This window comes from Oryctolagus cuniculus, chromosome 9, assembly GCF_051225735.1.
Source record: "Oryctolagus cuniculus isolate XC-2025 breed Fujian yellow rabbit chromosome 9, ASM5122573v1, whole genome shotgun sequence".
NCBI classification, from domain to species: Eukaryota; Metazoa; Chordata; class Mammalia; order Lagomorpha; family Leporidae; genus Oryctolagus; species Oryctolagus cuniculus.
Genome location: NC_142875.1, coordinates 74,382,685 through 74,447,477, shown reverse-complemented (window position 1 = coordinate 74,447,477; position 64,793 = coordinate 74,382,685). Strand labels below are relative to the sequence as shown.

Here is a 64,793-nt window from a genome sequence, read left to right as displayed (position 1 = left end):
CATGGCTGCTGTCTATATTTTGTAATTATAGGGATTAAAACAGAGTATGAGAACTTTAGGAAAGGAAGCTAGGGACCAGAAATATAGAATGAAAACATGCCACTGCATGCACAGTCAGCATCTGTCTGCTCTGTAAGCTTTTCCACTGCATTTTACTTATTTTTTCTCTCCTGTACAAAGTTCAATGTGGAAATGATGTCAGACTCCCAGGGTCAAAGAAAGTGGACTCTGGTCTCACCCTGCCTAGTACAAAGAAATCCATGCAGTGTCATGAAGGAGCTGTGTGATGCTCGAGAAGTTCCTTAACATTGTCAAAGCTTCATTTTCTTCTTCTGTCAAATGGGAATGATAATAGTAACCACCAAACTCATTTCGCTATAATTTCACTTGTGATAGTAATTAAAATACTCAAAAGGATGATTTGTTTTAACAAATGCTGACTATTATTACCATGCACGGGCACTGAGCTGTATTTCTCAGAACTCATTTACTTACTCTCTAGAATGGGAATTTTGGGTTCATTTTGGCAATATCAGTTTTCCCCTGTTTTATTATGAATGCAAGATCATGAGAGATTGATTGATTCAGTGTATAACATTTTCACCTCCTTTCTCTTTTCCGTCAGGCGTGATCTCAGTTTGCTACAGATTCAATGACTTGAGGTCCATTCCTGGTTCTGCACCATCAGTACACAGGTCCCATTGTACTTCTCCCGGGCCTCTACTCAGCGCCATGCCATCATTACTTTGTGACTAACTGCTCGTGGAAACAGCAAGAGAAAAACTTACTAATTCCATCATCTCTCCTGACAATCTTTTCCTGGAAATGGGAAGCCCCTTTTCCTTAGAATAGGATGCCCACCCAGTCATGCAGCGCCCCAACAGGCAGCAGGTGATGGCTCAAGTACTTGGGTTCCTGCCACGCATATGGGATACCAGGATTAAGTTGTCAGGCCCTAGTTTCAGTATGGGTAATTGAGAAGTGAACTAGTGGAAAGGAGAATTCTCTGTCCCTCTGTTTCTACCTCTGCCTCTGCCTCTATATCTGTCTACCTCACTGCCCTTCAAATAAAATGAAAAGCTATTTAAATAAATTTAAAATGTATTTTGGAGGGGCGAGTGTTGTGGCACAATGGGTTAAACCACTGCCTGTGATATCAGCATCCCATTTTAGAGTGTTGGTTTGAGGCCTGGCTATTCCACTTCCGATCCAGTTCTCTGCTAATGCACCTGAAAGACCAGGGGGGAAGATGGCAAGTACATGGGCACCTGCCACCCACATGGGAGACCCAGATTGAGTTCCTGGCCCCTGGCTTGAGTCTGGCCCAACCTAGACCATTGTAGCCATTTAGAGAGTGAAACAGCAGATAAAATATCTCTTTCCCTCCTTTTTTCTCCATTTATGGCAATATTTCAAATAAATTAATCCTTTAAAAATGTATTTTGGGGGCTGGCATTGTGCTTCAGCAGGTTAAGCCTCCGCCCGAAATGCTGGCATCCCATATGGACACAGGTTCAAGTCCTTGCTGCTACACTCCTGTTCCAGCTCCCTAATAATGCACATGGGAAAGCAGTGGAAGATGGCTCAAGTGATTGGGTCCCTGAATGCATGTGGGAGACTTGGAAGAAGTTCCAGGCTCCTGGCTTCAGCCTGGCCCAGCCCTGGATGTTGTGGCCATCTGGGGAGTGAATCAGTGGATGGAAGATCTCTCTGTGACTCTGCCTTTCATCTGCCTTTCAACTAAATCTTTTCTTTTTAAAAGTGTTTTGGAGGTGCTAGTTTAGCTTATTTCTAAATATATTCCCACTCCATATTAGCCCAAACTCAGTGTGCCAGCAGGGCCAGTCACTGAGGTGCAAGGTTCAAAACAACACAAACAGTAATTGTTCCCTTGAGGTGCCTGAAAACATGCTCAAGGGTGTAAGTCTCCATTCATCCCCCTGGAAGATGATTAAGCACCTGTTTTTCTTCTTTCTGCAAAATGTTCCAAATATCTCAGCCTAGAAAGCAAGAATGGGTTCAAGAACTAACGAGCACCTATGGCAAATAGAGTTCCTGCAGAGGCGCCTTTGGAAACAAACAGGGAGCCCATTTCCAAGTTCCTTCCTCCTTTGTCAGTTACAAATGATTAGGTCAAGATGATAACCTCTCATCAACTGGAGGGCACATTCACAAAATTCTATTCTCTCCTCTCCATCAAGCAGGAGTGAGGATGGGGTGGGGGGAGATTTCTGCAAGGTGCTCTGGTGACTTTTCTATATCTTTACACTTCTGTTCCACACGCTCTTGTGCTAGTCAAAGTTCTGAAGGAGGACAACTGAGCTTTTAAAAGTCCTAATTCTATCCCCACTCTTGACATACAGGATTTCTGTCCCTATGTGTGTATTACATTCATCTTAGAGTCAAACTTTATGCTTTTATTTTTAAAAGTTTATTAATTACGTGAAAGGCAGAGTGATATATATATATATATATATAGAGAGAGAGAGAGAGAGAGAGAGAGAGAGAATATGAAGGCCAGGTTGAAGGCAGGAGCCACTCCACTCAGGTCTCCTACACGGATGGCAGGGACCCAAGTATTTGAGCTATCACCCGCTGCCTCCCAGGGGCATTATTTGGAAGCTGGATTGCAAGCAGAGGTGGAACTTGAACCCAGGCATTCCAATATGGGATGTGAGGATACCAAGTGGCCTTTTTTTTTTTTTTTTTTTTAAGATTTATTTATTTGTTTGAAGGGCAGAGTTACAGAGGTGCAGAGGCAGAGATAGAGAGAGAGGTCTTCCATCTGCTGGTTTCCTCCCCAGATGGCTGTAATGGCCAGAGCTGCACCAATCCGAAGCCAGCAATGAGGAGCTTCTTCCAGGTCTCCCACACGGGTGCAGGGGAGTATCTTCCATTACTTTCCCAGGCCATAGCAGAGAGCTGGATCAGAACAGAAGCAGCCAGGACTCAAATCGGTGCCCATGTGGGATGCTGGCACTGCAGGCAGTGGCTTTACCTGCTACACCACGGTGCCCAAGTGGTCTTTTAACTAATATACCAAACGCTCGCCCCTCCCTTTCTTTAAAAGGAAAAGTGGTTTGATTTCTTTAACTTTTTACAACAATCATCATCCATTCTCTTATTCACTCCCATTTGTCATATCAGTTCTTGAATTCCCACATCTTTAACAAATACATTCCTAGATCAGTAAGTGTATTTATTGGAATAACTCACCAAACTGCAACTCTGGCCTAGACCTCTCTCCAGAATAGTAAGAATTTCCAACTACCAGCTGATCAAACTTCTCTACCAGGATGTCCCCTTGATTAAATATTCTAGACATTAGAAAGCAATCTATGGAGGGGATTAAGATGGTGGAATAGGGAGGGAGCTTACTGCTCTAGTCAAGGAGAAGATAGTTTTAAAAGTGGAGACAATGCAATCTCAGGGAAGAGTTAGGGAGAAAATGGCAGAGGAAACTCCATGCAAGTTAGAGGGACAGTTAACCTACATGGAGGTCATGGATGCCCACAACTCAAGACCCCAGCAGCTGAGAGATTCTGCTCCAGCACTGGAGAGCTAGACCACAGCAGCCCAAGCCACTGGCGATAAAGCCGCAGGAAGAGCCTAAAGGGAATCTGGTTTGGAGCCCCGTGGGGGATAGTATACCTGCCAAACCAGAAGAGAAAAAAATTTTAAAAAGGAGGGACATGCTTCGCTCTCCCTGATCACCCTGCAATAGCATCCTATAACTAGCCGATGGAGAGCAGGTGCCATTTTGTACATATGTAACGGCTGTGCCAGCTCATGTCCATGCCCAGCAACCAACTGAGTAGACTCCTGAGTCTGGTGGGGAGAACTGACAGGGGGCTGAGTGCTTGTGACTGTGGGAAGCTTGTGTGCCAGGACTTTGAATAAACCAAGGTGGTGTGGGAGGGCTCACAGTGTAGCTGGGACTTTGGGCAGTCACTGTGGGAGGTTCCACATGCTCAGGCTCTCTGGTTACCCGGTGAGGGACATTGCTGGGAAATCTGAGCTTACACTGAGGACTGCACTGATCCTTTGTGTGGTCCTTGGGGCAGAGCAGACCAATATTATACCAGGGGATAGCACTCAGACACTGGTTTTGTTTGAGGAGAGGGCTCAGCTGAGCAGAATAAACCTCCCTTCTGATAAAAATTTTAAAAAGAGATTTACTACACCAAAGCTGGGTGCATCACCTTAGACATGCTCTTCACTGTGGAGAATTGAAAAGAGCTCCCTGGCTACACACACCACACACCTCTAGGTATTCACTGAAAGAAGGTACTCCACTAATCTACAAAGGCATAGTACAAAGATAAAAGCCATGCAACACAGCAAAAAAAAAAAAAAAAAAAAAAAAAAAAAAAAAAAAAAGAAGAAGAAGAAACCAACAATTATCTCTACAAATGCCAAACAACAAATGCACCAATTCAAGAAACAAGAAAAAAGAAGACAACAAGATGCCCCCAAAAGAACACAAAACACTTCAATTTTAGATTGTGAAGATGATGAGATTGAATAAATGCCAGAAATGGGCTTCAAAAAATTGATCATAAGAATACTTAAAAATATTATTAAGAATATAAATAGAAGGGGCTGGTACTGTGGCATAGTGGGTTAACACCCTGGCCTGCAGTGCCGGCATCCCATATGGGTGCTGGTTCGAGACCCGGCTGCTCCACTTCCAATCCAGCTCTCTGCTATGGCCTGGGAAGGCAGTGGAGGATGGCCCAAGTCCTTGGGCCCCTGCACCCACATGGGAGACCTGGAAGAAACTCCTGGCTCCTGGCTTCGCATCTTCACAGCTCCAGCCATTGTGGCCAACTGGAGAGTGAACCATGGGATGAAAGACCTCTCTCTCTCTCTCTGCCTCTCCTCTCTGTGTGTAACTCTGGCTTTCAAATAAATAAATACATCTTTTTTTTTTTTTTTTTAAGAAAAGAATACATAGAAGTAATGAGAAGCAAATGCATGAACTAATGAAATCCATACATGACATGAAAGAAAATTTCTCCCAGTAAATTGAGATCTTAAAGAGAAATAAAAATGAAATCTTGGAAATGAATAATTCAATAGAACAAATAAAAATGCAGTGGAAAGCCTCAACAACAGAACTGGTGAAGCAGAAGGAAGAAAGGATATCCAACTTGAAAGAGAAAGCACAGGAAATTATACAGTCAGACAAAAAACAAGAAGAAATTAGAAAACTAAAAATCACTGTTGGTAATCTACAGGATACTATGAAATGACCCTGAAGGTATGAAAAGAAAGAAAGGATTAGAAGGCCCTTTTAGTGAAATAATAACAGAAAACTTCCTAATTTAGAGAAAGAAAGGGATATCCAAGCACATGAAGCACACAGAACTCCTAACAGACATGACTAGAAAAGATCAAGGATGTCAAAGATCTCTACAATGAAAATTTTAAAAAACATTAAAGAAAGAAATAGAAGAAACAAAAAATTGGAAAAATCTTCCATGTTCATGGATTGGAAAAATCAATACCATCAAAATGTTCATTGTTACAAAAGCAATTTACATATTCAATGCAATACCAATCAAAATACCAAAAACATTCTTCTCAGATATAGAAAAATGATGTTAAAATTCATATGAAATTCAGGAGACATCAAATAGCTAAAGCAATCTAATACAACAAAAACAAAGCTGGAGGCATCACAATAATACCAGATTTCAAGACATACTACAAGGCAGTTACAATCAAAACAGCCTGGTACTGGCACAAAAACAGAGGATCAGACCAATGGAATAGTTTAGAAATGCCAGAAATCAATCAAAACATCTAAACCAACTTATATCTGACCAAGGAGCTAAAACCAATCCCTGGAGCAAAGACAGTCTCTTCAACAAATGGTGCTTGGAAAACTGGATTTCCACATGCAGAAGTATGAAGCAAGACCCTTACCTTACAAGTTACACAAAAATCAACTCAAAATGGATTAAAGGCCTAAATCTATGACCCAACACCATCAAATTATTAAAGAACACTGGGGAAAGCTTGTAAGACATTGACACAGGGAAAGAGTTCTTAGAAAAGACCCAAGAGGTACAGGCTATCAAAGCCAAAATTAACAAATGGAATTACATCAAATTGAGAAGCTTCTGTACTGCAAAAGAAACACTCAGGAAAGTGAAGAGGCAACTGACAGAATGGGAGAAATTATTTGTAAACAATGCAACTGATAAGGGAATAATAACCAAAATATATAAAGAGATCAAGAAATTCCACAAGAGCAAAACAACCCAGTTAAGAGATGGGCAAAGGAGTTAAACATATATTTTTCAAAAGAGGAAATCCAAATGGCCAACAGACACATAAAACAATGTTCAGGGTTACTAGCCATCAGGGAAATGGAAATCAAAGCCACAATGAGGTTTCACCTCACCCCAGTTAGAATGGCTTTCATACAGAAATCAACAAACAACAAATGCTGGTAAGGATGTGGGGGGAAACATACCGTAATCCACTGTTGGTGGGAATGTAAACTGGTAAAGTCACTATGGAAGACAGTATGGAGATACTTCAGAAATCTGAATATAGTCCTACCATATGACCCAGACATCTTGTTCCTGGGAATTTACCCAACGTAAATGAAAATAGTAAATAAGAGTTACCTGCACCCCCATTTTTGGCAGCACAATTCATAAGAGCTAAGACATGAAATCAACCTAAATGTCTTGTCAACTGAAGACTGGATAAAGAAATTATGGGATATGTACACTATGAAATACTATACACAGCAAAAAAAAAAAAAAAAAGAAGTCCAGTCATTTGCTACAAAATGGATGAATCTGGAAAACATAATACCTAGTGAAATAAGCCAGTCCCAAAGGACAAATACCATATGTTCTCCCTGATCTGTGATAATTAATAGAGCACCTAAAAGGAAATCTATAAAAGTAAAATTGACACTTCAAGAAGCAATAACTTGAATAGTCCTTGTCTTGACTGTCAAGGAACAGTTTTTTTTTTTCTTCAGGCTATTTGTTGAACTCTTAAAATAGAGTTAATCATATGTGTATAAAGTCAACTGAAAAAATAAGAGTGGGAATAAGATAAGGAGGAGGAATTTGTAACTGTAAAGCTCTATAGTTCTTCATACATCCCTATGGACTTACGTCTAAGGGTATAGTTAAAACTTGCCATAAGACCCCAAATCCCATTAAGCTGGGTGGTAAAAATATCATCTTAACTGTTAAAGAGATCATATTAAGTGTTAAAGTGAACATATATGGATAGGATTAAGTGTTAAAGTGATCATATAAATAGAATTAAGTATTTGGTAGTAATAATAGAATTATAAAGGAGAGAATGTTCCAACATGGGAAGTAGTCCACACAATAGATTCATAGAATGACAATCACTTTAATTAGCACTCTGAACTCAGAATCAGCCTTAAAGTCATCTTGGTCTGGCTGAAAAGCCCCTGAGAGCATTTCAGGCATGAAAAGCCAAGACACTGGCAAAAAAATATTCTACATGAAGGACTTCCGTGAGACCCCAGAAGAAAGTCACCATCAAACAAAGATGTACTTTTCTCTGAATGGGAGGAGAGAACTTCCACTTTGTTTACGGTCTTGCCTAAATACTGTCATAGTTTGTGGATTCAAAGGCTTCCATATAACTAGGTAACTCATGTCAAGAACCTCAGGTGGTCACTGACATCATACATAAGTATTACTTGTTAAATTAGCAACAGGCGTCACTGTGCACTAACTCCCCATCACAACCTCTGTCCTCAATGAGTTTTATTATGAGTTAACTGTAAAACTTGTTCTCTCTGTGTGTGCGTGCAAATTGTTGAACTCTTAGTAGAGTTAGTCTTCTGTGTAAAAAGTTAATTGAAAATGAATCTTAATGGAGAATGGGACTGTGAATGGGAGGAGGAGGAGGAGGAGCAGTGGCAAAGTGGGTGGGAGGACAGGTATGGTGCGAAGAATAACTATATTCCAAATAGCTGTACTTATGAAATTGTATTCCTTAAACAAAAGGTTTCTTGGGGGGGGGGGGAAGAAAGCAATCTATTGAATAAAGATCTTGTTGCGAGACTTTTGCTGACACATGCGAAACATATACAACATATCTTTACTTAACACAATATACAACTGTGAACAGAGGACCCAAGTCCTAACTAAAGCATTACCATTCCCTAGTTCTCTGTAAGCACAACCCACGATTTTGTTGATTATGGACTCACCTTTAAAATACAGTTTTTATCATCACTTATGTATTTATAAACAAGATGGTATTCAGCTTTGTTTTTAATACTTATGTAGTCTTCCTCTGTGATTGCTTTTCTCTCTCCATGTTATGTTTCTCAGGTTCATTTGGATTTAGATTTCCATGAATTTTAAGGTGGCTGAACAACATTCACATTTATTTACAATTCATGTTTTTTCCTCTGTGAAATGCACATAAATGTTTTTGGCTCTTTTTTTTTTTTTGGCCTTTTTCTTACAGATTTATAGGTACTCTTTGTATATACAGATGTTCCTAACTTAGGATGTTTGGACTTAACAATTTTTGACTTTATGATGATGCAAAAGCAATGGACATTCAATGGAAGCCATATTATGGTTTTGAATTTGGATGTTTTCCTGGGCTACTGAGATGTGGTATTATACTCTCCTGCAATGTGGGCAGTGGCAGTGAGCTACAGGTGCCTGTCAGTCCTAACACCATTGGGGAAGCTACCTGAGACTCTGCATTGTGCTATTACTTGCTAAGCTACATTAGTTGGTCGCTTAGGTATATTAAACTAATTTTTGACTTATATTAGTTTCAACTTAACGATGGGTTTATTGGGATGTAATCTCATCATAAATCAAGGAGCATCCGTATTTATATATGCTTGATACACAGACAAGCACATTTAATACAAAATGTATACTTGAGATTTAAGAATGAAACCAGTTGCCACTTTTTATTTATTTTTTTAAAGATTTATTTATTTCAGAGTTACACAGAGAGAGAAGGAAAGGAAGAGACAGAGTCTTCTATCCACTGATTCACACCCCAATTGGCTGCAACAGCCCGAGCTGCACCAATCTGAAGCCAGGAGCCAGGAGCTTCTTCCAAGGCTCCCACATGGGTGCAGGGGCCCAAGGACCAGGGCCATCTTCTACTGCTTTCCCAGGCCATAGCAGAGAGCTGGATCGGAAGTGGAGCAACTGGGACTCAAACTGGAGCCCATATGAGATGCTGGCACTGCAGGCAGCGGCTTTACCTGCTATGCCACAGCAGCAGCCCCCACTTATCTTTTTAATGATGTATCTGATATCAAGTATATGAAGATTCACTGTATTTAGTGCCTGATGTATTTTATTTAAAAATCCTTCCCTTCCAAACTTTCTAAGGATCTCAAGGATCTAAATATGTTGTTTTAATGTTCAGCACAGCAGTCCTCTCCATCTTATTTCTTGTCTTCACCCTTTGGTTATCTACCTAAACTTTAGAATAAGGTCATTAAGCTTACTGAAAACTCTGTTGGGATTTCAACTGGAATTGCATTGAACTCTGGTTATTTCCAGAGATTTGATATCTTGAGGGTATTTTATTTGCAGCCATGATCACTGTGCATGCACAATTTAAGCTAGTTTTCTTTAAAAATTGTCATAAGGTTTCAAACATTTCTCTATATTATTTACTTCTTATAAATAATATAGGTTATAAATTATTATTAGAAACAACAGAGGCCGGCACTGTGGTGTAGCTGGTGAAGCCGCTACCTGCAGTGCTGGCATCCCATATGGGTGCCAGTTCAAGTCCCAGCTGCTCCACTTCCGACCCAGCTCACTGCTATGACCTGAGAAAGCAGTAGAAGATGGCTCAAGTCCTTGGACCCCTACACCCCTGTGGGAGACCTGGAAGAAGCTCCTGACTCCTGGCTTTGGATCAGCACAGCTCCAGCTGTTGCAGTCATCTGGGGAGTAAACCAGTGGATGGAAGACCTCTCTCTCCCCCTCTCTGTAACTCTTTCAAGTAAAACAAAATAAACTCTTAAAAAAATACCCACCATCACCACCATCAAGTTTTTTCTGTTCTTGCTCATGTCTCAAAGTGCAACTGGCCTTTGAATGCACTCTGTGAACCTAAAACTTATTAAGATTTATTAAACCTGAGTACTGCCAGTCTTAGAGCATCCATTCCAATCCTTCTATTGTTTAACATTTCCTGTGCCTTACTACACCAGCTGGCATGTCTATCTAGTACAATGTGGAATTACCCTTTCCTTGATCAACTGATTTTAAAGGGGTATTTTTAATATTTCATAATTAAGAATGTGACAAGCTCTTTTTTAGAATTCCTTTACCTAATCAACTTTCCTTCTTTTCCTAATTTGCTAAATTGTTTTTTTTCCCCCATCATTATTGTGGTTGAATATCATCAAATGCTTATTATGTACAGGCTGAGAAAACAGCTTGCTACTTTCTGGTTTCCTAATGTTATTTTACCTTTATGCTCCTGATAGGATACTCAACTTGATTATGCTATATCACTTTTTTTTTATTTTATTTATTTATTTTTTATTTTTATTTTTTTTTGACAGGCAGAGTGGACAGTGAGAGAGAGAGACAGAGAGAAAGGTCTTCCTTTTTGCCGTTGGTTCACCCTCCAATGGCCGCCGTGGCCGGCGCGCCGCGCTGATCCAATGGCAGGAGCCAGGAGCCAGGTGCTTTTCCTGGTCTCCCATGTGGTGCAGGGCCCAAGCACCTGGGCCATCCTCCACTGCACTCCCTGGCCACAGCAGAGAGCTGGCCTGGAAGAGGGGCAACCGGGACAGAATCTGGCGCCCCAACCGGGACTAGAACCCGGTGTGCCGGCGCCGCTAGGTGGAGGATTAGCCTAGTGAGCCGCGGCGCTGGCCACTTTTTTTTTTTTTTTTAAAAGAATGCTCTATTTGTGCTGATTTATGATTTTCACTCTTCTCTTGAATAAGGTTGACTTGTATTTTTTTATTTCTCATATTTTGTCTAAGTTTTGGGATCATGGTTTTGGGATCATGGTTCTGCTGACCTTATTTAGAATGAATTGAGCAGTGTCTGTTCTTTTTTCTTGGAAGTTGGTATACTCTTGAATGATTCATTCCTCCAAGTTCAGTAAAACCAGTCTGAAAAGTCTTCTGAGCCTATTGCTTCAATTCAAAAGAGCTGTGATTATGAAAACATGGAAGGTAGCTAGTATCTTATCATGTACTGCTTCATTCTTACCTTCTTATTAGTTTCCCTCTCTACCAAATAAGAGTTAGAACACCACCTGACATTTGGCTCATACCATGATATTTTATCAGATATTTAAATTAAAAAAATGGTATAATAATGCTCCATCTGAATACAACAGGACCTCAGGGACACTTTAGTTTTGAGCACTCTTTTAATTTTTGATCACTTGCTAATGTTGTTTAATCTTTTAACTGACCAAATTAGGCATGATTTACCAATACATTGTATCACCTTTAAAAGCAAAAAAGACTCATTAAGTTTCATTTGTAGTAAAGTCTTTTCTAAAACTCTAATACAGATTATTATATTTTATAAATACAGATTGAAGCCACCTGGTCAATCAAATTGTGAGGCTTAAAATTAAGGCCAATAAGTTATATAAATTAACAGATTTTATAAACTCCACAGACCATAGGCCTTCATTAAAGGGAGTAAACAGAAATATTTCTATCTCCTTTCCATAATGTCAATCCTCAGTCTTCATTTTTGGATTTCTGCTACAATCATCCAGTTTACTTCTAATCCAACCTCATGATGCAGGCTCAGTGATTTTCTGGTATTTTCTAACTGTTGATCATAGAACAAACTGCCAGCTCGTTAGCTCAGGTTACAAGGCTTTTCTTGATCAAGTCTCTCTCTTGCCCAACTTCATTTAAAGTCCACATGATACTCCATGAGTATAGCACTAAGCTATTCTGTCATACTTTGTGCTTTTTTAAAAATCTTAATTCTCACTCATTTATTAGGATTTCATCATTACTAAGAAATCTTTCTGGACTCCATCAGATAGTAAGATATTCCCTTCTTCCTGTCACCTCTGACTTCACCAATATATTTTTCTAGCATTTGGTAACACAAAATGACTGATACGCAGAAAATGTTTGATTCAAATTTACTATTAGTCATTGTGTACTTTAGATCTTAAATTCTTTAACTAGAGGATTAGGTTACTAGGACTTATTTCATAGGGTTGTGAAACAGAGGCATAAACCAGTCCCAGTTATTAGTGTAAGTTCCTTCTCTTCTATATAAATCTTGAGTGCCCAATGCATGCAAGATGTCTGGAATACACCTCAATGATGAACAGCTTCTCTGCTCAAGGGGTTCAAAGGATAGCAAAACTCAACTGCAGTAGCATCACATTGCATAAAGATTATTCTTCGGGACATGCATTGTGGGCCAAGGGGTTAAACAGCCTAGGATTTCTGCATCCTATATTGGGAGCGTCTTGCTTGAGTTCCAGTTACTGTATACTTTTGATCAAGCCACCTGCTAATGAGTTTGGGAGGCAGTCAATGATGGTCCTAGTACCTGGGTTCCCTGTCACTCATGTGGGTGACCTGGATGGAGTTCCTAGCTCCTGGCTTTAGTTTGGCCAAGTCCTGGCTATTGTGGGCAGTTAGCGAGTGAACCAGTGAACAGACTATCTCTCTTTCTCATTGTCTGTCACTCCGCCTTTCAAAATAAAAGTACTACTACTAATAATAATAAATACAGATTATTCAACCAGAAACTATTTCTGAATGAATTAGCAACATATATAAGCAACTCAATACAATCTTAAAAAGTTTTATGAGCACAGATTTAAAAAGAACAAATGACAACTTCTAATAATTGCTATCAGATTAACTACTGAGACCATTATGTGCTTGAAGATAATTAAAGGCAATCAGTGTATTTCAAGTGCTGAACATGACTTCTGCATAACATATTAAAGGACTGGGCAACAGGTTTAAATTGAGCTTTGTAAATTTTGACAAAAATATTCAATATATTAACTCTAGTACATACAAAAAGTTAAAAAAAATCCATCCAAGCATTTCATCAAACACTTATAAAAGATTTGTCTTATCCATAAAGTTTATTTTTAAAAATTGTTAAAAACTAACCATACAGGAATATTTATTAATATACTTAAAAAGATTGTTCCCCATGTTGAAGGAAAATACATTTGCAACATCTTCTAGACACCATCTTTACAAAAGTAGAACTTCTAGATGCTGAAATGTACTACAGTAGATTCTATAGTTTACACTTTTAATCACTGAATTGGAATTTATTCTCCCTTCTTCTCCCCCCTCCCCAATGTGGCAGTTATTACTCTTAAGTTAATGACATTCAATCATGTTATACTACCACAGATCCTTAAATAGACTACACACTGCATATTTACTAACAGAGCAAGTCTTCTCTATTTGTTGTCACATAATTATTTCAGATAAGCATTTGACTTTAAGTACAAATAGAAATACTACATCCTGTGATTGTAAACATTCACCAAGAGCTTCCAGAGTACAATGAGCAATAGAGGCGGCCCAGGAGTCAGTCAAGTGTTCCTCACTCATTTGGATACTGCTGAGATTAGGAAAAATGTTTTGAAGGCAAATTATAAGCCTTCTGTAAGAAAGTAGTTCTGGGTATATATTTTTAGTCAAAAACACCTGAAAGTCATTCTAAAGACTACATTAAGCACCATTTTCACTTACCTGAAATATATTGAGTTAAATTCATCAGTATATATGATCCTTAACACTAGAAATTAAATATAACGGTGGGTCTCAAGTTCCTTTTTGTGGATACATAATGGAGTACTGGGTTCTCGCTGATGCTAACGGGAGTCACTCATGCATACCGAGGGTGGAAACTCCTCAAGGGCCATGTGCAACCCAAAAGCTTGAGGCACAACTATTACTTCTGTCAGTGGATGCTATACAAGCAGATTTAAGGCTGTATTCGGCTATAAAGAGTTCAATCTCCTCATTAATATTCTTTCTATGTAGATCACATACACAATTCATAATTTTGTAGGATGGGAGGTGAAAAGTCCCCAAATACTTCTGAAATACTATTCTCCATACAATTTAGTCATTGTCAGCATATTTACACATGGGGATGTTTTTACTTAAAACCCTTTTAAAAGCACAAGTGGGATTTAAAAACTCTTGTCATAATTTCCCCAGGATTAGCCTCATTTTCATTTTCTGACTTTTGGCCAAATTCACATTTATCAGATTCTTCACTATAGTTCTTAGGCAATTCTGATGATGAATCGAAGGAGAAGAAAAATCAAAACTTGTTCACTGCCACCCACTTTGGGACAGGCCTGTTTGTAAAGAAAACGGTGTTCCTGGTGTGGAAGGGTAATTGGGGAAGCCCTCAGGCTGAGCCGGATAGCTTTCCAGAGCCGCAGCGGAATGCACCTGAAGGAAGAACAGCACAGTTCAGCAGAGTGCACATTCAATCCAGACTGGATGTGGTTCTGCCTTCCCCACACACTAAGTAATCAGAACAGGAAAGAAAGAAAACATTTGGGGCCAGATGAAGTCTACTCACTCTCCTAAGACTTTTAAGCCTCAGTAGAGGAAATGCATAGAAATGCCACTAAAAGATTTAATATTCTTGCAAAGAAAACTCAGTTGGTTTTCCAGAGATAACTTGCTTTAATGGTATATAACTTTGGAAGACAAGTTAAAATTTAATTGTTGTTCCATTTTATTGAGTTAATTTTTCCACGATGAGATTCAAAAAATCTGTCGGCAAAAAAAACCATTCATGCAAATTTGGGGAGAAGTAATCATCAATTCTCTAAACACTTTGATAATTATGGCCAGTGTTGCCGTATCTCAACAACGTATCTCAACAATGGAGTTCCCAGCTCCTGGCTTTAGTTTGGCCAAGTCCTGGCTATTGTGGGCAGTTAGCGAGTGAACCAGTGAACAGACTATCTCTCTTTCTCATTGTCTGTCACTCTGCCTTTCAAAATAATAAAAGTACTACTACTACTACTACTAATAAATACAGATTATTCAACCAGAAACTATTTCTGAATGAATTAGCAACATATATAAGCAACTCAATACAATCTTAAAAAGTTTTATGAGCACAGACTTAAAAAGACCAAATGACAACTTCTAATAATTGCTATCAGATTAACTACTGAGACCATTATGTGCTTGAAGATAATTAAAGGCAATTCAATTATCTTACCTGCTGTAACAATGCTGACTGTGCTGCTGCATTGTGCTGTAATTCTTGCAAAGATGATTGTGAAGGATTCTGGGAAAACCCAGGGATACCTGGGAGGGACAAAAGGCCTGGAAAAACAGAACTGCCTGCAGCTTGAAGTCCAGATGATAAGCTGAAATGATTGACAGAAAAACAGGTCAAAATATGCATCAGACTTAAAAGCTACTGCTGCTGTATTGGTCAAATACCATCTACAGATGTTAAAAACAAAATAAGAAGACTTAAAATTTATTCCGCCATTGGATGGAATCATAAAAGTCAGTCATTCACTGGTGTAAAACTTAATTTTTACTGTAAGGTGTGTGATTCTGAATTCATTAAGTCTATATTTTGCACATACAGTCATGCACAACACAGGAAAGTTTCAGTCAGCAGCAGGCTGCAGGCACCATAGTGGTCCCACCAATTCTATCTCCTTAGTTTGTGTCAGTCAGTGCACTCTATTATGTGCGCACAACACATCATCTAATGACACATCTCTCAGAACATGTCCCTGTTGTTAAGAGACACATGACTAGGGCTGGTGTTGTAGCAGAGTGGGTTAAGCTTCTGCCTGCAAAGCCAACATCCCATATGAGTGCCTGGTGGAGTCTGGTTGCTCCTAATGCTACTGAGAAGACAGTGGATGGCCCAGGTACTTGGACCTCTGCCATCCACATCCAAGTCCCAGATGGAGTTCTAGGCTCCTGGCTTTGTGGCCATTTGGGGAATGAACCAATGGATGGAAGATCTATCTCTCTAAATCCCCATCTTTCTAATTCTGCCTTTCAAATAAATAAATGAATCTTAATTTTAAAAAATAACTATTTAAAGAGAGACGCATCACTGTTAAGTCTTTCTACCATTTTATAAGCAAATTAAATGACCAAATTCAAGTATTATGTTAGCAGGCATTCATGTTACATATTTTAATGTGCTTCAAGAGCTAAAAGGCAGAAAATGCTAACTTAACACCACTGAATAATTAGATTTAACTTTCGTTTGAGTAGCTTAAAATAACACTATGGACTACAAGTTACATGAACAATGATTTCATCCTGTTTGCACACTATTCACGTACCCGGCTTGTGCAACGAGAGCAGAGTTGAAATTGGAGCTGAACGCTGAAGCAAATCCTGGGAGGACGGGGGCTGGAGATGGGGCGGTGGCAGCAACAGGCAGTGGGGTGACAGCTGCAACTGTGGAGGGCGCCTGCAGCCCCGGGAATGAGGAAAGGGCAGGGGTAACACTTGAGGCATTAGAGACAGAAAAGCCGGGATAGGAGGGGTTTGAGGATGGCAGAGGTCCTTGGGTGACTGAGAAAAGCGAGGGGACAGCAGTAGACAGGTTGAGGGGGAAAGGTGCTGCCGAGACTGGTGCTGAGGCAGAAAGCCCTGAGAGAGCGGCTGCTGTCGAGCTGGGATGAGGGACGGAGGTGGAGGTGGCAGGGGCAGATGAGGTGGCTATTAATGACCCCGGGAGAGACACTGGGGGATTAAGGGATGGGTTGCCAGTTAAGGGAAAACTGTTGGTTAGAGAAGTAAAAGGAGGCAGAGCAGTAAATACTGGAGGGATAGGAGCAGAGGAACCATGTGGTGGAAGGGAAATGGAAGAAAGAGGATTTGAACCATTTAAGGGAGTACTCAAACTGGAGAGCCCTGATAATGCGGGGTTAAGGCAAGTAGACAGACTGATGGGCACTGATGTTGAGGGATATGCACGGCCCAAGGTCCCTGACAAACCTAACGTGCCATGAGCGGGATTCACGGAATGAGACGGGCCTTTGAAGGCGGAGGGAGTAGGACTCGTGGGCTCAGTTTTGATCATCACTGGAATTGTCGTTACAGCAGGGGTGGATGGAAGGTGCAGTTCTGAGGTACCTGGGTGAGGGCCATGCAAAAGGGCAGTGGAGGAGCCACAGCTCACTGGCACAGACGCTGAGGAGGACGTGGGAGTAGCCAAGGGAGACTGGGCAGGCAAAGTAGGGGCAGCAGAAGTGGCGTTAGCCACAGGGGATGGCAGGCCCGGAAACATGGCCATCCCTGGAGTGGAAGACCTCTGGGGAGCAGGAACGGCCGAGGGGGTGAAGCATTTGCTAGGGGCTGAAGCAGCAGCATCAGAGTTGGGGTTAGTGAGAGAAGATAATGAAGCCAGCCCACTTGTAACAGCAGAGGATAAAGCAGAGGAGTTCATTAAGTTGGAGTCATTTGATGTCAAAAAGCCTTTTAAAGCAGACAGAAGAGGGCTGTTTACAGCAAGTGGACCAGCAACACTGGGAGCAGCACCGCCGGCAATTACGGGAGTTGGGTTGGATACACCTTGGGATGTTGGTGCTAAGGGCAAAGGGAGACCTGCAAACACTGACGACAGTGAAGCAGAATTGGGGTTGTTGATAGAAGCAGCAGTGGAGTTGGCAGAAAAGGAGAGGCTAGTGAAAGAAGCAGAAGTAGAAGCGAAAGTTTCACTGGAAGCAAGAGTGGCCCGAGGTGTAGACGTGGCTTGAGGGGCTGGAGTAGGAGCGGCAGAAGGACCTGGCAGTGGCACTAGGCCAGAAAAAACAGAAGGAATAGGAGCAGATGTTGTACTGTGGTTGGAAGTAGCAGGTGCAGTAGGCAGCGAAAGGGTTCTGATCACTGTAGGGTTTGGTGTCGATGGCTGAGGCGTAGGAACGGCTGAGGAGACCTGTCCTGGGAACACAGGAAGGACAGTGTTTTGCATGTTCATCCCAGAAATGCTGGCTGCTGCTGATGCTGACGGATGATTGACTGCCTTGACTGGAGATGCAGTAGGGACAGGCGTCGCAGCAGGTGTTGAAGGATTAGAACCATGAGGAGAAAAGAGTTGACTTGCTGGGGTAGAAAATGCTACAGGAAGGAGAGAAAAAAAGAAAAATGTATGTTGACATGTCCAATTTTAACTTAAAATAAATACATAAGAATTTTTGTACTGTTTTACAAGTGTCAAAGAAAATTAATGAGAGATATTAAAAAAAATAGGCTCCTGGGGCCAGCTCTGCGCACAGAGGATTAAGCCACCATCTGCAGCGCCAGCATCCCATATGGCGCCAGCCTGAGTCCTGGCTGCTCTGCTTCCAATCCAGCAATCTGCTAAGGTGCCTGGAAAGGCAGTGGCAGATGGCCCAAGTGCTTAGGCCCCTGCTGGCCTGGCCCAGCCTGGCTTTGGGGCCATCTCTCTGTCTCTCCTCTTTCTCTCTGTTATTATGACTTCCAAATAAAATAAATACATATTTTTTTTTAAAAAAGGGCAGCTAACAATATCTAAATTGCTGAATTCCATTCCCTAAACTTTGTTCCATCAGATCTAGGTGCTGCTCACAACAGCCCTTGAGAAACAAAGCCTTGAGAAGCTCATAAAAACACTTTCATGTTTTCCCACTTTCTTAAAATTCCAAGAAATTATTTTAGCTGTGAATAGTGCCGATGTGCTGCTCTCCCCCGAATCCCCTCAAACCATGTACTTAAGGAAGAGTCACAAGTCAGGGCTCCTGAAGAGCTTTCAGGACATGACTCTCCTTCCAGGAGCTTACAAGGCCTTCTAGGATTCACACCCATCTCACCAAGACTGCCCGTTGCCACTTGGTGGGCTGAACTTAATACTCCAAATTATTAATTTGTGCAGTTTTTCCCTATGCATTTGATCTTACTGACCACTCTATACCACATTAACCTACGTGGCTTCTCTTATACATGGAATTCAGGTTTGGAATCTTAGTATATTGAGCACAGATCACAGCACCTGTGTACTTAATAAAGTGCTGGCTGTACTGGCTTCATCATGATTGACTCAAACGACACTTCCCAAACCTCATCAGGGACTCATTCTCAACATTATTTTGAGTTTGCTATAGTATTTTTATTCTGATAAGCTTTACAAATTATTACTGCAAGCCGTTTGGGAGGATTTGGTTTCCTCTATGAATGAATTCAATGACTCATCTACCCAAAATGATCTTGCCGGTGCAAATGGAAAGCAAGACATGGGTAGCTAAAGTTATAACCGTAACTATCATCCTACACTGTACTTGGACCAAACTGCTTCAGTTGTAATCAGAGAATGTTCCCTATGTAATGAAAATCAACTGAAAGACAATTTCATGGACTAAAACAGACATTTTAAAATCCATGCATAATTAGAATTCTTGACATACTGCAGTCAATGACATAATGCACTATTAAGTGTGGGGGGAACCAGGGAAAAACTAGAGATAAAAAAAACATACAAATAATTAATTTGTGTAAAGTGAAGGCAAAAGAATGCCATATTGGGTTAAACATATTTTGCTATTGTTTTAAGAAAAAAATATGGCAGGAAAGTTGACAAAGAATAATTTATAAATACATAAACTGCAAATTCAAAAGTAAAAAAATTAAGTCTATACCACATTCATGTTGTAAGCAGTAATTTAAAGAAAACAAGACAGCTATTGTTTTAAATTTAGACTACCTATGACAATGAATGTATACTTTTTAAAATTTGTTTTGTAAAAATTAGAGGCATAAGGAATATATACCTAATTTTGTGCTGTAAATAATATGCCAAAAATATGTTGAGTCCACAGTGGTTAGGGAGTTGAGAATTCACTATCCTATTAACTACAATTTCAAGAGAGTTTAGTGACAAATAGCAAGGTAAAACCAAGGTATCCTAGAGTGTTCTTTCAATAGCAACCTTTGTTGACAATCTTTCCTATAGTAAAGCAAAAGCTACGCCCTTATCTCTCATAGTGCCTGCAGTTAAAAATGGAACAGAATAAAAACAAACTAAAAAACTCAACCATGTACCATGATAAGCATCCCTTTGCTGTCATCTAATTTTGTTATTAACCATATAACGTAAACAGTCCACATCCCCATTTCATTTTTTCTCACATTGGCCCATGAGACCTCCATTTTCAGGATGGGTAAACTGAGGCTTGTGTTGCCAAGATGTCTAAAACATGAAGCATCGGGGCACCGGATTCTTTCCCGGTTGCCCCTCTTCCAGGCCAGCTCTCTGCTGTGGCCCAGGAAGGCAGTGGAGGATGGCCCAAGTGCTTGGGCCCTGCATCCCATGGGAGACCGGGAGAAGCACATGGCTCCTGCCTTCGGATCAGCGCGGTGCGCTGGCCGCAGCGCGCCAGCCATGGCGGCCATTGGAGGGTAAACCAACGGCAAAGGAAGACCTTTCTCTCTGTCTCTCTCTCTCACTATCCACTCTGCCTGTCAAAAAAAAAAAACAAAATACAAAAAAAAACCATGAAGCAGCTATTAAGAGGTGGGGTGGCTGGCATCGTGGCTCACTAGGCTAATCCTCCGCCTGCGGCGCCAGCACCCCAGGTTCTAGTCCCAGTTGGGGTGCTGGATTTTATCCCAGTTGCTCTTCTTCCAGTCCAGCTCTCTGCTGTGGCCCAGGAAGGCAGTGGAAGATGGCCCAAGTGCTTGGGCCCTGCACCCGCATGGGAGACCAGGAGGAAGCACCTGGCTCCTGGCTTCGGACTGGGGCAACGCGCCGGCCATGGCAGCCATTTGGGGGGTGAACCAACGGAAAAGGAATATCTTTCTTTCTGTTTCTGTCTAACTCTGCCTGTCAAAAAAAAAAAAAAAAGAGGTGGGGCCATGACTGGACCCCAAGTCTGTCAGGTATGTTCTTAACCACTTTCTTAGTGTGTCTTTCACAGTATTTCTTAATAATGCTTCAAAAGGGGGGGGGGGGGGCGATGTTCACCATGTTAAAATAACAGCATAGGAAAATACAGTATGCTGTTTCTACCAATGGTGCTTATGCCAAGTAACCTGGTTACTGCCTTCAAAAATCAGATTTATTGATGAAGCTGAGGTTTCTTTAATTTCTTTCTATAGAAGGAAAGTTAAGATTATCTGCTTATGGTCACAAAGCCAGGTGGTATCAGAGGCAGAATAACAGGATAGCCTGACAACTCACTTGCAGTTCTCTCTACCCCACAAGGCCACTTCCTTTGGAAACCACCAGCCCCAAAGTCCCACAGGGCACCATTTCTGGGGAGTGGGATTCATCCACTGAAACTCCCGATCACGCTCCATAACAGTTACATTCATGTGTACCTCTGCTGCGCAACAGCTAATGCCAGTTTGTCTCACATCAGACAGCATCTCCTTCCTCACCCACCTAAGCCCAAGGAAGGGAAGACTATGACACCTGGTGCTGCTGCCATCTGCAGGCCACATTTCACCTTCACTTTCATTTTCTGCTTTGGTGTCCTTTACTCGTTTCTATTTTAAGTTATACCTAATAATACTTATTGAAATAATTACATCTAAGCACAGAAATGGACATAGCATTTGTCAAAAAGGCTTTTATCAGCCTGTGTATTTTACTGAAAAAGAAATGAGGCTTCTAAATCAGAGTGTAAAGTGAACATGGATATAAAGCCACACAGCACTTAGATTCCATCACAAGTTTTACAAGTAGCATATAAAGTACTAAGATAATTTTAACTTAGTTAATATTGTGGTTTCATGTTGTGTGAATAAAATGTATCACTCTAGCACTTATTAATTAATTACACACATTAACCAGGAACTTTTTTTTTTTTTTTTTTTTTTTTTTGACAGGCAGAGTGGATAGTGAGAGAGAGAGAGACAGAGAGAAAGGTCTTCCTTTTGCGGCTGGTTCACCCTCCAATGGCCGCCACAGCCGGCGCGCTGCGGCTGGCGCACCGCGCCGATCTGATGGCAGGAGCCAGGTACTTCTCCTGGTCTCCCATGGGGTGCAGGGCCCAAGGACTTGGGCCATCCTCCACTGCACTCCCTGGCCACAGCAGAGAGCTGGCCTGGAAGAGGGGCAACCGGGATAGAATCTGGCGCCCCGACCGGGACTAGAACCCGGTGTGCCGGCGCTGCAAGGTGGAGGATTAGCCTAGTGAGCCACGGCGCCGGCACTTCTAAAACATAAAGACTCCAAACATACAAACAAATTAAACTCAATAAATAACAGAATACACAACCACAAGACTTCAGATATCTCCACATCAAATTAGTACTTACTTTGATTCTGTGTAGGTTTTGACTGATTAGAAAGGTCTTCATTTTCTATAAAAAAAAAAAAAAACAACAACAACACTGATTTCATGTTTTAATCAAATTACTATCGTAACAGTAAGAGACTGGGTTCAAGCAAAGAAAAATGCAAAATATAAATGAGTACATGCATATTACATGAGGAAATATGGTGCATATGGAAAAGAAAAGAAATAAATAAAAACCCTAACTATATGAAAATGGAGAGGATTACAAAGAATTTCTCTTTCCCTCCAACCCTATACATCTTCTTATCCTGTCAGGTTTTAAATAAACACTGTTATTTTACAAACATCCTTGGAACACTTTCTGGAGGGATGCTGGCCTCAGTGTGCCTTCTAAGAGAAAGGGCAGCCCGTGGCTGGACTGCAGCGAGGAAACACACCTGGCTGAGCCAACTGCCAGCCACCCTGGGTACTACTGCCACAGGACTGGGAAGACTGCGAAGTGGGAGGTGGCTGCTTGGGGAAAAAGTACAGAATCCGCTGCCATCTGAGTGGCTGGTGGATCACCCAAACCAGCACAGCAGAACCGCATGGCGCACTTGCTGCGCTCAGTTCTGGGGGAGTCTCTGCTCGGAGCTGTCGTGGAGAACCGCTTTAGGAATGGCTGATGTGAAGCCTATGACACTGGCAATGGGAAGCACCCACTCTCCACTCCCACAGGGAAAGCGACTGTCCTGCCGGCCCACCAGCCAAGGACACAAAGGGGAAACAGCACTGTCACAGGACAAGAAGCGGCAGAGGGAACCATAAAGCCTGACACGGGGATGAAAGGAAGGCTGCAGCTTGCTGAAGGAATTTGCTTGCTTGACCAGGTGACAACAAATAACCATCAGAACAATAAAAATTCAATTAAAGAGAACAAGAACTTTTAAAACCTGTAATGCAAATTAAGAACACAGACACATTACTGTGGAGAAAGAACAAAGATGGCAAAGATTTTACATATAAAAATCTAATACCAAATTAATATTGCAAAGAGTGGGAAAGATTAAAAATAACACTACTAAGTACTAAACTCCTAAACTGAAAACAAGAAAAAGACAAATCCCACATAAAATGCCAAAAATACACACACACACACATTTAACTAAGAAAGGAGGAAGGAAAGATGGTAGGGAAAGAAGGGTCAAAAACAAAAGGAGGCTACAATAGGAAATCTAACCAACCTGAAATACCAGTGTCAGAAAGGGATGGATGAAAACAAAAAAGCAACAGTTAAAGGAATAAAAGCTACAATGTTTTTCCTAAGCTTTCAAGACTTGAATTTTCAGATCCAAAGAGTTTACAGGGACCCAGGAGAAATTAATGACAAGATACACATCTAGACATCCTGGTGAAATTTCTGAAATCCAAAGCTAAATATTTTCTTCATAAGCTTACAGGAAGGAATCAAGTTTCCAATAAAGAAAGGAAAATTAGCTGAAATTGAGTTTCCTAAGCCTCAATTCTACACATGGGTCCTTTCTTAAGATATTTATTTAAAGATATTTTCTAGCAAAGAAAATTAGAATGAACATATTCAGACTAGACAATCAAAGAACATAAGAAAATGTAATAAACCAGAGTTAATTTTAAAGGATAACTAAACATCAGAAGCAAAAATGTAAAATATTTTAACAAAACACCTAGATTGATGAAAGTAAGAAAGTTTCAAAGTAAAACTGTATAGTACAGTTCTTTATTCAACAATAATTGGTTTTTAATTCAACAATAATCATTAAGAATTTGCAGGAAATCACTAGCAATATTAATTATAAAATTTCTAAGTCTCAATTTGGTTAAGGAGAAAATCATTTTTTAAAAAATAAAATGGCGGCCGGCGCCGCGGCTCACTAGGCTAATCCTCCACCTAGCGGCGCCGGCACACCGGGTTCTAGTCCCGGTCGGGGTGCCGGATTCTTTCCCGGTTGCCCCTCTTCCAGGCCAGCCCTCTGCTGTGGCCAGGGAGTGCAGTGGAGGATGGCCCAGGTGCTTGGGCCCTGCACCACATGGGAGACCAGGAAAAGCACCTGGCTCCTGGCTCCTGCCGTCGGATCAGTGCGGTGCGCTGGCCGCAGCACGCCGGCTGTGGCGGCCATTGGAAGGTGAACCAACGGCAAAAGGAAGACCTTTCTCTCTGTCTCTCTCTCTCACTGTCCACTCTGCCTGTCAAAAAATAAATAAATAAATAAAATAAAATGGCATTTGACCAATCCATTAAAGCAAAAGTAAGAAAAATGGAAAACTGCTATAAGCCCACAGTATAAGTACTTGTAATGAATATAAAAACAAATGGAGGCCGGCGCCGCGGCTCACTAGGCTAATCCTGCACCTTGTGGCGCTGGCACACCGGGTTCTAGTCCCGGTTGGGGAGCCGGATTCTGTCCCGGTTGCCCCTCTTCCAGGCCAGCTCTCTACTGTGGCCAGGGAGTGCAGTGGAGGATGGCCCAAGTCCTTGGGCCCTGCATTCCATGGGAGACCAGGATAAGTACCTGGCTCCTGCCATCGGATCACCGTGGTATGCCAGCTGCAGCGTGCCAGCCGTGGCGGCCATTGGAGGGTGAACCAACGGCAAAGGAAGACCTTTCTCTCTGTCTCTCTCACTGTCCACTCTGTCAAAAAAAAAACAAAAACAAAAAAAAAAAAAACAAAAACAAAAAAAACAGGAAATACTAAGAACAGATGGGTAATTCTTATGATTGTTTGTAATTTTATTAAAAATACCAATGTTTTGAAAAACAGAAATTCAGCTATATATAATTTACAAACCAAACGAACCTACCAAAATAAGCCAAACTCTGAGCAAAAAACATTGAAAACAAAGGTATAGGAAAATATTTTTTGCAAGTTTAAAACAAAAAGAGTTAGGAAAATACTGAGTAATTTATTATTATTATTCAATTAAGCCTTGGAAAAAATAGTTTATGGTAAACTATAAAGCTGCTGCAATATAACTTGGGCTGATTTCTCTATATCTAGAAAACTCAGGGGACTTTAGGTAATTAGTAATAAGAATCTAGAAATTAAGCACCCATTTATAATTACAACCAAAAAAACCTCTAAAATCAGAGACAAACATGTTACAAAATGTATACACAAAAAATTTCAACAACCCTAGAATGAGATTAAAAAAACCCTCAGAAGTAAACAGTACTAACTTGACATGATATAGACAGATACATGATTTAACGATGAGACTGCCATTAAAGTATAAACTCTCAAACATTTGGCACAGCAGTTAAGACACTGCTTGGGACACTTGCATATCATAGAAGAAGGCCTGGTTCTAATCCTAGCTCCACTTCCAGTTCCATCTGGTGCACACCCTAGGATGCTGCAGGTGATGGCCAAGTTCTTGAGTCCTGTCACCCAAGTAAGAGACTGGACTGAGTTCCAGACTCGTGGCTTCAGTCTGGTGCAGCCCTTAGCTGCTGCAAGAGCATTAAGGAAGTGGACCAGCACACAAAATATCTCTGTCTGTCTTTCAAAGAAGTATTTAAAAAAATCTTTAAGAAACATTATCTCAAAAAGTCAATTCTCGGGGCCAGTGCTGTAGCGGAGCGGGTTAACGCCCTGGCCTGAAGTGCCGGCATCCCATATGGGCGCCAGTTTGAGACCCGGCTGCTCCACTTCCGATCCAGCTCTATGCTGTGGCCTGGGAAAGCAGTGGAGGATGGCCCATGTCCTTGAGCCCCTGCACCCACATGGGAGACCCGGAGGAAGCTCCTGGCTCCTGGCTCCTGGCTTTGGATTGGCACAGCTCTGATCGTTGCAGCCAGTTGGGGAGTGAACCATCAGATGGAAGACCTCTCTCTCTCTGTGTGTGTAACTCTTTCAAATAAATAAATCTTTAAAAAAAAAAGTCAACTCTCACATAATATACAAATTCAGTTTTATTTTTAATTGCATAAAATGATCTTAAGATTCAGTTAGGGGGCTGGTGTTGCAGCATAATGGGTTAAAGTGGTCACCTGCAATGCCAGCATCCCATACAGGCACTGGTTCATGTCCAGGCTGCTCCATTTCCAATGCAGCTCCTTGTTGACGTGCCTAGGAAACCAATGGAAGATGGCCCAAGTGCTCAGGCCCCTTCCACCAGTGTGAGAGACCTGAATGGAGTTCCAGTATCCTGGCTTTGGTATGGCCCAACCCCAGCTGTTGTGGCCATTTGGGGTGTGAACCAACGGATGGAAGATCTCACTCCCTCTCTGTTTCTCTCTGTAACTCTGCCTTTCAAATAAATAAATAAATAAATAATCTTTTTTATAAATCTCCAGTTAGAATACATTGCCTTTTTTTTTTTTAAGATTTATTTATTTATTTGAAAGGCAGAGTTACAGAGAGGCAGAGGCAGAGAGAGAGAAGTCTTCCATCCACTGGGTCACTCCCCAAATGGTCGCAATGGCCGGAGATGGGCCAATCCGAAGCCAAGAGCTTCTTCTAGGTCTACCATTCAGGTCCAGGAGCCCAAACACATGGGCCATTTTCTGCTTTCCCAGGCCATAGCAGAGAGCTGGACTGGATATGGAGCAGCCAGACTTGAACTGGTGCCCATATAGGATGTCAGCACTGCAGGTGGCAGCTGTACCCAGTATGTCACAGTGCCTGCCCCAGAAGAACACATTTCTAAAAACAGAGAAGAAAAACATGAAAATAAATGAAAGAGAGCTAAGAAGAATAATAAAATATAAGAAGTGAAGCTTTCCTCATCAAATATTAAAACATTATAAACCCACTAACCAAATCAATATGGTGGCATTCATTAAGTCAATTACACTTCTCCATACCTTGGACAAGTTTATCACTCATGGGAAATTTTTATTTTCTTCTATAGTCTGCCCATGTTTAGGTAAGTGGCTCAAGGCTACCCAAGTGGAGCCTTTCAGTCATTAAAAAGTAAATGGACATAGTACTATCCTCCATTTAATACACTAAATGGAGGCGATTCTTGAAAACAAGTTTCACTATTAATGTTTCATAAGTTAACAAGAGATGTACCATCTTAGGTTCTTTTTTTAAAGACAATTAAGTTCTTTTTTTTAGAGATTTATTTTTTTTTAATTTGTTTATTTGACAGGTAGAGTTACAGACACTGAGAGAGAGAGAGAGGGAGAGAGAGAGAGACAGAAAGGTCTTCCTTCTGTTGGTTCACTCCCCAAATGGCTGCTACAGCCGGAGCTATGAAGATCTGAAGCCAGGAGCTAGGAGCCTCCTCCTGATCTCCCATGTGGGTGCAGCGGCCCAAGGACTTGGGGCATCCTTCACTGCTTTCCCAGGGCCACAGCAGAGAGCTGGACTGGCAGAGGAGCAACCGGGACTAGAACCCAGCGCCCATATGGGATGCAGGCGCCACAGACATAGGATTAACCTAGTGCACCAGGGTGCCGGCCCTGACAATTAAATTTCTAAAAGAAGGGGGAGGAAGGAAGGGAAAAGAGGAAGGAAAAAAAAAAGCGAAATCACCTTCGAGAATCTATACCATTGAACAGCCCTTGTCTATACTGTTGAGGAACAGTTCTCTCAGTTTTTTATTTCATTTTTTTTCTTTCTTTCTGTTTCTTTTTCTTTCTGGGGCTAAACAGGAGAGGGAGGGGGAAGAGAGGAAGTGGGTGGGAGGGAGGGTTCAATGGGAAGAATTCATATGTTCCTAATATTGTATTTACAAGATACATATAAATGAAAAAATAAAAATTTAAAATAAAAAGTGAATGGAGGACAGGCATTTGGCCTAGCGGTTAAGATGCCAGTATCCCATGTCAGAGTGCCTGGATTTGATTCTTGGTTCTGGCCTTCAATTCCAGTTTCCAGCCAATGAAACACTGGAAGGAAACAGCTGATAGCTAAACTGGATGGATCCCTGCCACTGTGTGGGAGACCTGGTCTGGCTGCCTAGCTCCTGGCTCTGGCTCCAGTCCAGTCCCTGACACTGCAAGCATTTAGGGGGTGAACCAGCAGGTAGGAGCCCCATCTGTCTCCCCATCCAAAACCAACCAACCAACCTGGATGGAGAGATAATCGTGCCAACTGGGACTGGAACTCGGGCTACAGCAGGCTGTATTCCAGCTCCTTCCCTGACTCTGCCAGGCCCAGGATGCCCTGACCATACCCTTCACAAGGTCTTACTCTTCCAATTTGCATGAAATTAACTATCTTTGGGTAGAGTATACTTTGTTACCCCACTGCCAACCCCAAACATATTCATGAATGAATTCCAGTTTCTTTCTCAATGGCCCCTTTGCCGAGTCAGACAGGTGTGTGCCCTACTCTCAGTAAAGGTCTGGAGGTAGACAGTGTCATGGCTCTCTTCAATCTGGCAGTTAATGGACAGTCAGAAGCTCTGATCCCTTTGAGTTCTTAATATGGAGATTCTATTGTTTCCAAAACCTATTTGCAATAGGATTCACCTGGAGATCATTAAAAAAATACAGATGACAGCGCCTTGTATCTATATACTCAAAAGCTCTAACAAATGTCCCAGGTGTTCCAAGTTACAGGAAAAAAAAAAAACTTGTCACTGTGCCATTCCTCACAAAACAACTCATTGCTGGTCTGTTCTTACCTGTTTCTTCAACTCAGTTCAACAACCTCTAGCAGTCCTGCATGCAAATAGTTCCCACAGATTTTCATGGGACTGGTTTTGGTGCCCCTCTTATGAGTTTCTGGAGCTCCTGCACTCTCACAACACTTATCCTTCTATCTTATCTCTCAGAACTCAGGATGCCACACCACAATTCCACAGACTTCATTATGAAAAAATGTACAGTTCAGAGCCAGTGAAGAAGAAAGTATTGAAATTGTCTTGTCTTCCTTTGTCTGTATTTTTTACTGGGCTGTAAACCCTGCAAATAGGACTCTTCATTCACCTTTGTATCCCCTGCACAGAGCATGGTAGGGTTCTCTAATATTCGTTGACTACATTACTGAAAGATACCATTAAAGAGTTACCCAGCGTTACAAAAGAGGAAACAAAATCCTGTCGAGATTATGGTATCAAGGTCACCAAATATTCACATGCAAAACCTGGGGGGTTCCCTGTTAGGACATGCCATGCCAAAGAACAGTCTCCTCTGGTGTACATTTGGGTATGAGTAAGTCACTTAAGTTGAGCATCCACAAAAACATGACTTTACCTGTTCCTACTGGATTAGGAGTATATGGAGGTGGAGGAGGTACTCCTGGAGCTATGACATTGGCCAATGGTACCAGACCTGCATTGTTGAAAGCACCTAAAATACAAATGTAATACAAAAACATAATATCACTTTGTGGCCAGGTTCTCAAACAGAATTAACTCAGTTTTCCAACTTGTTTTTAAAACTTACACTTGCATTTTACATGAAGGTTTGGTCTAGAGAAAATGGAAAGCAAATGAGACCACTGAAGATTCCCACTTCCTACTACACGCTCACTCCAAGCAGAAGCTCCCTGAAGGGCAAGGCAGGCAGAACTTGCCAGAACTATTTGTCCTTTCTGTCAAGCATACGTACTTGACTTTCTAAAGTTAAATGCATTAATGATACCGCTGGACAGCAACTACCAGGAAAGGGATTCAAAGGGTTTTCCAAAGTGAAAACCCATCTTAATAAAGAATGATTAAAACTAATCTGCCATTAACTTATCAATACTAAAAAAACTGCCTGGTGCAGTATCATCAGCTAGGACACTAGTAGCTGACTACTGGCAAAATTAAACTCCTAGCAGCAACTCACACATGCTGCTGGACACAGAGACCAGGACTTAGTTTCAATTCAACAAATAAATACACAACAAAGGAGAAAAACAAGTAAAAAAATAAAAGATCTCCTTACTTGGTGCAATAGTTGCATGTGGCCGGCATGGAGGTATTGGATAAGGAACAGGTTTATGCGGATTGTATGTTGAAGGAGGCTAGATAAGGAGAGAGAGTAAAAGAGTTAAAAGATAAAAGAAAATTATGTAAGCAGTCTACTGGCAAACAAAGTACATCTTGTCTAAAAATGCCACAGTGTTATCAAATACTGCTAGACTAAGACAGGGTTCAAATGAAGAAAATTTTGTTGCTTTAAATAAGCTTGTTTCCTAATAGAGTCCAAAGGTGGATCCTGTCAAAAATGTCTGGATTTATTTATTTATTTATTTATTTTTAATGATTTATTTATTTATTTGAAAGGCAGAGTTACAGAGGCAGAAACAAGAGAGAGAAAGAGGTCTTCCATCCGCTGGTTTACTTCCCAAGTGGCCAACAATGGGAACTGGGCTGATTCGAAGCCAGGAGCCTGGAGCTCCTTCTAGGTCTCCTACATGGGTGCAGGGGCTCAAGGATTTGGGCCATCTTCCACTTTCTTCCAGGCCATAGCAGAGAGCTGGAGCAGCTGGGACTCAAACCGGTGCCCATATGGCATGTTGGCTCTACCGATGGCAGCTTTACCCATTACGCACAGCACCAGCCTCTGGATGTATTTACTTTTAATTTCAGTACCAGATCATCTCTAATCAATGGTCAGACTTTATCTCAAATAGTACACACCTTTCTACTAGACCCAGTCTAGGTTAAGCTAAAAAATTCCTATCTTCTATGTATCTAAGACAAGAAATACTCCAGGTTTTGGAATCTCGGATACTCAAGAATTCTCAATGGCCACATCCCCTAAACTCCTTAGGAATTCATTCTGTCATTCCCACCCTCATTTCTCCCTTTGAGAGACAAAGACCTGCTTGCTTTAGCTTTCAGTACTTTGACAACACTGTAGAAACTAGACTGGAATTAGGAATTCAATACTGTAGTTTTAGTTCTTTTGTGTTTTTAATCCACAAATAGGTAAGAAAGAGAATTAATTAATCTCTAGAAACTGGAAGAATCACAAGTTAAGCCAAATGCTGTACCTTTACCTAAAGAAAGCCAGAGAAGGTGTGAGAAAGGAGAGAAAGGAACGCACTTTTTGGGGTGAGAAGGGATCCACAACCTTTCTAGCTCTTATGATGGTGGTCACTCCTGCAGCACTAGCCCTATGCAAGGACTATGATCTGAGAGTGTTTCGCCACAGACAGCTGCCCCGGGAATCCCTGCCCTGTGGATAGGCTGGCTGCAAAGTAGCAGTGTGTAGGCCACAAGGACTTCACTGTGATAATCCTTCAACACATACGGCTGTGTTCCGTCCAGTTCACATTCCAATCAATATAATCATTCCCCCTGAAAGTACTCTCAACCTCCTAGATCCGTTCTTCTTTCACTATTAAGAATTTGGGGCCGGTGCCATGGCTTACTAGGCTAATCCTCTGCCTGCGGTGCTGGCACACTGGGTTCTAGTCCTGGTCGGGACGCCAGATTCTGTCCTGGTTGCTTTTCTTCCAGTCCAGCTCTCTGCTATGGCCCGGGAGGGCAGTGGAGGATGGCCCAAGTCCTTGGGCCCTGCGCCCACATGGGAGACCAGGAGAAGCACCTGGCTCCTGGTTTTGGATCAACGTGGTGCACCGGCCGCAGTGGCCATTGCAGGGTGAACCAACGGAAAAAGGAAGACCTTTCTTTCTCTCTCACTCTGCCTGTCGAAAAAAAAAAAAAAAAAAAAAAGAATTTGGGCAAATCACACCTTCGCTACAGCAAACTCTCCTCACTCTATACTTGCAACTGAAAAGCTCATTGTGGCTAAAGGGATAAAAGTTTTTGACTGGTATCCCTTTATTCATTTATTTAAAGCTTTGGAGGGTCATTTTTATTTATTTTCTTATTTATTTGACAGATGGAAAGACATTCAGGCACAAAGAGGACCCAGTTCACCAGTTCACTCTGCAAATGCTCATAAAGGACAGAAATTGGGAATCCATCCCATGTCTCCCACTTGGGTGGTGAGGACACAACTACTTGAGCCATCACTTGCTGCCATCACTTGCTGCCTCCCAGGGTCTGCACAGCAAGAAGCTAGATCAGAAGTGCAGTCAGCATTATAAACCAGATATTCCTATATGAGGTGTGGCTGTCTCAGGTGAGATCTTAACTGCTAAGCCAAATGCTTGCCTTGGTTTCATTTTAAAATGCTTACCCTCAAAAGGGCCCTTAGTAGGTTAACTAGTTATACAATATTTCCCTCAACTATTCAACTACTCACCCTCCTACTCTCCAAGAATTTTTTTTTTTGACAGGTAGAGTTACAGACAGTGAGAAAGAGAAAGGTCTTCCTTCCATTGATTGACTCCCCAAATGGCTGCTACGGCTGGCGCTGAGCCGATCCGAAGCCAGGAGCCAGGTGCTTCTTCCTGGTCTCCCATGTAGGTGCAGGGACCCAACCTCTTGGGCCATCCTCCATGTCCTCCCAGGCCACCGCAGAGAGCTGGACTGGAAGAGGAGCAACCGGGACTAGAACCCAGCAGCCATATGGGATGCCGGCGCCACAGGCAGAGGATCAACCAAGTGAGCCACGGCACTGGCCCTGAGAATTTCTAATATACTTTAAACTTGGCAATAAAAATTGAACTTATGCTATGAATAAATATGAAACTACATTTTGAAGTTAAGATTTGTTTCATTATTTGTTTTCTAAACATACAGGTTTGGATGGTCCAAGAATCCGTGCAGCTATTCCTTTGCCTTCATTGGTACATTCTTCACCATCTTTTTTCAAAGGTGTACCCTATTAAAAAAGGAAGGTAAAAAAACAAAAATCAAATAAACAAACTCATTATGATACATAGATACATTTTCCTCCACAAAATAGATAAATCAGAAATAGACTTCAGTGCCACAGTGGGCATGATGCCCAAAGAATCAAAAATAATACCTGTATCATTGATGAAAATAGATGAGAAAAACAGTGCTCTTCATAAATATTAAGTGTGATCACTTATACTATGCAGGGTAAATGTGACTTCACTCAAACTGCTGTAACTGATAGACCAGAATAAGTTCAGATGACTACAGTGTCTGTCCCTAACAGTGTGTATCCCAAATGGTATACACTAGCATGGAAGCCAACTTTGAAACAGCCTCCACAGATCCCCTCCCAGAATCACTAACAGGATTTGGCAGAAATGATGGCATTGGATTTCTGTGGTTTCTACTCGCTATCTCCTGTAAGACTTGCTCTGGTGCAAGCCAGCACCATGAAGATATTTGAGTAGCACCACAAAAAGTCCTGTGGCAAGGAATAGAGGCCCCCTGCCAACAAGCAACACCAACCTGCCAGACATGTATGCGAGCCACCTGGAAAGTCAGCTCTGGAACTCTAATCAAGTGTTCCGGTGAACAGAACCTCATGAGAAACTCTGGACCAGAACAACCCAGCTTGGCCTCTCCCAGATTCCTAACCCACAGAAACTACATGAGCTGATGAAGGTGCATTGTTTTAATGCACTATTTGTCACACAACAATAGAAAGATAGCATTCTCTGAAAAAGTTACTTTACAAGGAAGTCCGAGGAACACTGGATGATATAAAAACGAGCTTCTTTCTTACAGGACTCCTCAGAGCATTTATTATGCAATATCATTTCCAGGAAGGAAACTGTGAGGCTGTATGAAGAACACTGAGAGCTCGATAAATGCTCCTTTGCTAAATATAAATCAGTACTTCTGAAGTACACTAAGAGACAGAATAAAACAAAATTACCCTCTCTTTGTTTGGCTGGTTCTGTAGACTTTGCACAAATAATTTTATGGAGTTTACACACGGTCTTTCAGTTAGTGGGTGAATTGATGACTTAAGTTGCTGGTATAACAAAGTTGCTTTTCTTTGTAGAAGCATTATCAACTGGCCTGTTCTTTAAACACCACTAGCTTATGCTACATTTCACACTAGTCTCGTGAATTTTCATAGATAGTCAAGAAATTGTGCTTACTGGGAAAATTCCATTTATGCGACTAGGTTTTCCTTTGGGATATGGATTTCCTGGGATGGTTCCACAAGAAGATATCATAGCATGAGGAGCTTTGCAGCCCCCCTTAAAAGCCTGTAATTAAAAAAAAAAAAAAAACAGTTAAATAGTCTGGATTTTGGGAATCCTAGCTAAAAAGCATGAATAAAAGAATAGAATCACAGCCAACCTGCTCACAAATCAACCATCATTTACTATGATGAACATGACCAAAAGCAATGTAAGTAAAACTGCTTTAAGTGGAATTATTAAAATGACACTGTTACTAATCTTGCAACTAATAAAGTCTTACAAAATTATATTACCACAGTGGGTTTTATAAATTGTGTGCAGAAACATATATTTATTATTTAACCTATTCCATTTCTCCAACCACCAAGAAACAATATAGTCCAAATCACAAACACCAAGCTTATGGTACAGGCAAGGCAAAGGGGAAACTGAAAGAGATATGGATCATTCTAAAGAAGTGTACAATTTGGAGAAGAAAACACAAACAAGGAACTCAGGACAATGAGCACCCAAAGAGCCGTGCCTTTGAGAAAGCAAGAGTTAGTAATTTTACATAATTGTGGGATAAAATAAAGGTAGGAATTTTGGTTTAGGATGTTTATTACTGCAATCCAAGACTCTAAAATGACACCTCACATAATGAATTAGTGCTTAATACATATTTATTAAGGAATAAAAAACACTGTACTAGACAAATATATCCCAATGACTCTATAATAATACCTAATTATACATAAATATATATATATAGTTATATTTTACAAGTATGTATGATATTACACATTTGGTTGCAGTTGTAACATATATTGGTTTTATAAATTCATTCCCAACAAATATAATTATTAGTTATACAATCTCAATCCTAAAATCCATCTCAATTATGGGGCATTATAAATAGTACTGGGGTGAATGCCCTTCTGCATGAGTTTGAATATTTCTACTAATTTCCTTAGAAAAAAATCCTAAAAGTAGAACTTCTAGGCCAACATGAATTTTAAGGGCTCTTCAATTTTACCTTCCAGGAAAGCTGCACTAATTTACATTGATCACAAAGCCTCCTCCACAGAACTCTCAGTCCCAGAATATTTCTGGGGAGGAAAGTGACATGAACAGAATGCATTACAAGTAAGAAAACTAGAGCAGTGATATGCATGGCACCTTAAAAAGTTTAGTTCAGGAAACCAGTGATGAAGCTCCTGAAGAAGTGTGGGCTCAGCGCTTATGTCAGCTGTAAAAATGGAAGACTGAGGCAAAACTGAGGACTCTCCCTGGGCCTAGAGGAAGTTTTGAGGATTAAGTGACCTTTCAAGGCCCTGGGAGATTAATCTGCATCTTGTTCGTTCAAGCGGGTTTCTAACTATTATGCTGTTTCCAGTCATCACAATCCTAGGAAATTACAACCTTACAAGATGACAAATCGAGTTTTCTAGAGTTGAACAAGCACTGATTTTTCCCATGCTTGCAAGGTTTAAGCTAACAAACTGAAATCCCACTTTAATAGTCATCTCCTATAAATCTAATTAACATAGCTTGATAACAAAACAAATCTGAAAAGTCAGATTCCAAAGTACATAGGTTAAAGACAAAACTTGGAAGCCACAGCAAAGCTACCAACAGACCAAGACATAAATAAGCACCCCGTGAGGCACAAGCCAAGTGACCAATAAGCTTTTCCCCCTAACTAAGCTATCTCTTCCCCCCTCCAGTATTCCCTTCATCCCAGCTCCATTTTCACTTCATGGATTGCAAGCAAGTTCACCTTTGCCATATCATGTAACAGCACTCATCAGAGTTACCACTCTGAAAAATAAGCATATCATTTTCAAAGCAATCCTGAGAAAGTTACCTGTTCAAGTACTCTCTTGCACCGTTTCTTCTCAGACATATTTATCCTGAATAAATCTTCGATGGGACGAGAGTTTTGAGCATCGACAATGTTTCTACCAAGGAAATAAAATTTAGCTTTCCATTTAGAAACCTGGACATATGTACTGGAGTCTACAACTTTCATTTACTGCACAAACATATCTGAGTGAACTTTCCCTATGACACAGGGAGAAAATGTGATTATTTACTATTTTACAGTTCAATTTAAATAATATGTTTACAAAACATTATAAACAACTGAAGTTTAACTATCTGATTACTGAAATGTAACAAAATAATACTTTTATAAATTATTAAAAATCTCTATTTTGAGATTTTTGGAAATAAAATATACTCTCTTGAGTGCATCTTAGGAGAGCTACAGCAACAGAACCAGCCTATCTGTTAAATGCATAAAAATCAGAGCTGATCTAAAAGTGAAATTTTGCCTTATGCTTTGATGCTGCATCTTTGTGGACATCTATAAATGTAGAAGGGATTTTAAAATGCAGCACTCTTCAATTACATACAGGAGTAGGTTCCTTCCTTTTTTCTTTGCGCTTACATACATTAGGTTTACTTATCAAATGCCCTGGTTAGGTTGCTTCCACATTCCTTATAGTATTTCAAGTTCATATACACTACTAAGTGAGTGAAATTCTTGTTTTTAAAATAGAAGGAAAAAAAGGTTCAGAAAATATAAGTAACCTGCAAATATTATCTTTCAGTAAGTAGCAGAACCTCTCACTCTTAAATCTGTCTTTACCAAATCCTAAACCTTTCAAGTTACTCAGGCAAGGCAAATTGCTGAGATGCAGAAAATCAAATTAAATAATTAATCTTGATGAGTTCCATTATTTTATAAGCAGTAACCATGTGTGTACTGACTACACTGGATATCTATTCCCTTGAAGAAATCAGAATTTGTCATTACATTTTCACAGACTATTTTATTACAGCCCTACATACTAATATTAAATGACATATTCATGAGCTAAAAGACAGAAAATTCCAAACTTTTATTTAATAAAATAAAAAAGAAATACTTACGAAGCCAACAGCTCAAGAGCAACTAGCTTGTCCTTACTGAAGGTGAAACAGTTGAGTATATTTACTACTTCTGCTGGATGAACAGCTACCATTTTCTATTAATATAAAACATAATTTTATTTTCAATATGTGAAGTTTTCATGCCAGAAATTACTCTTTTTGGAAGTACAGTTAATGCCCTTGATATAAAACATTTTAGGTGAAATATTTCACACTTTAAGAAAAAGCTACTTCCTCAAAAGCCCCAGCAACTCAAACAGAAGTTCTAAAAATATGTGAATTATATTTCTACTTTCAATGTCACCATTTTAGATGGTAGATAAATTCTATGCCCACTTTTCAAAAATCTTTCTTTGCTTATTTTTTATTTTAAAGAAAGTGAAAGAGAGACTGATCTCCCATCTGTTGGTTTACTCCCCAAAGTCTTGCAACAGCCAGCACTGGGCCAGGTTAGAACCAGGAACCCAGAAGTCCATCCAGGTCCCTCATGTGGATGGCTGAGACCTAAGTGCTTGAGCCATCATCTGATAAGTCCCAGTATGTACTAGCAGGAAGCTGGAATGGAAGCAGAGGAGCTGGGACTCAAACCAACACTCCAATACAGGATGCCAACACCAGCCCTCAAGCTCATTTTAAAATTCACTTTTCTCAGTGTGTTCCCTATAGCGTAAAATAAATTTATAAGTAATACATTGCTCAGAGAGGTCATATAAAAAGGTGATATTTATATATTTAGGAGATTAAATTGCTTGAGGTGTTAAAAATATTACATTCCTGTACAGGTGTGTCAGAGATCACTAGCATTTTCCCAAAGAGTGGTGCATGGTGCTAAATGATGTCACACAGGACAAAGCGACACAGGTATTCTAGTCTGATAGGCTAGGAAAAAATAGGGATAAACAGTTTTCCTTACTGCAAAGCTTTCTTCTTTTTTTTTTTGTTCTTTTTAATGATTTATTTATTTAAAAGGCAGAGTCAGAGGCAGACAGAGAGAGGTCCTCCAACTGTTGGTTCACTCTCCAAATGGCTGCAACGGCCGGAGCTAAGCCGATCCAAAGTCAGGAACCAGGTGCTTCTTCTGAGTCTCCCATAGGATGCAAGGGCCCAAGCACTTGGGCCATCTTTCACTGCTTTCCCAGGCCATAGCAGAGAGTCTAACTGGAAGTGGAACTAGAACCCATATGGGATGCAGGCACTGCAAGGCAGTAGCTTCACCCACTACACCACAGTGCTGGCCCCAAAGCTTTCTTTTATTTAAGAGTCACAGTAATGTACATTGTGGCAATCTAACACTCATAAAATGTTACATAATTATTTGACTAGCGTACCTTCATTTTTAGAAATCATCCAGAAGATTATTCTATGTCATAGAATTATGTTAACAGTAAAGGAAATTCAAAAGAAAAGTTAATGTAAGAAATAAGATTGGGGCCGGCGCCGCGGCTCACTAGGCTAATCCTCCACCTTGCAGCGCCGGCACACCAGGTTCTAGTCCCGGTCGGGGCGCCAGATTCTGTCCCGGTTGCCCCTCTTCCAGGCCAGCTCTCTGCTGTGGCCAGGGAGTGCAGTGGAGGATGGCCCAAGTCCTTGGGCCCTGCACCCCATGGGAGACCACGATAAGTACCTGGCTCCTGCCATTGGATCAGCACGGTGCGCCGGCCGCGGCGGCCATTGGAGGGTGAACCAATGGTAAAGGAAGAGCTTTCTCTCTGTCTCTCTCTCTCACTGTCCACTCTGCCTGTCAAAAAAATAAATAAATGAAATAAAAATAAAAAATAAAAAAAGAAATAAGATTGGTTAGCATTAACACCCAATAGTTTCTGAAACTTGGAGCAGTAGTTTTCAATGCATTTATTAATGTATCATCCAAAGAACTGATACAACTATGTACCCCTTTGCATGTTTTTAATTTGATACCCAAAGATTTTACCAGAAGTTTAAATACAAAGGTACTTCAAAAAGTCCATGGAAAATGGAATTAAAAGATGCTTATTTTGGTGCAAATATTTTGAAATCTATGCAGTTTTTTCTTAATATACATTTCATACAAATTATGAAAAAAAAAACTTTTTGTACCAAAATAAACTCATACATTAAAATTCATTTGTCCACAAGTATTTTGAAGCACCCTCATATAACTATCTGGAAGGACCTTGGAACTACTAATTTAGCGCATTTAATTCATGGAAATGTTCCTTATGCAACCTTATTGGTACAGAAGGTTGTAATTATGAAAACAATCTGTCAAATCAGATTGACTTAAAAAAGGTCAGAATTAATTTAATTCACAAGTATATTAAGTTGTCCTATGATACACTTCTCACCTCTGCATTTTAATTATAAAGAAGCAGACAGGCAAGTTGGCCTCACAGCTTTGTGAGGAGCTTGCTGTCTTGATATAATAGGGTCAACCCCTCATCAATATTTCCTATAAAAGCTGAGAGTGGGCATTTAGCCTAGCAGTTAAGATTCCTGTGTTCCACAACAGAGTGCATGGGTTTGATTCCCAACTTGGGCTCCTGACTCCAGCTTCCTGACCATGCAGACCCAGGGAGTTAGTGACGATGGCTCAAGAAACTGAGTTCACCCACATGGGGGACCTGGATTATGTTCCCAGCTCCTGGCTCCGGCTGGGCCCAAGCCTGGCCCACCCTAGGTTATGGTGGATATCTGGGAAATGAACCAGCACACGGGGGCCCTGTCTGGTTCTCAAATGAATAAAAATTTTGAAAACATGTATTTCTTAGAGAAGCTCTCTTTGCTTTGCTCTCCCTCTCTCAGGAGCAAAGCATTGTCTCTTTGAAAGGTGGAGAAAGATTTCCACCCCAGAGAACTGAAAGGTAACTCTTTTGTGAAGAAAAAAAGAAATCGTTAAAGAGAAGGTGAGAAAGAAGTACTAACAGACCCAAATACCTTCTTAGGCATTTCAGGAAGTCAAAGATCTTTCTCCGATTCCACTAAAGCCAACCACACCTAATACTTGGAATATTTTCCTCTACAGTCAGATATCCAATTTGATCTAGGTTCTAGTGCAGAGCCATACAACACAGTAGCCACTAGGCACTGGAGCCTATTTAAATTAATTACATTTAGTCCTGCACTCCACAACAATGGACCACATATATGACTGGGGTCTCATGATGATATTGCCTAGTGACAACCTAGCCTTCTGATTCACAGGATGTTCGCATAAGGATGAAAATGCAGAACAATACACTTCTCAGAATATATCACCATTATTAAGCAACGTATGCTCCTAAATAAAACTAGTTCCTTGGAGCCTGCATTATGGCATAGCAGGTTAGGCTGCCACTTCAATGTCGGCATCCCATATGGGCGCAGGTTCGTGTCCCGGCTACTCCACTTCCAATCCAGCTCCCTGATAATGCACATGGAAAAGCAGAAGATGGCCCAAGTGCTTGGGCCACTACACCCACATGGGAGACTCAGATGAAGCTCCTGGCTCCTGGCTCCTGGCTCTGGCCTAGCTCAGTCTAGCCATTTGGGGAATAAAACAGCAGAGGGATGATCTCTCTCTGCCTCTCCTTGTAACTCTGCCTTTCAAATAAATAAATAAATCTAAAAAAAGAAAAAAAAAAACAATAGAAGCATAAAAACACTGGAGGATTCCAATCTTTTATTTTGCTTGTCAATCCATATTTTCCTCCTCCAATTTGCCCACCAGGATGCTGTGGTGTACAATTTAATAGTATAGTATATACAATTTATATTTATATTTTGGAAAGTTTTGCTTTTCAACATAGCTACTGAATAATCAAAGTACAATAAAATTTAGGATTTGCTTTTCTGATGGACAAAAATTACAACTTGAGATAATTATCGAAAACTGGGGGAATTAAAAATACTTAAAACTCTATATTCTAAGGAAAGTTAAGTTACTTACATGCTGTAATGCCTTCATTGCCTTCAACTGAGGCTCAGCCCAGGAAAAATATCTCAGTAAATCAACCACCTGAAAGCAAAGACTAACTTAGCTCTAATGACAGGGTGTTTGCAAACATTTCTCTAGGATTTATTTCAGTACTTGGAATTCTGTGCAACCGGGGCCCAGCTAATCAGTGTCACACTAGACTCTAAACATGCTAAAAGAACAGCCATACATGGCTATACACATTTAAATCACTTAAAATCCAATAAAATTTTAAAAATTCAGTTCCTTAATGGCACAAGCCATGCTTCAAGTATTCAACAGCCACATGAGGCAATAGCTTCCACAACAGACAGTGCAGAGAACACTTTCAACTTCACAGAAAGGTCTGTTGGACAGCACTGGTCTACAAAACAAAAAATTTACAAAACAGGAAAAAGTTTCCTAATTTAAAAAAAAAGGAACATTAAAAAGTATGTGAAAGAGTTAAATGTCAGCTTAGGAATACAGAGAAATTTGGTGAATGGGACAGTTTTAAAATATTAATGAAGAACTGATACAGCTTTAATCAACCACAGGGTATGAGGGTGTGGTTTAACACAGGTCCGCTAACTTCCACCCTTTCACGTGAAACTGGAAGGCATGATATACCCAAGCTGCATTCCCTAAACATGTAAGAATTGCCATGAATTGCCACAGCAGCTTCTGACCAGTGCACTGTTTTGAGTTTAGATACTCAGGCTCTCCAACTCTTACTATCAGCAGCAAACTTCCAAGGAATGAGGGAGACAGCGTGATGCAGGTGGCGAGAGGCGAGCAGGGAGGGTGCCAAGCCCAAACCCCTAAGTCTCTACATGATCACTCTACACTGATCCTATGTCTCCAAGTACACTCCACAAAGAAAAGCATAAAAAATTTCTTGGGATGGGAGGCACCATAAATCCTGACTTAATTAAGTATTTTACTGTGAGTTCCTGCAAATGTGGTAATGTTTAAATTATTCTGTAAAGCAAGGTTGGAGGAGCTAACTGGCGTGAAATAAAGAAATAATACCAAACACGCATCGTTTATAAAAATGAGTATTTTTCAAAAACTTTTGAAAACACTTTGTAATGTACAGATTTCATATATTTTTGCCCCCAAATCAATTATCGTTTAATTCTATTTTCACAAGCATTTTGAACTTAATATTTATGTGTACATGTTGTGTATGTGTGTGTATATATGTGTATATTTGTGCATATGTGTGTATAAATTTTTTTTAAGTTTTGAAAAGCTTTGAATCAAAGTTTCACTACAGTATTATGCTTAAGGCATTATTCTTGTTTTAAACAACTTATTAGACATCATATGCTTTTTTCTTAGTTCTTTAATTTTTATTTAGGGGATTCATCAAATATATTTCATTATTCACATTTTCTTTTACATTATGTACTGAATTTTGCAATCACTATCTTATAAAATTTTACATATTTGAGTAAGTTTCCTATTAAAAGTTCAAAAAATGTTGGTATAGTGGACAGAAAGAAAAACACTTTAAATGTTTTGACACTAGATTTGAAAATCACGTTAGAATATGCTATTGTGGTGAATTTGTGCTGTTTTATAAAATGCTCCTGAATTATAAATTCTGTAAAACTTTCTCCCAAAGCTGAAAGCTTCTTAAGTTCTTGAATAAAGACAGCAAAAAGTAAAAGCAATCCTGAATTTAACCAGCAGGTCAGCATTAAGCAGAACACTGATATAAAAGAAAATCCTTGTTGAAAAATATGAGGAATACCTGTTCACTAGAGAAGTATCCATGCACATATTCAATTGCTTTTAATTTGTACTCCGTCAAAACAGCCTGAAAAGATACAGAAACACAGCGTTAACATATGGGAGCAGCACGGTAACATGCATACATCATCAGAACGGTAGAAGCCACTCAACAATATGGCCTCCTTTAGCCCTGCCTTGCAGAAGGCTGCTAAGGTCAGCATAGTGACACGACATTTTACCTTTCCAGGGTCCCACTGTAACACAAATGAGTTAAGAGCACATCTTGGGCCTCCCTACTCTCTCCTAAAAAGAAAACGAATAAAATGGAAACTGATAGCATTCAACATCAGTAGAGAGTACATATAGAATTCCTGTGAATGTAGTTAAGAGTTTTGAAATACAGCAGGTCCAACCAAATTGTCACTGTTAACATCAAATGTATGGGACATCAATCATGACTTACTTGCTGAGCACCTGTTATGCACTCTGATAAAGGAACAAGAATACACAATGTCGAGTAGAGATTCTCAGTGCTTGTTCCGGGATACAAGAACCCCGAAGCATGAGGGTCCTAAATTGTCTGCATCTGCCATTGGCTGGCAGCCTTTGAGAAGCATTTTAATTACCCTGAAAGTTTCCTCACCCATTAGAGGGAACTTCATTCACTACCCATCTCAAAGAGTTACAGGGAGCGTAACAACAGCCAACATCAGATCTGACACACAACAGGTAGTCACTAAATGGAATCCATCAAAAGTAGGGTCACAGAGAAGTTCACAGTCTTGATACAGCACTATCAAGGCCAACAGTAATCACACATGCTCCCTCTGCAAATATTTGCTGAATGTAGCTATCAGAACTTGACAAACACTAACCATGAAAAATCAGTGCATCTCTTTGCTTTAACTACAAAACAATTATATTTGTGCTTCTCATATATACGATTATACTAGGAAAAAATACCAGAGAAGTAAAAACTTCCAGGGTGCTCAACAGCTTAGCTTTCACAGATGAAGTGTGGGTGGATAATGTACTCTTATGAGTTTGATTACCATTTATCATTACTGATCAGTCAGAAGGAAGCTTCTGGATCAAATCCTGCACTGTGTTGGCACCAAGTGATGTCTCAATTATTTCAATGCCTGAGAGGCCCAGCTGTACCCCCAGGCACACCAGCACACCACAGTCTGAACACTGCTCCCCACAACTTGCCAGAGAGGTAACTTTGAGTTAACTCAGAGACTAGGAAAAAATAGGAATACAGTACCTACCTTAAGGGTTGCTAAAAGATCATATCACACAGGGAAGGTGTTTAGAACAGATTCACACAATAAGTGCCCCCTAACTCATGTAACTCAGTATCTCACTTTTGATTAACAAAGTCAACATTCCTGTCCCCTTTCCTTTCCTTTGCTTCCTGTTTTCCTAGTGTCTCCTTACAGGCCACTGCATTAAATTAACAGTCTTAACTAAAATCCAATGGTGACAATCAGGAAAAGAGATTAAAGGGACCTACATACACAAAATCTAAAAGTAATTCTTTGAAAACATAAAAAAATTCAGGGGCCAGCGCTGTGGCATAGTAGGTTAAGCCTCCACCTGCAGTGCCTGCATCTCAAATGGGCGCCAGTCCAGGATGCTCCACTTCTGATCCAGTTCCCAGCTGATGGTCTGGGAAAGCAATGGAGGCTGGCCTAAGTGCTTGGGCCCCTGCAACAGTGTGGGAGAGACCCTGAAGAAGCTCCTGGCTTTGGATCAGCCCAGTTCCAGCCGTTTCAGCCATTTAGGGAGTGAACCAGCAGTTGGAAGACTTCTCTCTCTGTCTCTCCTTCCACCTTTCTGTAACTCTGCCTCTCAAATAAACAAACACATCTTTAAAATGAAAAGTCAATAGTAACACTCATACTTAACTTATTTTTAAGGGATCAAGATGATGGAATGTTTTTAATCAATTGGTAAAGCCAACAAAAGACATACTTTGATTGCTGACCAGAAATATGGATTTAAGTTGCCATCTTATGTGTTTCATCTCTGGAAAATGTGTTATTCTAGTCATTAGTATTTACTATGTGGCATTTCTGTCAACAGAAGGGAGGGATTATGCAAACTGACACTCTATCTTCCAAATGTAGAAATCTGCTAGTCAATTCTCTCATCAGCAGTGAACAAAAATCAACTCACAAACTGACAAATTCTAAGTATACAATTAGTAAGCCACCATTGCATTTCACACTTTAATAGAACAAACTGGCTCTGCAAAAACAGATATTTGTTCAAATAAGAGCACTGTCATCAAATATGAAAAACGGAGCATCAATTTGAAAATGAAAAGAAAAATTGTTAAAAACACAGTAAAAGAGCAAGGCCAGATACAATTTTACTAATAACTTGATGAACTGAAATAACCATCAGAGCACACGGTGTCACTTCCCTTCTGGTCTGGCAAGGGTCTGACGACTATGTAAATGCAAGTAAGTAGGAATCGCCCGGAAGGCCTAGGCCAGGCACCTGGTGTCGATGCAACAATGCCAGTTCCTTTCAGTCCAAACAGGTAACATTTTTTTTTCTGTCCTTAGAGATATTGTAACACATTCCGAAAATTGTTGCAGCCTGGTTCACTCAGAGAGTTAGGATACATAACTTCCACAACACGGTTTCTCAAGTTCAGCGTTAACGTAACTTAATTTCTACTTGCAACGCGAAATGCATCCAAGAATCGAATGCCTACACTCCACGTGAAAATGCAAACCAACCTGGCAATGCGACGACCCATATCCTGTGCAATCTACACACAGTACCTCCAAGAGAATAAACAGTAGAATCTCGTAGAATAATTGAAGGAATCTAGAATAATTACCTTTCTAATTTCATCCAGCACCGTTTCAAAGGACTTTTTGTCCATCTTTCCTACTTTCTCGTGGTTGTAAGCTACAATTTCAACTACAAAACGTCCATCTCTCGTCTGCTCCGCGGCCAGTAAAAATGTTTATAGCGGGGGAGAAAAAAAGACACCCAGAGCAAGAGAAAGGAGGCGAAGAGGTAGAGTATGGCAAAGTCCGCAAAAATTTCCAAAAACTGAGACTTAGAAAACTTTTTTTTTATTATTATTATTATTAAAAACACTCCCGTCAGACTTTCCTCAGCTTCTTACACAAAGCTTCAGGGCGCTCGGGGAAGAGCCGGGTCCTCTGAGTCCCGCAGACAAACCCGGGGGCTCAGTAGCCGGTGCTGAGCCTCCCTGCCCTGTCGCTGACGGCCGGCACGGCCGGAGGATGCGCGTGAAGCCGCTTTCCCGGGTGCAAGTCGTCAGGGAAGCAGAAGCACCTGCGCCCCGAACCCCGCGGGCTGCAGGGGGGAAGGCGCCGGCCTCGCCCTCACCGTCACAAACCCGGACGCATGGCCTGGGTCGCGCTCCCCCACCCCGGCCTCTGAGCCCGACTCCGGAATCCTGCAGCCCGGGTAGCAGGCGGCCCGGCAGGCTCTTTGTTACCAGATGCCGAGGTTTCCGGGAGCGGGCCGGCAGCCAGACAGCTTCGGGAGCCGGGCGAAGGGGGACACAGCCTCGCATAAGGGGACTCCCGAACACCGCAGTTTGTAAACCGCCAGGCGCCTGCCGGGTTGCCCCTATAGCCCCCACCAGCTCACGGGGACCTTCTCTAAAGCGCGTCGCGTCGCAGCAAAATCAACTCCGCGCCGCCAGCCTGGGCCGCTCTTTCCTTGGAGCCAGGAGAGGGGGCCTGATGTGGGAACATAGGCATCTACAAAAGATGCCTGATGCCTTCGGAGAGGATGTGGCTTAAGTCCGTTTCAGAGCCCGGAAGTGATTTCTTTGAGTGTCACATCGTCTTTCAGACAGGAATTCCGTGTGCAATATGTTGATTGTTCAACCTGAATTAAAAGAATGACTTGCGAGCGGGTAAGGCATTTTCTGAGGGCGCCCCCATTTTTTTTCTTGGTGGGCGGGAGAAGTCCGCGGCGAGGACCGCCCAGAGGACACGGAGGCGTGGTCACTGGATCTACCAAAGCACCTGACTAGGGAGGCGGGGACCCGAGAACCTGCCGGGAGTCTGGGCTGGCGTGGGTGATTCTCGCCGCTATCTCCGCTCCGGTTCTTTCTCAAAACGCGCGCCTGCAGTGAGGGTGACCTGGAGGAAGGGGCTTGGGAAGGGCAGGGCCCCTGTGCATTGACGAGGGGCTCGGGCCCGCGGCTATCCCGGAAGTCCCCAGCCGCCTGCGGGCGCATCTCCTCCTTCGTCGTCTGGTCATGGCGAGATTCTGGGTGTGCGTAGCCGGCGCCTGCACCTTGTTTGCGTTGCTGGTTTTGCATTTCCACATCTGTGGTTCTCCGGTGAGCTGGGTGACGAGGATCTGAATGACCGGCGGGTGTATTTGCTGGGAGGCGACGCCAGTCTTGGGCGAGGCGTGTTGGGCTCGGGCTCCCTCTCCACCTCTCCCGCTTGTCTGAGCGCTAGTTTGGATGCAGTCCATTACCATTTCCTTTATTTCCTCTTTTTCCCCAGCTCCTACTCCAGCCTCAATCTGCAGGCTCGTATTGTGGTCGTCTCAGCCTTTAGATGGATAAGCAGGTTTCTTTGGAATGATTTCAGTCTGGCAATCCAGTTGTCGATGCATGCTGCAGATAAACACTGCGTACCCAAGCCCGCACCCCTCTTCTTTTCCTACCTAGAGGGAAAACGGAATCTTAATTTCTTGAATTTTCTTAAGGTTTTTAGGAAACTTTCTTTTCAAGTTAACTGGAACACTAAGGAAATTCTTTACCGGCTGGATGTGGGTTGGCCCAAGTATTCGGAATACTTCACTGGAACAACGTTTTGTGTTGCAGTTGACTCCCTCAATGGATTGGTTTACGTCGCCCAGGTAAATAAACAGGGATTTATAGTATGTTAGAACACAGAGGAAGCCACATTCTACCTGTTGCACTGTGCTGATTTTGTAACTTATTTTTGGGTTGTTTTCAAGTCAGTAGTTTGGTTTTGAATGTGACATTGTTAGATTTTGGAAGGTGGTATTTTAAAAGTTACTAAGTTTGTCGATTAACCTTTAATTTCTGTTTCCCTAAGCCACAATAAAGATGACTGCTCCTTAGAACCTACCCTATCTAAGCAGTTATTTTTGTATACCTTCAGAGAGGGGATAACATCCCAAAGGTATTAGTGTTCACAGAGGATGGATATTTCCTACGAGCCTGGAATTACACAGTTGACTCCCCTCATGGTATATTTGCAGCCAGTACACCACACGAACAGTCCATCTGGATCACGGATGTAGGAAGTGGTATGTGTAGTAATGTCTATTCAATTATCTTGCTAGAAATCACATCTTTGCCCCTGTTCTTGCTGGTACATTTTAAAATCACAGTTGCCCAATCTAATTGCAGTTTCTTTAATAGTTCATGATACAAGCTTGTCTGTAAAAATCTTCACATACTTCTACAGAATCAAGAAGTTTAGCAAGAAGTCTAGTTAATTTGGTCTTTATTTTAACTTGCTGAGGGACTTTTTAAAAGCATCTTTTATTCTTCTGATTAGATAAGTCTGTGTCTCTCCTATGAAGCCAGATAAAACAGTGATCTTAGAAGCAAATGAATGCAATCCTTGCCAGTCATTTTCCTTCACCGTTTCTCTTTCGAGAGAGACTGAGATTGTTTTGTTGCCCTGAGCACAAATTTTGTATAGATCGGTGATCACATTTTTGAAATTCCACTGCAATGTGTCTGAAATCTTCCCACCATCAAGTATTTTTAGTAGAAAGTGGTGAAAATGATTGAATTTATAACTATGAAGAAAGCATTTGGGGAAGGCAGTTCACCTGTACTGTGGCTTAACACAAGGCAGTACTACAGTCTGGCGTGACCTTAGGGACTCAGCATTAATGACTGTGACCCAGTTAAGCTCTGGGTTTGAAGGACATTCTGCTAATTCAGATACCAGCCTTTAGAACTAATGAGGTCTCAAAAAAAAAGAATTTATGCGATCTAGTTTTTAAGTAGTGCCTTTACCACGTCTGTTCTCAAAACCCAGAAGATTTCTTGGTCTCAACTGATAACCCATTTATTTCAAGCAGTATTTTAGCTGGTATGGTTCTGGTTAAAATCCTAGATTATTTCTGAGTTCATTGCAATACTATGATGAAATCTGTCTCTTCTCACTATTTATTTTTCAGAAGTACTGCTAAAGTCCTTTACTTTAATTCACTCCATTCTTATGATCTTTTTTGTAGACTTCACTGATTGCCAGAAATAAAAACAGCACAGACGATATCCTCATTCTTTCCATCACAGCTTGCTTTCCAACCCACAGATCTGAAAATAGTTTCTATGTTTCTTCCCATTTTTCAAAGGAATAAATGTCCTCTAATGAAAATATGACTGCAAGTCAGCCATTTACAAAACACATTATTTCCTGCTAGTCTATCCCTTTTGCCAATCCTTCAGAAGCTTTGGGGTCACTTTCTTTAATAATATCATGTTCTGTTATGGCTATACACACTATTTAGCTCAGACTTCCAAAGAAAATACAATAATAAATACATGTTCAAAGATAGACTTATAAGGCAAGCTGATTTACTTTATTGATGGTGAGCTCAGTGTTTCCAGTTCATCCTTTGAACACCTCTCAGTTTTTTTATATGCCTTCATGTTGATTTCTATTAACTGCTTTATGATTTTTTATTTAATAACTTTCTACTTTATGCTTTTTCTTTCAAAATCATTGTAATTCAAAGAAATTTTAATGTAATTAATAAAGTAAGGCACTAGTGATTGGGAAGATAATTTCCTTCCTAGGAAAGAAAAGTAAATGAGTTGCTTCCACTGAGAGAAAAAATAGCTAAAAATTGGTAGTATAGAGAATTTTTTATTAACCTACTGATGTTTAAGATCTATCTGTGAATAACTGAAGTAACACTTTCAAATAAAAGATCTTTTTTACAATTCCCTCTTGATTTTCTTTAATAAGCAGTGCTTGTTCAAGTGCAAAAGATTAAATAAGAAATTAGTGCATCTATAATTTGTTAACATGAGTTTTCTGTAGAATGTGTTCAAATTTTTTTTTTTTAGAATTTAGAATCAACTTATTTTGAAGTAGCTGAGACTAATTCATGAACGAGTTTGCCTGCAACATAAGAAGCTCTATTACTTGTCAGTTACAATATTTAATTATCTGAGCCTACCAGTCTTTGATTAGTATTAATTCTGGCAGATTTTTACTCCCAACTTTCTTGAAAAATGTGACTATGCAATGGTGGTGTATATGCTTTTCTTTACAGGATCATATGGTCATACTGTTAAAAAATACAATTCCTTGGGTGATCTTGTTCAAGTCTTGGGCACCCCAGGGAAAAAAGGCTCCGGTTTGAATCCTCTGCAGTTTGATAATCCTGCAGAATTATATGTAGAGGACACAGGAGATATCTACATTGTGGATGGAGATGGAGGATTAAATAACAGGTTGATCAAATTGTCCCAAGGTAAGTGTGGCTTAATTTTGTATACTATTATAAGATTTATGTTTTTCAGATAGGATTTGTTTGATATTTGGTATAATGTTGTAACAGTGTTGTATGTGAAACTATGTGTAAAGGGTAAAGTGTGTCATCAAGAGAAAACTAGAAGACAGGTGGGTGAGATTGGCAACAGTAATTGATTCTGATAACAAGCCTGCTTATTCTGCACCAAAAGCTAGGGGTTTCCTCTGAAAGGAACTGGAGGCAGTATGAGAATTTGCAATGATCTCAGGATATCAGTGGGCATCCTAACCAATCAAGAAAGAAGTTAGAAACCTAGACTCCCACCCTTAAGGCATTCTGGTCTGGCCAAAAAGCCCAGGGGAGCATTTCAGGCATGGAAAGCCAAAACACTCTGGCAAAAAATGTTATGCATGAAGGATGTCTGTGGGTGAGACCCCAGTGGAAAAAAGTGACCACCAAAGAAGGATGTACTTTTCTCTGAATGGAGGAGAGAACTTCCACTTTGCCTTTGCTTTGTTGAGTTTGTGGGCCCAAAAAGCCTCCATAGCCTAGGCAGCTCATGTCAAGAGCTTCGGGTGGTCCCTGACATCATACATAAGAGTGTTAATTGTTAAATTAGCAACAAGAGTCACTGTGTGCTAACTTCCCATGCAGGACCTCTGTCCTAAAAGAGTTGGATTATGAGATTTAGTAGTAAAACTTGTTCTCAAAGATTTACTTCATTTAGGGTATTAAGTGGAGGAGATTATTATGTCTCATTTATAGTTATTCTAAGAGCTCAGGAAAGATGTATCATTCTTGGGTTCTTCTTTAAAAGTAATTAAGTTTCTAAGTTTCTAAAAAAAAAAAAAAAAAGCCAAAGTACTTCAAGATGCAATGACTTTGAAAAGCCCTTGTCTGGACTGTTGAGGAAAAGGTTTTTTGTTTTTTGTTTTTTTTTTTCCTTCTCCTACAAAGCATTGAACTCTTTACCTAGAATAGAGTTAGTCTTCTATAAATAAAATTATATGAAAATAGATCTTAGTAAAAAAAAAATAATAAGATGGAGAACAAGAGAGGGATGTGGAAGAGGGGTGGGAGAGTGGGTGGGAGGGCGGGTACTGTGGAGAGAATTACTATGTTCCTAAAGTTGTATTTATGAAATGCGTGCATATGAAAGAAAGAAAGAAAAGAAACCTGGAATCCCAGTGTCACGGATCCTGCAAGCTGATTGATAGCAAACGCTTTATTGCGTGTTCGACTCGGTGTTCTCAGTGGTATCAGTAGGTTCAGGTTCATTGCTATAGGTAAAACAATTAAACATAATTATGGTATTGATTCTTCGAGCAACATGGGAATTAGGAGAAGGAGAAACTAAATTGACTGGAAAAATAGGACAAGATATCGTGAAGGAAGTGGTTCTTAAGCTGGGTTGGTTTTATTGGAAGAAAAGGGAGTTGGGCAGAGCATCCATGGAGGCTTTCTCTTGCGAGCTCCAAAGAAGTCGTTAGCAGAAAAGTAGCTGAAAATACGCTTTTTGGGCAGTGGAAAATAAGATTTGGAGTGTCCCTGAGAGCATGTAGGAGGATTTTTGAAGCCCTATTTTTTGCCCATAAAGTGTCTGAGGTGTTTTTAGTGGGACAGTGATGTTATGGAAGCAGAGTTTTTTTTACAGAACTCAACACTGTGTCAGGATGTATTTCCGGGGACTGCCACGTAGAGGCTGTGGTCTATTTATCACTTAGTAACTGGATTCAGTTGGGAACAGTTAAAGGGAGATTGGGTGGAATCAAACAGGAATCCAAATAATTTTATGAAAGAAACAGTCAAATTTAAGAGTCAGATTGAATATGGGAATATTAATTGCGTGTGGCTGCCATAACAGATTGCAACAAATTGGATGGCTTTGAACAACAGGAATTATAGTTCTTGAATCCAGAAGTCAGAATCTGTGTGGCAGGCCATGCTTCCCCAGCAGGCTCTAGGGGAAACTCCTTCCTCGGCTCTTCTAGCTTCTGTAGTTCAGGGAGTCCTTGGCTAAAGGCAGCATAACTCCACCCTACCTCTGTCTTCATATGGCCCTTTCTTTGCTGTGTGCCTCTGTGTCTCAAACCTTCCACTTTCCTCTTGTAAGGATTTCCCAGCAAGGTCACATGCACAGGGACCAAGGGATAGCACTCTGCGAAAACTTCTAGAGTTCCACAGTTCAGCCCCTACAATGGGGATTCAAGGAGACGGACAACAGAAACATAATGTTAGTGATCATCCCAGTGAAATACCACAAGCAAATTGAGAAGGAGAACCAGCTTGAGTGAGGGCATGGCATAGCCCTAAACAATGGTTTGAAGCCGGCATGAAAACTTCAGGTGAAGATGAAAGTAGATAAATTGCTTGAGGCAGAGGACTTTTCTAAGCGTAGGAATTAGGCAAATAAGTAGGTTCAAAAACCTGATGCCAGGAAAGCTTAGTTAAATTGACCAGGAATAGAATTAAATAGTTTTTCTCAGCTGTCTCCAAATGTAACATGCAAATGCATTAGACATTCTATATGTCACTCTGACCATATATTTTTTACCATTTATAGATTTCAGCATCCTTTGGCTGCGAGGAGAAAATGGCTCAGGGCCTGCTAAGTTCAATATACCTCACAGTGTTACAGTTGATTCGACTGGCCGGGTAAAAATTCAGTGTATCTAGATTGTGTGTCCGAATGTGTGTGTGTGAGTCTAGGTGTATTGGGGCTGAGGGACATGTGTATCTGGATCATGGTTTACACATATATATCTGAGCTTATATAGATAGATCATGAGGTACATTAGTAGGTATGTCTGGGCAGTTCCTGTGGGGCTGGGAATGTGCACATGCTCTCTTACAGATGTTTCAGTCTTGTAGTGAAGAGGTTTCCTAAATATGCAGAAATGAGCAAAATAGATATCCTGTATCTCTTAAGAACCAAAGGAACAAATAATGGATTCAGACATGAAGTCACCTGGAAAAATAACAGCTTTCCCTACTACTGGAAAAACTGTGTTCAAATACAATTTCAGTTCTCAGCAACAACAAAAATTGTCTTGGTCAAAAGGAAGGTGAGAGAGGTTAATTTTGGAAGCTTGGAAAAGACAGCCTCGTAAGCCGACTCATTCTCATCACTAGCTCCACTCTGGGGAGCAGAAAGCTTTAACCAACAAATTTCAGTCAATTTCTGTCTTTTCTACTATTACCTCTTTGCTTTTAATCACCTTCTCAGCATAGATATCACTTCTGTCTTCCCCAAATCAAGCACCCACAAAAATTGTTTATATCAGTTTCTCCTTGTTTTTCTTCAGTGGTCTGCATTTCTCCCTTATGTAACTATCATGTTATGTTATAATCATTTAATTGTCCATCTCCCTTAATAGTGTGTAGGCTGTATGAACTCAAGAACTGATTCTCTTTCATTTTATGTCTTAGTGCCTAACACCCAGTAGTCATAAGCATTCATTAATTGACTGAATGTCTTGATGCACAATGGGTACTTGCCTTAATGCCAGTAGACATTTTGATACTTTTCTACTTCTGATTCTCAGCAAGCAACATTCTAATTTGATTGGGCTTCCTTTGTTGACAGTGTTTTGATCACTAAATCCGTTGCATCTTCCTCTCTACTATAGCAAGTTAACTGACCATGTGAAGTTTGTGTGTGAATTGGAAACTAGAAACTTAGCATGCAGACTTAACACTATGGAGCTTAGTTAATTACTACTACTTGGAGCCAAGAAAAAAGGTCAAATTTCATAGCTGGCAAGACCTAGACACAGATTTGTAAGCAGTGGTGAGGAATGGCTTTCTAAGAGGTCTTAGAGAACATTTGATGAGAGTTCACAGACATTACTGAGTGAGTAAGAATGTTAATTTCTATATGTTTGTGCTTTCATAAGAACAGCACTGTCTGTGCATTTTATATGATTAACTCCTTCAGTCATCATGACAGCCCTATGTGAAAAGTTCATTCATTCAAGAGTTAAAGACTTCTTGTCCCTTAAACAAGATTTCCCATAATCAAAACCCATTGAGTGTTGACTAGAAAAGACAGTGTTAAGCATCGCCATTCATTCTTGGTGTATAAACTGTTTTTTTCTCATTGGTCATTTTTCTGAGACAGCAACCCTAAAATCTTCAAGGAAACTCACCCTTAGTAAAGAATCATACATCAGGAGGAGACCTTGAGAAACTACCTTAAGTAATCATCCATAACATTTCTCAAACGGTATAATGAGTCTTTATTTGTTTCTTATTGGAGAGGAATTCAGTGGCTGCTAACATTCGCAAGCCCTGGCAAAGATGTACGTAGGGTTACCCTGAAGAAATAGCCTTTGGTTCCAGAAACTCAGCAAATCCTACAGGCCTGAAGACGAGGGTGAGAGGCATCGGAGTGAGAGCCCTCCTCTCCAGTAAGCTCATTCTTTCCTACCTCTACAACTCAGGCCATCATCATCAAAAAACATTTCATTTTGTTTATGTCATAGGTTGCATACATACAGTACATGAAATGTCATTTATATGACTCATTTTGGCCTATTAACAAGCCTGAAGTAAACCTATCAGGGCTGGCACTGTGGTGCAGTGGTTTATCCTGTGAAGCTGACATCCCGTATTGAATACCAGTTTGAGTCCTGGCTTCCCTGCTTGCAGTATGGCTTCTGCTAATCTGCCTCAGAAGGCAGGAGAACATGCCCGTCTACTTTGGCCCCTGTCAAGCATGTGGGAGACCAGGGTGGAGTTGCTGAGTCCTTGGCTTCAGCCTGGTCCACACCTGGCTACTGGGGCCATTTGGAGAATGAAACAGCAGATGCACGATCTCTTTATCTTTCTCTCTGTCACTCTGCCTTTCATATAAATAAATAAATCTTTAAACTTATTTACCCTACTTTAGGTGTTTTTAACTAGCCCAGCTTTCCTTCCTAAGTGATTCAGCACTTTGAACACGCCATGGTAATGGCAGGTATAAGTTTACTGAGATTGCAGTGTGAATGAATGCCTCACTTCCCCCACTCTCCTGAACTCCTGAGGATGAACATTGCTAGTCTTTATTTTGTTGCCTGGCCCAACGATGGAGGTGGATAGGACTCAACAGCACCGTGCTCAGTGAAAGGGAATGCTTGTTACTGGAATAAATACCTACCGATCCTCTGCATTCTGGTGGAGTACTCCTGTTTGTTAGTTGCTCACACATTAACATACACATGTAGTATATTGCAGGCTTTTGGTTAAGACAGATGGCCATTTATATTGTAGCTGTCCCACTTGAGTACATTTCAGATGTGGCATTTAACCTTTCTGAACTTTAGTGTTTCCTCATCTGAGACAGGGGCCTTTAATATCTTCTTCCTTGCGATCCTCTAAGTTCTACATGAGACTATGTGTGTTCATTTTAGAAAAATCTAATGTGTACGAACTGGCCACCTAAAGTGGAAGGTATGGGAAACCAAAGAAACAGAAAATCCACAATGACAGAGACTAATTTATAAGTGGACTCCTGGACAGAAGTATGGTTTTTGGCAGCCTCAAGACATATGGGGCTCCATGTCAAGGCAATGAAGAGAGGCTTTAATAGACAAAGTTGGCCCATTGCTAATCTAAATATATCTGGACTTTCTCAAGAAATACCATTCTAAGCATTAGATAAGGGGCATTCCAGGGTCCTACCTGGCAAGACAAGCCTGACCACTTACCTGTTGACCTGATTTACCCCAGTAGGGCTCCAGTGACTTCCAGGGTTGCCTAAAGGGCAAGATGGCCATTGTGACCAAAATGGCTGCGCCATGTCAAGTTGAATCCCTTCCAGTGTGAAAACACAGACTCATTCGCTGCCTTTCATTTTTCCTTCCTTTCATATTCTGGATCTTTTCCAGTTGATCCTTTGTTTTGTTTTGTTTTGTTTCTTAGGTATGGGTTGCTGACCGAGGAAATAAAAGAATCCAAGTGTTTGACAAAGAGACTGGGGAGTTGCTAGGAACATGGGATAATTGTTTCGTACAAGAGGGCCCTTCTGCAGTCAGGTATTGTTTCTTTGCATTTTGAAATGATGTTTTAGTCCATTTGTGTTACTTCCTCTGAAGAGCCAGCTGGTATTTTAAAATAGTTATTGGTCATTTTAAGCAGAGGAAAGTAGAAGAATACAAGAGAAATTTGCTACCTGATGTTTTTCAATACCAGATAAAGTGAAAACAACTAAACTTCCAGTGTTCTATAGAATTCTAGTGTCAGGAAAAAAAAATGTATGCTAATCCTCTCCTACAGTCTTTATCCTTGAGATATATTTGCTAAATTTTTAAACACATCAAAATCAGCCTGAGTCTGTAGTATCAGATACAGCCTAATACAACTTGTCCATTAGTTTTATTGTGTGTAGTATTATGATATTGATATTTTTTAAAGATTGAAACTAATCTTTGGCCATTTCTACCACCAGTCACTTACTCCCTCATAAACAGATTTAGATCAAACTTAAATTCTTAAATCATTCCGCAAGTAGGTGCCTCCTGTTATTTAGCACTGTAGGGAATAAGAATGTTGATTGATGTTTATTTTGTATGAATTTATTATGTAAAACTTCTTTCTCCATAGATTTACACCTGATGAAAAATACTTGATTGTGGCCCAGCTGAATCTTAGTAGGCTCTCAATTGTGGCAGCACCCCCAGTGGGAGACATTGGCATGTGTTCTGTGATCAGCACAATCCAACTGGCAGATCAAGTTTTACCACATCTCCTAGAAGTTGATAGAAAGACTGGAGCAATCTATGTAGCAGAAATTGGAGCAAAACAAGTACAAAAGTATGTGCCTTGGAGTGGCTATGTTCTTTGATTTGGATCATAATTTTTTGTTTTTACTGTGGATCTTTCTTAGATTCTTAAATTTTATTAAGTGCTTACAAATGATATTCAAGCACAAGAATTTGTTTACATTTTCCTGATCTAGTATCAGATTTGTTTTTAATGTTATTAACAATCATGTTTTTATTGCCTTTCTTGGGACTTAGTCTTACTTCTGAGTGCATGAGGTTATTTAAAGGAAGAATTGTGGGAAGGTGTTTAGCCTAGGAGTTAGGACATCAGAGTATGTGGATTCAATCCTGGCTCCAGCTTCTGAATTAAGCTTCCTGCCATTGCAGAACCTGGGAGCCACAAGTGATGATTCAAGTAAGTGGGTTCCTGCTACTCATAGGAAACCTTGATTTCATTCCTGGTTCCCTGCTTTATCCCCAGACTCAGACCAGCCCTGACTATGCAGGTGTTGAAGTGAACCCATACAATGGGTACTCTCTCTTATCTGTTTCTCTTCTTGTTCTGTTGCCATTTATCCATGTCTGTCTCTGCTTTCTTTGTCTCTTTGCCTGTCCAATAAGGGTGTAACTTAAAAGAATGAGGTCATAAAGAAGGACTACGATTATAAGCTAGTTATTTGGTCTGGTGAATGAATTCTCCCAGGTAAAACAGTAGGAACTAAAGTGGGTTCACAAGATAATTTATTGAATGTCATGGAAACACCTGCTGATGTCCAGTTTGTTCAGCTTCCATAAAATGAACTCACTGAGAGAAAGTAAGTCAGGTGGGCTGTTAATTATTTTGAGTATCCACAGAGTACTAGGTCCTGAAGATTCAAAGATGGAGAAGCAAATTTTGTGCTGTTTGAGTTGCCTACAGTGCACTGAGGAGACAAGCGGACAGTCACAGCATAGTGACAACAACACAGGAGTGCAGTGGCACTTTCCAGAAGAGGAGCACTGCATTTGACCAAGGGACTCATGAAGACTTAGACAAGTCTGAACTTGGACTTGAAAATTAAGGAGGAGTTTTTAGTGGACCAGGAGGAAAAAATTGCTTCCAAGTAGAGAAGGTATGAAGGCTCTCAACTTGTGAGAATGAGCCATGCTTTTAGCCTTTGTTTTGAAGCCTTGCCTGGCTTTTTTGTTTTTTGTTTTTAAAGATTTATTTATTTATTTGGAAGTCATAGTTACAGGGGGGGTGGGGGGGGATGGAGAGAGAGAGAGAGAGATCTTCGATCCACTGGTCTACTTCTGAAATGGCCACAGTGACTGGATCTGAGCCAGGCCAAAGCCAGGAGCCAGGAGCTTCTTCAAGATCTCCCAGTTTGGTGCAGGGGCCCGAGCACTTGGGCTGTCTTCCACTGCTTTCCCAGGCACATCAGCAGGGAGCCGGATTGGAAGTAGAACAGCTGGGACTAGAACCAGCACCCACATGGGATACTGGCATTACAGGCAGGGCTCAACCTGCTACTCCACAATGCTGACCAGCCCCCCTTGGCTTAACAGAAACCTTTAAAATGCGAGGATGAAGTGACTTATGCCATATGCCTAAGCACTTTACTGGGAGGAGTTCTTAAACATAACCAGAATGGTTTTTAAAGGTAGCAGTAAAAACAGGGCCTCTCCTCAGTGCTTCTTCCAACTTTAGTTTATTCCTGACATGTGTGTACCTTAGTGAAGTTTCAGGAGAGTTGCTTGTATGGGGATGTGCCAAACTCTTTGAACTATTGTGACTAAATATTTTCTGACTTTCTGTTTCTACATTTTTCTCCTCTTGGTCTGAAGATTTGCTTCCCAATTAAGACCCTGTTTTTCCAGTTGTTCTAGTTTGTTCTTGGTTTTGGTGGAACCTTGCTATATAGCAGTCTCTCCTATCAGTCTTCCCCCTTGCTCTACTGTAAATTGTGTAGCAGTTGAGAAATCTTGAGCTAACTTTGCTCATCACCTATGGTGCCTGGAGTCTGCTTTCCAAACCGGAAAGAAGTTGTATGTTAATGCTTGGCCCATATCTCAGTGTGGTTAAGGGAGTGAAATCTATCCACAGGAAACCCTATTCCTGTGTTCCTGAAAGGAATGTGCCACAGTGGGCTAAGTTTTTTTCCAGTAGCATGGGTACATTGTGTTGTAAGGGTCAGATCTGCAATAGGTACGTATGTGCCCTTTGAATCCCTGCTCCAGGTATATTACAGGACTTTTATTAATAAAAAGTTCCTCTCAGTATGTTGTTTACCTGACACAAGGACCAGGTTGGCCTTAATTTTATGTTTATGGCTTTTTATAAAACACTTCACTTATGTACTTTATGCAGTTAAGATAAAAAAAATAATTTGAGAGTTTATTTGTTGGCAAGCTAGGATAAGAAATGCAAGTGCCTCTGTGAAGGAATGTAGGCTAGACTGATTTTTTCATTTAACAAATGTTTTATTTAATTTTGTTTTATACCAGATTTCTATAAAGCTTTCTGAAAATATTGTTTCTGTGTAACTTACGTGAAGTATTTGTTTCACAGCATACTTGTAATCATAGTATTTTTTTCCTTTGGATTAATTGGTTAAATGAATGGGAAATATACTTTGTAATTTAAAAAAATATAGATTAAAATTCTGGAATGAAAAGTCAATGTTATCCAGTTCTCCAATTAAAGATTAATTTTATTGTTATAAAAACAGTTTGTAATTCCTTATTCCATTAAAGAATTTCAGCAATACTGGAATCACATTTGGTGCTAAGAAAATATCCCCCTCTGCGTACATCTGTGAAGTGTAAGCTGTTGTTCAATATTGCTGGACATTGCTTGGACAATTTAAACAGTGTGGCTGCCTTTGTGTATTAGTAGCTAATTGTGGTTAAGCATTAGAAGTAGAACCTCTTTATGCCTCTGCTTTCTAAGTCTGTTCTTGGGGTAGAAGAAGGGAGTATTTCAAAGGTAACTATAGGTATCTATGCTCACCTCCGCTATAAGATTAAGTCCGTAAAACAAAATTTTGTTGATCATAGAAAACTTGGATACTTTCTGAGTAAACAAAGAGGATCCATATAATTTGTGCTTAGGTCACTTGACAGGTAAATGAATGCTATGATTTGAGTCGCAGCTCCACTCCCTATATCAGCTTCCTGCTAATGTGACATCCTGGGGGGCAGAATATGGCTCAAGTAATTGAGTCCATGCCACCCACATGGGAGAGTCCCCAGCTCCTGATTTTGGCCAGGCTCAGCCTAGGCTGTTGTAGTTATTTGGGAAGTTAGCTAGTGGATGGAAAATCTCTGCTCTGCTTTTCAAATAAATAACAAATAAAATAAAAGCTGTAAGGCTTATAGGGTAACATTCTAACTTCTGTTTTGGCTTTACTGGTTTTAAATGTTTTTGAATTTGAGAGCAAGATAACTTGGAAAGCCAGCATCAACGCTGGAACTTTTAGGGCTGATGTTGTGGAACAACAGTTTAAGAGGCTACTCAATGCCAGCATCCCATATGGGCATCCGTTTGAGTCCTGGCCACCCTACTTCCAATCCAGGTCTCTGCTAATGGGTCAGGGAAAGCAACAGAGGATTGCCTGAGTACTGGCCCTTCCCACCCATATGGGCGATCCGGAAGAAACTCCTAGCTTCTACTTTTGGCCTGGCCCAGCCCTGGCCATTGTGGCCATTTGGGGGATGAACCACGCATGGAAGATCTCTTTCCTTCTGTTCCTCTCTCATTTTGTAACTCTGCCTTTCAAAAATAAATCTTTAAAAAATTCAAACTGGAAATCTCAGATTTTTACTTCTTAACTCACCAAAATATATATCATATCATAAAAATAAAACCATGTCCTATATTTATATAGCTTTGTTTCATTCTCTGCTGTATATTTTCAGCAATAATAACATTTTAAAAACTTTTTTGAAACAATAAATAAGGTTAATTTCATTCAACAAAAGGCTATGAGACCACAGAATTGTGAAGGTGTGTGCCCAAGCGTTTCTCTGCCGTGGAGGTGTGCTGCCTAGTGGAGACAGCCTGCTGAGATCACTGCCTCGCAGTACTTTTGGGAGTGCTGTGCGGTTATGGAGCTTCCATTGTGTTACATTCTTGGGACAACAGAGGGCAGTAGAGCTCTGCTTGTGATAAGCATTTCTTGAAATCAAAAGGACAAATGACTGTATACTTGGATTTTTTTTTTAATTGAAACTACATTATTAATCAGACTTCTTTCTGCTTTTTCTGGAGTTTGTTTATGTCTTAAGGAAACTGACTTATAGATGACGTATTTTCCAAGTGGTTTTGGACATGTTTACTACTTGATTGAACTTTTCCACATTTTAAAAGAAAAGTTTAAACTTTTTCAGTAATCCAAACTATAAGCAGAAGTGAATAACTCATTTTAAATGGAGGTGGAACTATATTCTGAATATTTGAGTTTTGTGCAATAAAAAACATTCATGTTGCAGGAATTCTTTTCTTCCTCACTAGTTTTTTGTTTGTTTGTTTGTTTTTCTTTTTAAGGTTAAGATTGTTTGTTTGAAGGGCAGATTTATATATAGAGAGAGACAGAACTCCCATCTGCTGGCTCACTCCTCAAATGGCCACAATGGCCAGGGATGTGCCAGGGTGAAGCCAAGAGCCTAGAGCTGCTTCTAGGTCTCCCCAGTAGATTCAGGGCCCCAGGCACTAGGGCCATCTTTTGCTGCTTTCCCAGGTGCATTAGCAGGGAGCTGGATCAGAAGTGGAGCAGCTGAGTCTCGAACCAGTACCCATGTAGGATGCCAGCATTGCAGGTTGAAGCTTAACCCACTGTGTCACAATGCTGGCCCCTTTTCTCATTTTTAAGCAATTTTGCCTTCTGGCTATTGATTATTTTATAAATAAGGAAAATAGACTATTTACAAAGTCATTTCTCCACCAGGCATTTATCCATAGAGGCTGTGCATTTATATAGTAGAATGACTCTAAATACTTAATGACAGGCCAGCGCCGTGGCTCATTTGGTTAATCCTGTGCCTGTGGCACCAGCATCCCATGTGAGTGCTGGGTTCTAGTCCCAGTTTCTCCTCTTCTAGTCCAGCTCTCTGCTGTGGCCTGGGAAGACAGTGGAAGATGGCCCAAGTGCTTGGGTGCCTGCACCTGCATGGGAGACCAGGAGGAAGCACCTGGCTCCTGGCTTTGGATTGGCGCAGCGCCAGCCATGGTGGCCATTTGGGGAGTGAACCAAGGGAAGGAAGACCTTTCTCTCTGTCTCTCTCTCTCACTGTCTAGCTCTGTCAAATAAAAAAAAAATACTTAATGACATGCAGGTACTAGTTTTTGTATGTAAGAAATGAATACAATTTGAGCAATGAGAAACAACAATTCTGAAAACCTTTATCTCTTACATTGTAACCAATGAGATAGTGTTATGATTTAATTCTATTAAGATTTAATTGAATTATTATTTAAATACATTTAAATATATTACATTTAATTTAAATACATTGTAATGTATGAAACAAGCATGTCCTAACTAACGAGTCTTTCGAATAAATTCTTTTTTTTTTTTTTTAAGATTTACTTTATTTATTTGAAAGACAGAGTTACAGAGAGAGGTAGAGACAGAGAGAAAGGTCTTCCATCTGCAGGTTCATTCCCCAGATGTCTGCAACAGTTGGAGCTGCACCAATTCAAAGCCAGGAGCCAGAAGCTTCTTCCAGGTCTCCCACGTGGGTACAGGGGCCCAAGGATTTGGGGCATCTTCCGCTGCTTCCCCAGGCCATAGCAGAGAGCTGGATCAGAAGAGGAGCAGCCGGAAATAGAACCAGTGCGTATATGGGATACCGGTGCTTTAGGCCAGGGCTTTAACCTGCTGTGCCACAGTGCTGGCTCCTCGAATAAATTCTTTAAAAAGGTAAATTAATTTGAAGGTGTCACAAGTTGCTTTCATAATCTTCTCAGTTTTCAGTATAATTCCCAAGAAAGAAAACTTTAGAAACATGGCCCAAATTCTCAGGTCTGTACATAACCAGAATTGGTTACTATAATTCTTCTGATATATTTGTACTGTAAGGCATTTATATACAGATTGTCACAGTTACCAAAGTTAATCATTTTTATAATACTCTTCTTCACAGGGTATAAAAAACATTTTAAATATTTTTATATTTACTGTATTTAAAATATTCATTTTTGCATGAGTGCTTAGAACTAATTATATTCTTATACTTTTAATCTACATTAACTTTCTGAAATTTATCCAGTTTTTACTTTGTAGGCTACATGTACATGTGTATGCCAGTGCATGTACATTTCTGTAAGTATAGATATACACATCAAGAACATTATGCCCAAAATAAGTCAGAACAGCTGGATCCTAACAGTTTATACTTAACATGGCTAAGTATAAGTCCTTTATATATATGTATATTATGTATATAAACATGTATATGTGTGTATGCATATATATATATATATATATGTATGTATATTCAAAAGTTCATGGAAAGGTCTTCCTTCCATTGGTTCACTCCCCAAATGGCCGCTACGGCCAACACTGTGCTAATCCGAAGCCAGAAGCCAGGTGCTTCCTCCTGGTCTCCCATGCTGGTGCAGGGCCCAAGCACTTGGGCCATTCTCCACTGCCTTCTCGGGCCACAGCAGAGAGCTGGACTGGAAGAGGAGCAACTGAGACTTGTGCTGAGCTGCTCGGTATCATTTATTTCTCACTTGTGAAATGGAAATAATAGTATTTTCTTCATGAGATTATTATGAATACAAACATGATCATGTATGCAAAGTACTAAGTCTGGTCCATGAGACACAGTACACATCAAAAATGTGAAGAGATTCATTCATTTGCGATGTTTAAGGCAGACACGAGCAGACATGCCACCTTTGGAGCAGTGTCATGGATTGGTTGAATGTGAAACCAGATGACCTTTCCTTCTCCTATAATTCTGTGTTTAGTTATATTGTTGAATATTAAGGTCCCTTATTTTTTAATAAGCTTTTCAAAATTGTAGATCCTGTGCCTTTCTTCTTATCAAATTTAGATTCCTATGTTAAATTCGTCCCATGAATTTATTAGTTATTTCTCCTGGAGTAGGACTTTGTTTTTTTTCCATATCTAATTAATTGGTGGTGGTACAGGGTAATGGTATCAATTCTTTCCATGTAGAGTATATCTGTTTACCTCAATAGACTAGACTTAATGGAAATAAACTTTATGTAATTAGCTACAGATTACAGATTATTATTACAGATATTTATAGTTTCTGGGTATATAAGCATGAAAATAAAAATTTGCATCTTTTAGTACTGTTTGTAGTGTTTTATTTTAAACTTTTTATTATAGTGGCTACACCATTCAGAACAATGTTGAATATTGGGATGGGGATATCCTTAGCTTCTGATCTGAATGGTGATGTCCGTACTTCATCAATTACTAATGAAGTTTACTGTTTAGTTTTGATAATTTTCATACTTGTATTTTTATCATAGAATTTTATTAAGAAGAATCACTTAATTTGTTAAATTGACCTTGACACTGATATATATGATATGTTGTTGTAATTTATGTTAGAGGTTTTTTTCCTTGGGTTTATTATTGGAAAAAACCTTACTTGGCCATAATATCATGCTTATACCTTGTATTCTTTAAATGAAGAGGGCAGTAGAGGTCTATTCATACACAATTTAGTATGTTACAGCCATTTCCAAAAGGAATTTGAGTTTTCTTACAATAAAATATATAGAGTACTTAAATGAAAAATAGTAATGTCAAAAATTATATGTTTGGTAGAGAAAATACATTATTTTAAAACTTGAAGTAATTACAAGTTATGCATTAAAT

At 40.4% G+C, this 64,793-nt stretch overlaps 2 protein-coding genes across 5 annotated transcripts; one reads left to right on the top strand and one right to left on the bottom strand.

Moving 5' to 3' along the window:
• Positions 1 to 13,091: 13,091 nt before the first annotated feature.
• PROSER1 (proline and serine rich 1) lies at positions 13,092 to 46,416 on the bottom strand. Of its 4 annotated transcripts, XM_002721091.6 has the most exons (14): positions 46,206 to 46,416; positions 45,573 to 45,677; positions 42,735 to 42,800; positions 40,970 to 41,038; positions 37,066 to 37,160; positions 35,996 to 36,089; positions 34,102 to 34,212; positions 32,814 to 32,897; positions 30,102 to 30,180; positions 29,424 to 29,519; positions 22,277 to 22,321; positions 16,336 to 18,118; positions 15,237 to 15,387; positions 13,092 to 14,449 (listed from the first exon to the last, which is right to left on the bottom strand). In XM_002721091.6, exons 1-14 carry the CDS (start codon positions 46,281 to 46,283, stop codon positions 14,327 to 14,329), a joined length of 2,979 nt encoding a protein of 992 aa, XP_002721137.3. In that variant the 5' UTR covers positions 46,284 to 46,416; the 3' UTR covers positions 13,092 to 14,326. The 4 variants fall into 4 exon arrangements, with proteins under 4 accessions (XP_002721137.3, XP_089159805.1, XP_089159806.1 ...); XM_089303679.1 differs by lacking the exon at positions 22,277 to 22,321; XM_089303680.1 differs by lacking the exon at positions 45,573 to 45,677.
• Positions 46,417 to 46,669: 253 nt separating this feature from the next.
• Positions 46,670 to 59,657, top strand: NHLRC3 (NHL repeat containing 3). Its single transcript, XM_008274498.4, has 7 exons — positions 46,670 to 47,063; positions 47,441 to 47,593; positions 47,863 to 48,010; positions 50,003 to 50,203; positions 52,767 to 52,858; positions 56,108 to 56,220; positions 56,789 to 59,657. The coding sequence occupies exons 1-7, from the start codon at positions 46,980 to 46,982 to the stop codon at positions 57,027 to 57,029; spliced, it is 1,032 nt and encodes a 343-aa protein (XP_008272720.2). The 5' UTR covers positions 46,670 to 46,979; the 3' UTR covers positions 57,030 to 59,657.
• The last annotated feature ends 5,136 nt before the right edge of the window (positions 59,658 to 64,793 follow it).

What these genes read in the sequence shown, in the direction of transcription:
- NHLRC3 (XM_008274498.4), top strand. Translation starts at nt 46,980, where the DNA reads ATGGCGAGATTCTGGGTGTGCGTAGCCGGCGCCTGCACCTTGTTTGCG. An exon ending in GTTGATCAAATTGTCCCAAG is followed by an intron (nt 50,204 to 52,766) that starts GTAAGTGTGGCT and finishes TACCATTTATAG; the next exon opens with ATTTCAGCATCCTTTGGCTG. An exon ending in CAGTTGATTCGACTGGCCGG is followed by an intron (nt 52,859 to 56,107) that starts GTAAAAATTCAG and finishes TTTGTTTCTTAG; the next exon opens with GTATGGGTTGCTGACCGAGG.
- PROSER1 (XM_002721091.6), bottom strand. Translation starts at nt 46,283, where the DNA reads ATGCGAGGCTGTGTCCCCCTTCGCCCGGCTCCCGAAGCTGTCTGGCTG. An exon ending in AAAACCTACACAGAATCAAA is followed by an intron (nt 18,119 to 22,276) that starts GTAAGTACTAAT and finishes TCCTTCCTGTAG; the next exon opens with CATTTTCTACCCCAGCAAGT. An exon ending in GCTCTCGTTGCACAAGCCGG is followed by an intron (nt 15,388 to 16,335) that starts GTACGTGAATAG and finishes CAATCATTTCAG; the next exon opens with CTTATCATCTGGACTTCAAG.